The 70,207-nt window shown below is 51.7% G+C and overlaps 3 protein-coding genes across 5 annotated transcripts; 1 reads left to right on the top strand and 2 right to left on the bottom strand.

Annotated features, from left to right (window-relative positions):
- Positions 1-29,194: 29,194 nt before the first annotated feature.
- SIGMAR1 (sigma non-opioid intracellular receptor 1) lies at positions 29,195-34,753 on the bottom strand. The gene is made up of 4 exons (XM_073683219.1): positions 34,501-34,753; positions 31,644-31,844; positions 30,560-30,652; positions 29,195-29,796 (listed from the first exon to the last, which is right to left on the bottom strand). Exons 1-4 carry the CDS (start codon positions 34,646-34,648, stop codon positions 29,567-29,569), a joined length of 672 nt encoding a protein of 223 aa, XP_073539320.1. The 5' UTR covers positions 34,649-34,753; the 3' UTR covers positions 29,195-29,566.
- A 10,746-nt stretch (positions 34,754-45,499) lies between these two features.
- On the bottom strand, positions 45,500-49,930 carry LOC141169664 (uncharacterized). Its single transcript, XM_073655118.1, has 2 exons — positions 49,027-49,930; positions 45,500-45,577 (listed from the first exon to the last, which is right to left on the bottom strand). Exons 1-2 carry the CDS (start codon positions 49,834-49,836, stop codon positions 45,542-45,544), a joined length of 846 nt encoding a protein of 281 aa, XP_073511219.1. The 5' UTR covers positions 49,837-49,930; the 3' UTR covers positions 45,500-45,541.
- A 2,105-nt stretch (positions 49,931-52,035) lies between these two features.
- On the top strand, positions 52,036-68,233 carry GALT (galactose-1-phosphate uridylyltransferase). 3 transcript variants are annotated; one of them, XM_073683190.1, is made up of 11 exons: positions 52,036-52,140; positions 55,371-55,540; positions 56,208-56,283; positions 57,698-57,746; positions 58,049-58,178; positions 63,365-63,421; positions 65,484-65,606; positions 65,672-65,804; positions 67,214-67,297; positions 67,684-67,838; positions 68,027-68,233. In XM_073683190.1, the coding sequence occupies exons 1-11, from the start codon at positions 52,086-52,088 to the stop codon at positions 68,105-68,107; spliced, it is 1,113 nt and encodes a 370-aa protein (XP_073539291.1). In that variant the 5' UTR covers positions 52,036-52,085; the 3' UTR covers positions 68,108-68,233. The 3 variants fall into 3 exon arrangements, with proteins under 3 accessions (XP_073539291.1, XP_073539298.1, XP_073539308.1); XM_073683197.1 differs by lacking the exon at positions 67,684-67,838; XM_073683207.1 differs by lacking the exon at positions 68,027-68,233 and having other exon boundaries at positions 67,214-67,301; positions 67,684-67,836.
- Positions 68,234-70,207: the final 1,974 nt, after the last annotated feature.

Genomic DNA, 70,207 nt, shown 5'->3' with positions numbered 1-70,207 from the left:
TATTATGTGTAGGGTCCACTCTCCTGTAGAGTGTTACCTCTTATGTGCAGGGTCCTCTCTTCTGTAAAGTGTCAGCTCTTATGTGCAGGGTCCTCTCTCCTGTAGAGTGTCAGCTCTTATGTGCAGGGTCCTCTCTCCTGTAGAGTGTACGCTCTTATGGGCAGGGTCCTCCCTCCTGTAGAGTGTAAGCTCTTATGTGCAGGGTCCTCTCTCCTGTAGAGTGTCAGCTCTTATGGGCAGGGATCTTTCCTGTAGAGTGTCACCTCTTATGTGCAGGGTCCTCTCTTCTGTAGAGTGTCAGCTCTTATGGGCAGGGATCTCTCTCCTGTAGAGTGTCAGCTCTTATGTGCAGGGTCCTCTCTCCTGTAGAGAGTCATCTTTTATGGGCAGTGTTCTCTCTCCTGTAGATTGTCAGCTCTTATGGGCAGGATCCTCTCTCCTGTAGAGTGTCAGCTCTTATGTGCAGGGTCCTCTCTCCGGTAGAGTGTAAGCTCTTATGTGCAGGGTCCTATCTCCTGTATAGTGTCAGCTCTTAAGGTTAGGTTCTTCCCTCATGTAGAGTGTCAGCTCTTATGTGCAGGGTCCTCTCTCCTGTAGAGTGTCAGCTCTTATGTGCAGGGTCCTCTCTCCTGTAGAGTGTCAGCTCTTATGGGCAGGGATCTTTCCTGTAGAGTTTCACCTCTTATGTGCAGGGTCCTCTCTTCTGTAGAGTGTCAGCTCTTATGGGCAGGGATCTCTCTCTTGTAGAGTGTCAGCTCTTATGTGCAGGGTCCTCTCTCCTGTAGAGAGTCATCTTTTATGGGCAGTGTTCTCTCTCCTGTAGATTGTCAGCTCTTATGGGCAGGATCCTCTCTCCTGTAGAGTGTCAGCTCTTATGTGCAGGGTCCTCTCTCCGGTAGAGTGTCAGCTCTTATGTGCACGGTCCTATCTCCTGTATAGTGTCAGCTCTTAAGGTCAGGTTCTTCCCTCATGTAGAATGTCAGCTCTTATGTGCAGGGTCCTCTCTCCTGTAGAGTGTCAGCTCTTATGTGCAGGGTCCACTCTCCGGTAGAGTGTCAGCTCTTATGTGCAGGGTCCTATCTCCTGTAGAGTGTCAGCTCTTAAGGGCAGGTTCTTCCTTCCTGTAGAGTGTCAGCTCTTATGTGCAGGGTCCACTCTCCTGTAGAGTGTCACCTCTTATGTGCAGGGTCCTCTCTCCTGTAGAGTGTCAGCTCGTATGTGCAGGGTCCTCTCTTCTGTAGAGTGTCAGCTCTTATGGGCAGGGTCCTCCCTCCTGCAGAGTGTAAGCTCTTATGTGCAGGGTCCTCTCTCCTGTAGAGCGTCAGCTCTTATGGGCAGGGTCCTCTCTTCTGTAGAGTGTCAGCTCTTATGGGCAGGGTCCTCCCTCCTGTAGAGTGTCAGCTCTTATGTGCAGGGTCCTCTCTTCTGCAGAGTTTCAGCTCTTGTGAGCAAGGTCCACTCTTCTGTAGAGTGTCAGCTCTTATGTGCAGGGTCCACTCTCCTGTAGAGTGTCAGCTCTTATGTGCAGGGTCCTCTCTCCTGTACAGCGACAGCTCTTATGGGCAGGGTCCTCTCTCCTGTAGAGTGTCAGCTCTTATGTGCAGGGTCCTCTCTCCTGTACAGCGTCAGCTCTTATGGGCAGGGTCCTCTCTCCTGTAGAGTGTCAGCTCTTATGTGTAGGGTCCTCTCTCCTGTAGAGTGTCAGCTCTTATGTGCAGGGTCCTCTCTCCTGTAGAGTGTCAGCTCTTATGTGCAGGGTCCTCTCTCCTGTACAGCGTCAGCTCTTATGGGCAGGGTCCTCTCTCCTGTAGAGTGTCAGCTCTTATGGGCAGGGATCTTTCCTGTAGAGTGTCAGCTCTTATGTGCAGGGTCCTCTCTCCTGTAGAGTGTCAGCTCTTATGGGCAGGTTCTTCCCTCCTGTAGAGTGTCAGCTCTTATGGGCAGAGATCTCTCTCCTGTATTGTCAGCTCTTAAGGGCAGGTTCTTCCCTCCTGTAGAGTGTCAGCTCTTATGTGCAGAGTCCTCTCTCCTGTAGAGTGTCAGCTCTTATGGGTAGTATCCTCTCTCCTGTAGAGTGTCAGCTCTTATGGGTAGTATCCTCTCTCCTGTAGAGTGTCAGCTCTTATGTGCAGGGTCCTCTCTCCTGTACAGCGTCAGCTCTTATGGGCAGGGTCCTCTCTCCTGTAGAGTGTCAGCTCTTATGTGCAGGGTCCTCTCTTCTGTAGAGTGTCAGCTCTTATGTGCAGGGTCCTCTCTACTGTAGAGTGTCAGCTCTTATGTGCAGGGTCCTCTCTCCGGTAGAGTGTCAGCTCTTATTTGCAGGGTCCTATCTCCTGTAGAGTGTCAGCTCTTAAGGGCAGGTTCTTCCCTCCTGTAGAGTGTCAGCTCTTATGTGCAGGGTCCTCTCTCCTGTAGAGTGTCAGCTCTTATGTGCAGGGTCCACTCTCCGGTAGAGTGTCAGCTCTTATGTGCAGGGTCCTATCTCCTGTAGAGTGTCAGCTCTTAAGGGCAGGTTCTTCCCTCCTGTAGAGTGTCAGCTCTTATGTGCAGGGTCCACTCTCCTGTAGAGTGTCATCTCTTATATGCAGGGTCCTGTCTCCTGTAGAGTGTCAGCTCTTATGTGCAGGGTCCTCTCTCCTGTAGAGTGTACGCTCTTATGGGCAGGGTCCTCCCTCCTGCAGAGTGTAAGCTCTTATGTGCAGGGTCCTCTCTCCTGTAGAGTGTCAGCTCTTATGGGCAGGGATCTTTCCTGTAGAGTGTCACCTCTTATGTGCAGGGTCCTCTCTTCTGTAGAGTGTCAGCTCTTATGGGCAGGGATATCTGTCCTGTAGAGAGTCAGCTCTTATGTGCAGGGTCCTCTCTCCTGTAGAGAGTCATCTTTTATGGGCAGTGTTCTCTCTCCTGTAGATTGTCAGCTCTTATGGGCAGGATCCTCTCTCCTGTAGAGTGTCAGCTCTTATGTGCAGGGTCCTCTCTCCGGTAATGTCAGCTCTTATGTGCAGGGTCCTATCTCCTGTATAGTGTCAGCTCTTAAGGTCAGGTTCTTCCCTCATGTAGAGTGTCAGCTCTTATGTGCAGGGTCCTCTCTCCTGTAGAGTGTCAGCTCTTATGTGCAGGGTCCTCTCTCCTGTAGAGTGTCAGCTCTTATGTGCAGGGTCCTCTCTCCGGTAATGTCAGCTCTTATGTGCAGGGTCCTATCTCCTGTATAGTGTCAGCTCTTAAGGTCAGGTTCTTCCCTCATGTAGAGTGTCAGCTCTTATGTGCAGGGTCCTCTCTCCTGTAGAGTGTCAGCTCTTATGTGCAGGGTCCACTCTCCGGTAGAGTGTCAGCTCTTATGTGCAGGGTCCTATCTCCTGTAGATTGTCAGCTCTTAAGGGCAGGTTCTTCTTTCCTGTAGAGTGTCAGCTCTTATGTGCAGGGTCCACTCTCCTGTAGAGTGTCACCTCTTATGTGCAGGGTCCTCTCTCCTGTAGAGTGTCAGCTCGTATGTGCAGGGTCCTCTCTTCTGTAGAGTGTCAGCTCTTATGGGCAGGGTCCTCCCTCCTGCAGAGTGTAAGCTCTTATGTGCAGGGTCCTCTCTCCTGTAGAGCGTCAGCTCTTATGGGCAGGGTCCTCTCTTCTGTAGAGTGTCAGCTCTTATGAGCAGGGTCCTCCCTCCTGTAGAGTGTCAGCTCTTATGTGCAGGGTCCACTCTCCTGTAGAGTGTTACCTCTTATGTGCAGGGTCCTCTCTTCTGTAGAGTGTCAGCTCTTATGTGCAGGGTCCTCTCTACTGTAGAGTGTCAGCTCTTATGTGCAGGTTCCTCTCTCCTGTAGAGTGTCAGCTCTTATGGGCAGGGTCCTCTCTTCTGCAGAGTGTCAGCTCTTGTGAGCAGGGTCCACTCTTCTGTAGAGTGTCAGCTCTTATGTGCAGGGTCCACTCTCCTGTTGAGTGTCAGCTCTTATGTGCAGGGTCCTCTCTCCTGTACAGCGACAGCTCTTATGGGCAGGGTCCTCTCTCCTGTAGAGTGTCAGCTCTTATGTGCAGGGTCCTCTCTCCTGTACAGCGTCAGCTCTTATCGGCAGGGTCCTCTCTCCTGTAGAGTGTCAGCTCTTATCGGCAGGGTCCTCTCTCCTGTAGAGTGTCAGCTCTTATGTGCAGGGTCCTCTCTCCTGTAGAGTGTCAGCTCTTATGTGCAGGGTCCTCTCTCCTGTACAGCGTCAGCTCTTATGGGCAGGGTCCTCTCTCCTGTAGAGTGTCAGCTCTTATGGGCAGGGATCTTTCCTGTAGAGTGTCAGCTCTTATGTGCAGGGTCCTCTCTCCTGTAGAGTGTCAGCTCTTATGGGCAGGTTCTTCCCTCCTGTAGAGTGTCAGCTCTTATGGGCAGAGATCTCTCTCCTGTATTGTCAGCTCTTAAGGGCAGGTTCTTCCCTCCTGTAGAGTGTCAGCTCTTATGTGCAGAGTCCTCTCTCCTGTAGAGTGTCAGCTCTTATGGGTAGTATCCTCTCTCCTGTAGAGTGTCAGCTCTTATGGGTAGTATCCTCTCTCTTGTAGAGTGTCAGCTCTTATGGGTAGTATCCTCTCTCCTGTAGAGTGTCAGCTCTTATGTGCAGGGTCCTCTGTCCTGTACAGCGTCAGCTCTTATGGGCAGGGTCCTCTCTCCTGTAGAGTGTCAGCTCTTATGTGCAGGGTCCTCTCTTCTGTAGAGTGTCAGCTCTTATGTGCAGGGTCCTCTCTACTGTAGAGTGTCAGCTCTTATGTGCAGGGTCCTCTCTCCGGTAGAGTGTCAGCTCTTATTTGCAGGGTCCTATCTCCTGTAGAGTGTCAGCTCTTAAGGGCAGGTTCTTCCCTCCTGTAGAGTGTCAGCTCTTATGTGCAGGGTCCTCTCTCCTGTAGAGTGTCAGGTCTTATGTGCAGGGTCCACTCTCCGGTAGAGTGTCAGCTCTTATGTGCAGGGTCCTATCTCCTGTAGAGTGTCAGCTCTTAAGGGCAGGTTCTTCCCTCCTGTAGAGTGTCAGCTCTTATGTGCAGGGTCCACTCTCCTGTAGAGTGTCATCTCTTATATGCAGGGTCCTCTCTCCTGTAGAGTGTCAGCTCGTATGTGCAGGGTCCTCTCTTCTGTAGAGTGTCAGCTCTTATGGGCAGGGTCCTCCCTCCTGCAGAGTGTAAGCTCTTATGTGCAGGGTCCTCTCTCCTGTAGAGCGTCAGCTCTTATGGGCAGGGTCCTCTCTTCTGTAGAGTGTCAGCTCTTATGGGCAGGGTCCTCCCTCCTGTAGAGTGTCAGCTATTATGTGCAGGGTCCACTCTCCTGTAGAGTGTTACCTCTTATGTGCAGGGTCCTCTCTTCTGTAAAGTGTCAGCTCTTATGTGCAGGGTCCTCTCTCCTGTAGAGTGTCAGCTCTTATGTGCAGGGTCCTCTCTCCTGTAGAGTGTACGCTCTTATGGGCAGGGTCCTCCCTCCTGTTGAGTGTAAGCTCTTATGTGCAGGGTCCTCTCTCCTGTAGAGTGTCAGCTCCTATGGGCAGGATCCTCTCTTCTGTAGAGCGTCACCTCTTATGGGCAGGGTCCTCCCTCCTGTAGAGTGTCAGCTCTTATGGGTAGGATCCTCTCTCCTGTAGAGTGTCACCTCTTATGTGCAGGGTCTACTCTCCTGTAGAGTGTCACCTCTTATGGGCAGGGTCCTCCCTCCTGTACAGTGTCAGCTCTTATGTGCAGGGTCCACTCTCCTGTAGAGTGTTACCTCTTATGGGCAGGGTCGTCTCTTCTGTAGAGTGTCAGCTCTTATGTGCAGGGTCCTCCCTCCTGTAGAGTGTCAGCTCTTATGGGCAGGGTCCTCCGTCCTGTAGAGTGTCAGCTCTTATGTGCAGGGTCCACTCTCCTGTAGAGTGTCACCTCTTATGTGCAGGGTCCTCCCTCCTGTAGAGTGTCAGCTCTTATGGGTAGGGTCCTCTCTCCTGTAGAGTGTCACCTCTTATGTGCAGGGTACACTCTCCTGTAGAGTGTCACCTCTTATGGGCAGGGTCCTCCCTCCTGTACAGTGTCAGTTCTTATGTGCAGGGTCCACTCTCCTGTAGAGTATTACCTCTTATGTGCAGGGTCGTCTCTTCTGTAGAGTGTCAGCTCTTATGTGCAGGGTCCTCCCTCCTGTAGAGTGTCAGCTCTTATGAGCAGGGTCCTCTGTCCTGTAGAGTGTCAGCTCTTATGTGCAGGGTCCACTCTCCTGTAGAGTGTCACCTCTTATGTGCAGGGTCCTCTCTCCTATAGAGAGTCAGATCTTATGTGCAGGGTCCTCTCTTCTGTAGAGTGTCAGCTCTCATGGGCAGGGATCTCTCTCCTGTAGAGTGTCAGCTCTTAAGGGCAGGTTCTTCCCTCCTGTAGAGTGTTAGCTCTTATGTGCAGGTTCCTCTCTCCTGTAGAGTGTCATCTCTTATGGGCAGGGTCCTCTCTTCTGTAGAGTGTCAGATCTTGTGAGCAGGGTCCTCTCTTCTGTAGACTGTCAGCTCTTATGGGCAGGGTCCTCTCTACTGTAGAGTGTCAGCTCTTATGTGAAGGGTCCTCTCTTCTGTAGAGTGTCAGCTCTTATGTGCAGGGTCCTCTCTACTGTAGAGTGTCAGCTCTTATGTGCAGGGTCCTCTCTCCTGTAGAAAGTCATCTCTTATGGGCAGGGTCCTCGCTTCTGTAGAGTGTCAGCTCTTATGGGCAGGGTCCTCTCTTCTGTACAGTGTCAGCTCTTATGTGCAGGGTCCTCTCTACTGTAGAGTGTCAGCTCTTATGTGCAGGTTCCTCTCTCCTGTAGAGTGTCAGCTCTTATGGGCAGGGTCCTCTCTTCTGCAGAGTGTCAGCTTTTGTGAGCAGGGTCCACTCTTCTGTAGAGTGTCAGCTCTTATGTGCAGGGTCTTATCTCCTGTAGTGTCAGCTCTTATGTGCAGGGTCCTCTCTCCTGTAGAGTGTCAGCTCTTATGTGCAGGGTCCTCTCTCCTGTAGAGTGTCAGCTCTTATGTGCAGGGTCCTCTCTCCTGTACAGCGTCAGCTCTTATGTGCAGGGTCCTCTCTCCTGTAGAGTGTCAGCTCTTATGTGCAGGGTCCTCTCTCCTGTACAGCGTCAGCTCTTATGGGCAGGGTCCTCTCTCCTGTAGAGTGTCAGCTCTTATGGGCAGGGATCTTTCCTGTAGAGTGTCAGCTCTTATGTGCAGGGTCCTCTCTCCTGTAGAGTGTCAGCTCTTATGGGCAGGTTCTTCCCTCCTGTAGAGTGTCAGCTCTTATGGGCAGAGATCTCTCTCCTGTAGTGTCAGCTCTTAAGGGCAGGTTCTTCGCTCCTGTAGAGTGTCAGCTCTTATGTGCAGAGTCCTCTCTCCTGTAGAGTGTCAGCTCTTATGGGTAGTATCCTCTCTCCTGTACAGTGTCAGCTCTTATGTGCAGGGTCCTCTCTCCTGTACAGCGTCAGCTCTTATGGGCAGGGTCCTCTCTCCTGTAGAGTGTCAGCTCTTATGTGCAGGGTCCTCTCTTCTGTAGAGTGTCAGCTCTTATGTGCAGGGTCCTCTCTACTGTAGAGTGTCAGCTCTTATGTGCAGGGTCCTCTCTCCGGTAGAGTGTCAGCTCTTATTTGCAGGGTCCTATCTCCTGTAGAGTGTCAGCTCTTAAGGGCAGGTTCTTCCCTCCTGTAGAGTGTCAGCTCTTATGTGAAGGGTCATCTCTCCTGTAGAGTGTCAGCTCTTATGTGCAGGGTCCACTCTCCGGAAGAGTGTCAGCTCTTATATGCAGGGTCCTCTCTCCTGTAGAGTGTCAGCTCTTAAGGGCAGGTTCTTCCCTCCTGTAGAGTGTTAACTCTTATGTGCAGGGTCCACTCTCCTGTAGAGTGTCATCTCTTATATGCAGGGTCCTCTCTCCTGTAGAGTGTCAGCTCGTATGTGCAGGGTCCTCTCTTCTGTAGAGTGTCAGCTCTTATGTGCAGGGTCCTCCCTCCTGCAGAGTGTAAGCTCTTATGTGCATGGTCCTCTCTGCTGTAGAGCGTCAGCTCTTATGGGCAGGGTCCTCTCTTCTGTAGAGTGTCAGCTCTTATGGGCAGGGTCCTCCCTCCTGTAGAGTGTCAGCTCTTATGTGCAGGGTCCACTCGCCTGTAGAGTGTTACCTCTTATGTGCAGGGTCCTCTCTTCTGTAAAGTGTCAGCTCTTATGTGCAGGGTCCTCTCTCCTGTAGAGTGTCAGCTCTTATGTGCAGGGTCCTCTCTCCTGTAGAGTGTACGCTCTTATGGGCAGGGTCCTCCCTCTTGTAGAGTGTAAGCTCTTATGTGCAGGGTCCTCTCTCCTGTAGAGTGTCAGCTCTTATGTGCAGGGTCCTCTCTCCTGTAGAGTGTCAGCGCTTATGTGCAGGGTCCTCTCTCCTGTAGAGTGTCAGCTCTTATGTGCAGGGTCCTCTCTCCTGTAGTGTCAGCTCTTATGTGCAGGGTCCTCTCTCCTGTAGAGTGTCAGCTCTTATGTGCAGGGTCCTCTCTCCTGTACAGCGTCAGCTCTTATGTGCAGGGTCCTCTCTCCTGTAGAGTGTCAGCTCTTATGGGCAGGGTCCTCTCTCCTGTAGAGTGTCAGCTCTTATGGGCAGGGTCCTCTCTCCTGTAGAGTGTCAGCTCTTATGGGCAGGGATCTTTCCTGTAGAGTGTCAGCTCTTATGTGCAGGGCTCTCTCTCCTGTAGAGTGTCAGCTCTTATGGGCAGGTTCTTCCCTCCTGTAGAGTGTCAGCTCTTATGGGCAGAGATCTCTCTCCTGTAGTGTCAGCTCTTAAGGGCAGGTTCTTCCCTCCTGTAGAGTGTCAGCTCTTATGGGCAGGGTCCACTCTCCTGTAGAGTGTCAGCTCTTATGTGCAGAGTCCTCTCTCCTGTAGAGTGTCAGCTCTTATGGGTAGTATCCTCTCTCCTGTAGAGTGTCAGCTCTTATGGGTAGTATCCTCTCTCCTGTAGAGTGTCAGCTCTTATGTGCAGGGTCCTCTCTCTTGTAGAGTGTCAGCTCTTATGGGCAGGTTCTTCCCTCCTGTAGAGTGTCAGCTCTTATGGGCAGAGATCTCTCTCCTGTAGTGTCAGCTCTTAAGGGCAGGTTTTTCCCTCCTGTAGAGTGTCAGCTCTTATGGGCAGGGTCCACTCTCCTGTAGAGTGTCAGCTCTTATGTGCAGAGTCCTCTCTCCTGTAGAGTGTAAGCTCTCATGGGCAGTGTCCTCCCTCCTGTAGAGTGTCAGCTCTTATGGGCAGTGTCCTCTCTCCTGTAGAGTGTAAGCTCTTATGGCCAGTGTCCTCTCTCCTGTAGAGTGTCAGCTCTTATGGGCAGGTTCTTTCCTCCTGTAGAGTGTCAGCTCTTATGTGCAGGGTCTTCTCTCCTGTAGAGTGTCAGCTCTTAAGTGCAGGGTCCTCTCTCCTGTAGAGTGTCAGCTCTTATGTGCAGGGACCTCTCTCCTGTAGAGCGTCAGCTCTTATGTGCAGGGTCTTATCTCCTGTAGAGTGTCAGCTCTTATGTGCAGGGTCCTCTCTCCTGTAGAGTGTCAGCACTTATGTGCAGGGACCTCTCTCCTGTAGAGCGTCAGCTCTTATGTGCAGAGTCCTCTCTCCTGTAGAGTGTCAGCTCTTATGGGTAGTTTCTTCTCTCCTGTAGAGTGTCAGCTCTTATGTGTAGGGACCTCTCTCCTGTAGAGCGTCAGCTCTTATGTGCAGGGTCCTCTCTCCTGTAGAGTGTCAGCTCTTATGGGTAGTTTCTTCTCTCCTGTAGAGTGTCAGCTCTTATGTGCAGGGTCTTATCTCCTGTAGTGTCAGCTTTTATGTGCAGGGTCCTCTCTCCTGTAGAGTGTTAGCTCTTATGTGCAGGGTCCTCTCTCCTGTAGAGTGTCAGCGCTTATGTGCAGGGTCCTCTCTCCTGTAGAGTGTCAGCGCTTATGTGCAGGGTCCTCTCTCCTGTAGAGTGTCAGCTCTTATGTGCAGGGTCCTTTCTCCTGTACAGTGTCAGGCAAAAGGTATTTTTCCCCGAATTTTTAAAAATGAGATATCTCTCAAAGAAAAAGGAAAAACCCCCACCCCCTATCCGTTTGTAAGAGAAGACATAGAACTCACTTTTGCTTTCCCCCAAACCAGGAATCTTTATGACCCGCCATAAAACCTCAGTCCAGAGCAAGCACTGGTACAAACCGGAAAGTCCCTCCAAAAAACCCCATTGTTTAATTGTACAAACGTTTAATGTCGATTTTAATAACGTACAGGTCCGACAGAAACATCGAGACCACTTTTTTGGAATGCTTAAATTTTTCCCATTACAATAGTATAACTTGCATAACTGAGGAATGACCGGGAACTGAGATAATGAATTCTGAGCTTCTGAGCGTCATAGCAATTTCATATTTGAACTCTATCTTCATGAATATTGGTGACGGTCAAGATGATGTCTCTCTCTTGGATGTGGGACCCCCCCCACACCAAGATATGAAATCTGAAGGATTTTTTAGGTCTTCTGTAGCAGGGTGGGCTCGCAAAGCCGAGCCCCCGTGGGAGGTACATAATGGGTGTCTCCCAGAGTTTTGGCTGCTTGCTAAAAACCAGATCGGCCATTTTTCAAGCCATTCTTCTCAGGGACGTCGAACGCACGCACATCACGCGGCGTAAGAAGAATCACCTCTAATTTCCGGGGAGCCGTCCCCCCCACAGAATCTGAGACCATCACCTTGTGAAGCAGGTTTTGCTATTACTTATCCCTTTTATTTTAATAACTGTTTTATGCATACATGTAAATTGTCTCCTTTATAATATCTTGTATATCTTTTGTAAACACTGCCCCCTTTTGGGAGTAAATCATTATTATTTACCAGTTTCGTCCTTCTTGTCCTATGTCGAGCAAACACGTTCCTCACCCGCTAATTCACGTTACCTACCAGGTACCCGATCCACCTGTTAAGCGATCGGTGGTGGCAGTATACCATTGTTTATGTGATATTGTGGTTTGAGGGTGGCTGGTCGGAGGTATATATACGTTCCTGGAAGGAACTGGTGGTATATATACGTCCTGTCACATCACGTGCCGCAATAGTCGACATAAATTAGAGCAGCTGCACCCGTGCTTATCCTCGGTCAATACCGTGTTTGACCAGCAGGATAAGGGGGCGCCAGAGAGCTGCAAGGTCTGACCCAAGTGGGTGTCGTTTTCATGACATACAGCGTCAGCTCTTATGGGCAGGGTCCTCTCTCCTGTAGAGCGTCAGCTCTTCTGGGCAGGGTCCTCTCTCCTGTAGAGCGTCAGCTCTTCTGGGCAGGGTCCTCTCTCCTGTAGAGTGTCAGCTCTTATGTGCAGGGTCCTCTCTCCTGTAGAGTGTCAGCTCTTATGTGCAGGGTCCTCTCTCCTGTACAGCGTCAGCTCTTATGGGCAGGGTCCTCTCTCCTGTAGAGCGTCAGCTCTTATGGGCAGGGTCCTCTCTCCTGTAGAGCGTCTGCTCTTATGGGCAGTGTCCTCTCTCCTGTAGAGCGTCAGGTCTTCTGGGCAGGGTCCTCTCTTCTTTAGAGTGTCAGCTTTTAAGAGCAGTGTCCTCTGTCCTGAAGAGAGTCAGCTCTTATGGGCAGGGTCCTCTCTCCTGTAGAGAGTCAGCTCTTATGGGCAGGGTCCTCTCTCCTGTAGAGTGTCAGCTCTCATGTGCAGGGTCCTCTCTCCTATAGAGTGTCAGCTCTCATGTGCAGGGTCCTCTCTCCTATAGAGTGTCAGCTCTTATGGGCAGGGACCTCTCTCCTGTAGACTGTCAGCTCTCATGTGCAGGGTCCTCTCTCCTGTAGAGTGTCATCTCTTATGGGCAGTGTTCTCTCTCCTGTAGATTGTCAGCTCTTAAGGGCAGGTTCTTCCCTTCTGTAGAGTGTCAGCTCTTATGTGCAGGTTCCTCTCTCCTGTAGAGCGTCAGCTCTTATGGGCAGGGTCCTCTCTTCTGTAGAGTGTCAGCTCTTATGAGCAGGGTCCTCTCTACTGTAGAGTGTCACCTCTTATGTGCAGGGTCCTCTCTCCTATAGAGTGTCACCTCTTATGGGCAGGGATCTCTCTTCTGTAAAGTTAGACAAATGGATTCTGGAGGCGCTCCTGTGGAAGAAAGAGTAACCAAAAAATTGTTGAATCTTCCAAATGTGGTGCAATCATATGGAGGATATTCCACAAGGGATCAATATTTGTAGGTTTATTAAAGAATTGTAAAACCGTGAATACACCTAAGAGACATGGATATACAAAAAAGCGGAGGGAGAAGGGAGTCTTTAAAAAGTCTCAGACAACGAGTTTCTGCTCATAGAGCCTTCATCAGGTGTGTTGGAGACCTTAGGTTTGAACTCTTATTCCCAGCATCTTTACCTGTGGGTGGGGTGACCCTCAGGGGTAACACCCAACTCACATCTACTCCTTCTCTCTGTTGTGGAGTCTGGAGTCTAATAGATGAATATAGGTGGACTTCTGTATACATATATTTCTTACCAATGGTGTCATTGCTTAGATTTTAAAAATCATCACCTAAATGTGAGCTGGAAGCCTATGGTTAACAAAATGACTATATTATCAAAATCTGTAATTATCTACTGTGTGGAGTTCCTACAAGAAATCTAAAAATTGTTTCGAGAAGGCATGTAATTGATGTGATGGGTAACAAAAAAATAAATAAAAATTACAAACAAAAAAAATTCTGGAAAATTTTTTTTTTCTTTTGGAGAAAAAAAAAATTATTTTGGGGGGAAAGAAAATTAAAGAAAATAAAAAAAAAATAAAAAACATCCCAGACGAGACACATAGAAGCATGCTCACTCCTGGAGTCTCCTCCCTTCGCCGCGGAACGGCCCCGAACCGGAGCGGGGGGGGGGGGGGGGGAATAAAAACCAATAATCCATTTATTGATGATACTTGTCACAACAATGATAATGTTAATTCTCAGATGGAATGATTTTCACATATGGACAGAGGTCAACTGAGACAAACTAGTCAAAGACATATGAAGTACTGGAGAGATATCGGGGATTGCCAGATAAGATGCCCCAGGTCCCTAGTTCTGATACAGGACTTTACTGAAAGTATCATGATTAGTGTTGAGCGATACCTTCCGATATCGGGAAATATCGGATCGGATTGGATCGGACCGATACCGAAAAAGTATCGGATATCGCCGATTCCGATACCGGAAACCAATGCAAGTCAATGGGACATAAATATCGGAATTAAAATAAACCCTTTCTTTCCTTGTAGGTTATTTCTACATGAAGGAAAACAACTAAGAATAATGTAGAATGTATTGGGGGAGGTGGGGGAGACAATAAAGGCATAGAGGTTTAGCCCAGTCAAATGGAATAGCAGGAATTAATATTTTTTTATTATGTTCTGAGTTACGGAAATATTAACTATGTTAAGTATTTTTATATTTTGTCAGATATTTATGTTTCACTACTTCCATGCTCTTCACCTTCTTTTTTACTTCTCCCACACTTTCTCCTTCATCATCCTCAGCATCTTTTTCATCCACTTCTTCTTCACCTTCTTCTTCTTCACCTTCTTCGTATTATTCTTTTTTTTACATTCTTCATATTCTACTTCTTCATCTTCTTCATATTCTTCTTCTTCATCATATTCTTATTTGTGACAGGCATTCCTGTAGTTGTTATCTATAAAAGGTTGGACATTACACCTTTCGTTCTGCCCGTCACAAAAGATTTACAACAGGATTTGTCCGCGTTCAGTTTGGCCTGCAGCAGCAGGTCTTTTCCAGGGGCACCACGAGGAGGAATGGACTCACCCCCATACACTGCTTAGTCATCTTCTGCTTATAATTTAGATATTATCTTTTGCTCTGATTTTTAGTCTTATGCTTAATGTTCTTCCGCTTTTTGTTCTGCAGCTTCTTGTATTTCTGCTTCTTGGTTTTCTGTCTCTTGTTTTTCTGTATCTTGGTGCTTGTCTTCTCTTCTTTGTCTTCTTGGTCAACTTCTTCAGGGTCATCTTCTTGGTCTTCTTCGGGGTGGTCTTCAGGGTCGTCGTCTTCGGGGGTCCTCGTCTTCGGGGTCCTCGTCTTCTTCGGGTTGGTCTTCTGGGTCCTCGTCTTCGGGGTCCTCGTCTTCTTCGGGGTGGTCTTCAGGGTCCTCGTCTTCTTCGGGGTGGTCTTCAGGGTCCTCGTCTTCTTCGGGGTGGTCTTCAGGGTCATTGTCTTCGGGGTCCTCGTCTTCTTAGGGTTGGTCTTCAGGGTCCTCGTCTTCAGGGTCCTCGTCAGGGAGATCCAGAGTGATTACCAAGAACCATTTCAAAAAGCTTGAACTTGGAAATGTAGCAGAAGGTACAAGAAAGCTGAGGAACTACCGAGGACCAGCTGACGGTACTGGAACCCGGATGGATAGCAGAAGGTACAAGAGCCAATGGAACTACCGAGGACCAGCTGATGTTACTGGAACTCGGTTACTAAGCAGGAGGTACCTGTGCCAGAAAGCACTACCAAGGACCAGCAGACGTTGGTGGAACTTGGATACCGAGAAGGAGGCACCTAATCCAAAGGCACTGCCGAGAACCAGCTGACGGTACTGGAACCCGGATGGGTAGCAGAAGGTACAAGAGCCAATGGAACTACCGAGGACCAGCTGATGTTACTGGAACCCGGATGGGTAGCAGAAGGTACAAGAGCCAATGGAACTACCGAGGACCAGCTGATGTTACTGGAACTCGGTTACTAAGCAGGAGGTACCTGTGCCAGAAAGCACTACCAAGGACCAGCAGACGTTGGTGGAACTTGGATACCGAGAAGGAGGCACCTAATCCAAAGGCACTGCCGAGAACCAGCTGACGGTACTGGAACCCGGATGGGTAGCAGAAGGTACCCATGTAAAAAAAAAGTTCAAGGCCGCGAGCCGGCCGCAGTTACCAAAACCCACAGTCCTACAGAGGGTGCTTGTCCTATTGGCACTATGGAACCAGCCTTCATTGCCAGATCCCGCAGCCCACATAGGAGTCACCTAAACTGCAGGCACCATAGAGTCGGCTAACCCGACCGCAACACGACAGGACAACGCATTGGAGGCAAAGTGACGTTGACACTACCCGGAAACAGCTGGCGTGCTGGAACCAGGCTGGGCAGGAGGGAGTACCCGTGCCAAAGACACTGCCGAGAACCAGCTGACGGTACTGGAACCCGGATGGGTAGCAGAAGATACAAGAGCAAATGGAACTACCGAGGACCAGCTGATGTTACTGGAACCCGGATGGGTAGCAGAAGGTACAAGAGCCAATGGAACTACCGAGGACCAGCTGATGTTACTGGAACTCGGTTACTAAGCAGGAGGTACCTGTGCCAGAAAGCACTACCAAGGACCAGCAGACGTTGGTGGAACTTGGATACCGAGAAGGAGGCACCTAATCCAAAGGCACTGCCGAGAACCAGCTGACGGTACTGGAACCCGGATGGGTAGCAGAAGGTACCCATGTAAAAAAAAAGTTCAAGGCCGCGAGCCGGCCGCAGTTACCAAAACCCACAGTCCTACAGAGGGTGCTTGTCCTATTGGCACTATGGAACCAGCCTTCATTGCCAGATCCCGCAGCCCACATAGGAGTCACCTAAACTGCAGGCACCATAGAGTCGGCTAACCCGACCGCAACACGACAGGACAACGCATTGGAGGCAAAGTGACGTTGACACTACCCGGAAACAGCTGGCGTGCTGGAACCAGGCTGGGCAGGAGGGAGTACCCGTGCCAAAGACACTGCCGAGAACCAGCTGACGGTACTGGAACCCGGATGGGTAGCAGAAGATACAAGAGCAAATGGAACTACCGAGGACCAGCTGACGGTACTGGAACCCGGATGGGTAGCAGAAGGTACAAGAGCCAATGGAACTACCGAGGACCAGCTGATGTTACTGGAACTCGGTTACTAAGCAGGAGGTACCTGTGCCAGAAAGCACTACCAAGGACCAGCAGACGTTGGTGGAACTTGGATACCGAGAAGGAGGCACCTAATCCAAAGGCACTGCCGAGAACCAGCTGACGGTACTGGAACCCGGATGGGTAGCAGAAGGTACCCATGTAAAAAAAAAGTTCAAGGCCGCGAGCCGGCCGCAGTTACCAAAACCCACAGTCCTACAGAGGGTGCTTGTCCTATTGGCACTATGGAACCAGCCTTCATTGCCAGATCCCGCAGCCCACATAGGAGTCACCTAAACTGCAGGCACCATAGAGTCGGCTAACCCGACCGCAACACGACAGGACAACGCATTGGAGGCAAAGTGACGTTGACACTACCCGGAAACAGCTGGCGTGCTGGAACCAGGCTGGGCAGGAGGGAGTACCCGTGCCAAAGACACTGCCGAGAACCAGCTGACGGTACTGGAACCCGGATGGGTAGCAGAAGATACAAGAGCAAATGGAACTACCGAGGACCAGCTGACGTTACTGGAACCCGGATGGGTAGCAGAAGGTACAAGAGCCAATGGAACTACCGAGGACCAGCTGATGTTACTGGAACTCGGTTACTAAGCAGGAGGTACCTGTGCCAGAAAGCACTACCAAGGACCAGCAGACGTTGGTGGAACTTGGATACCGAGAAGGAGGCACCTAATCCAAAGGCACTGCCGAGAACCAGCTGACGGTACTGGAACCCGGATGGGTAGCAGAAGATACAAGAGCAAATGGAACTACCGAGGACCAGCTGACGGTACTGGAACCCGGATGGGTAGCAGAAGATACAAGAGCAAATGGAACTACCGAGGACCAGCTGACGGTACTGGAACCCGGATGGGTAGCAGAAGGTACAAGAGCCAATGGAACTACCGAGGACCAGCTGATGTTACTGGAACTCGGTTACTAAGCAGGAGGTACCTGTGCCAGAAAGCACTACCAAGGACCAGCAGACGTTGGTGGAACTTGGATACCGAGAAGGAGGCACCTAATCCAAAGGCACTGCCGAGAACCAGCTGACGGTACTGGAACCCGGATGGGTAGCAGAAGATACAAGAGCAAATGGAACTACCGAGGACCAGCTGACGGTACTGGAACCCGGATGGGTAGCAGAAGGTACAAGAGCCAATGGAACTACCGAGGACCAGCTGATGTTACTGGAACTCGGTTACTAAGCAGGAGGTACCTGTGCCAGAAAGCACTACCAAGGACCAGCAGACGTTGGTGGAACTTGGATACCGAGAAGGAGGCACCTAATCCAAAGGCACTGCCGAGAACCAGCTGACGGTACTGGAACCCGGATGGGTAGCAGAAGATACAAGAGCAAATGGAACTACCGAGGACCAGCTGACGGTACTGGAACCCGGATGGGTAGCAGAAGGTACAAGAGCCAATGGAACTACCGAGGACCAGCTGATGTTACTGGAACTCGGTTACTAAGCAGGAGGTACCTGTGCCAGAAAGCACTACCAAGGACCAGCAGACGTTGGTGGAACTTGGATACCGAGAAGGAGGCACCTAATCCAAAGGCACTGCCGAGAACCAGCTGACGGTACTGGAACCCGGATGGGTAGCAGAAGATACAAGAGCAAATGGAACTACCGAGGACCAGCTGACGGTACTGGAACCCGGATGGGTAGCAGAAGATACAAGAGCAAATGGAACTACCGAGGACCAGCTGACGGTACTGGAACCCGGATGGGTAGCAGAAGGTACAAGAGCCAATGGAACTACCGAGGACCAGCTGATGTTACTGGAACTCGGTTACTAAGCAGGAGGTACCTGTGCCAGAAAGCACTACCAAGGACCAGCAGACGTTGGTGGAACTTGGATACCGAGAAGGAGGCACCTAATCCAAAGGCACTGCCGAGAACCAGCTGACGGTACTGGAACCCGGATGGGTAGCAGAAGATACAAGAGCAAATGGAACTACCGAGGACCAGCTGACGGTACTGGAACCCGGATGGGTAGCAGAAGATACAAGAGCAAATGGAACTACCGAGGACCAGCTGACGGTACTGGAACCCGGATGGGTAGCAGAAGGTACAAGAGCCAATGGAACTGCCGAGAACCAGCTGGCGGTGCTGGAGCCCAGGGTAAATACTAAAAACAGAAGAGCCAGAGGTGTATTTGGAGGAGGTTTTAAATCCGTACTACAGTGGATGTGGACAAAGCAGGAGAATTTGCCGGACACACAGCTGGGGATCAGCTGACGTTACTGAATCCCAATAACACTGGAGCAAGCGTTGACTGTGCAGACGGCACTTCTGAGCAGCAACTAGCGGTATTGGAGCCCAGGGTAAATACTAAAAACGGAGGAGCCAGAGGTGTAATTGGAGCAAGTTTTAAATAAGTAGCACAGTGAATATGGACAGAGCAGGAGAAATTGCCGTGAACACAGCAGGGGAACAGCTGACGTTACCGAACCCCAATAACACCGCAGCAAGTGTTGACTGTGCAGACGGCACTTCCGAGCGCCAACTGGCGGTGCTGGAGCCCAGGGATAAGAATGAAAACAGAGGAGCCAGAGGTGTAATTCGAGCAACTTTAAAATGTGTAGTACAGTGGATGTGGACAAAGCAGGAGAAATTGCCGTCCGCACAGCAGGAGAACAGCTGACGTTACTGAACCCCAATAACACGGCAGCAAGTGTTGACTGTGCAGACGGCACTTCCGAGCGCCAACTGGCGGTGCTGGAGCCCAGGGATAAGAATGAAAACAGAGGAGCCAGAGGTGTAATTCGAGCAACTTTAAAATGTGTAGTACAGTGGATGTGGACAAAGCAGGAGAAATTGCCGTCCGCACAGCAGGAGAACAGCTGACGTTACTGAACCCCAATAACACGGCAGCAAGTGTTGACTGTGCAGACAGCACTTCCGAGCGCCAACTGGCGGTGTTGGAGCCCAGGGTAAATACTAAAAACGGAGGAGCCAGAGGTGTAATTGGAGCAAGTTTTAAATAAGTAGCACAGTGAATATGGACAGAGCAGGAGAAATTGCCGTGAACACAGCAGGGGAACAGCTGACGTTACCGAACCCCAATAACACCGCAGCAAGTGTTGACTGTGCAGACGGCACTTCCGAGCGCCAACTGGCGGTGCTGGAGCCCAGGGATAAGAATGAAAACAGAGGAGCCAGAGGTGTAATTGGAGCAACTTTAAAATCTGTAGTAGTGAGAATGTGGACAGAGCAGGAGAAATTGCCGTCCGCACAGCAGGGGAACAGCTGACGTTACTGAACCCCAATAACATGGTAGCAAGTGTTGACTGTGCAGACAGCACTTCCGAGCGCCAACTGGCGGTGCTGGAGCCCAGGGATAAGAATGAAAACAGAGGAGCCAGAGGAGTAATTGGAGCAACTTTAAAATGTGTAGTACAGTGGATGTGGACAAATCAGGAGAAATTGCCGTCCGCACAGCAGGAGAACAGCTGACGTTACTGAACCCCAATAACACGGCAGCAAGTGTTGACTGTGCAGACGGCACTTCCGAGCGCCAACTGGCGGTGCTGGAGCCCAGGGATAAGAATGAAAACAGAGGAGCCAGAGGTGTAATTGGAGCAACTTTAAAATCTGTAGTAGTGAGAATGTGGACAGAGCAGGAGAAATTGCCGTCCGCACAGCAGGGGAACAGCTGACGTTACTGAACCCCAATAACATGGTAGCAAGTGTTGACTGTGCAGACAGCACTTCCGAGCGCCAACTGGCGGTGCTGGAGCCCAGGGATAAGAATGAAAACAGAGGAGCCAGAGGTGTAATTGGAGCAACTTTAAAATCTGTAGTAGTGAGAATGTGGACAGAGCAGGAGAAATTGCCGTCCGCACAGCAGGGGAACAGCTGACGTTACTGAACCCCAATAACACGGCAGCAAGTGTTGACTGTGCAGACAGCACTTCCGAGCGCCAACTGGCGGTGTTGGAGCCCAGGGTAAATACTAAAAACGGAGGAGCCAGAGGTGTAATTGGAGCAAGTTTTAAATAAGTAGCACAGTGAATATGGACAGAGCAGGAGAAATTGCCGTGAACACAGCAGGGGAACAGCTGACGTTACTGAACCCCAATAACATGGTAGCAAGTGTTGACTGTGCAGACGGCACTTCCGAGCGCCAACTGGCGGTGCTGGAGCCCAGGGATAAGAATGAAAACAGAGGAGCCAGAGGTGTAATTCGAGCAACTTTAAAATGTGTAGTACAGTGGATGTGGACAAAGCAGGAGAAATTGCCGTCCGCACAGCAGGAGAACAGCTGACGTTACTGAACCCCAATAACACGGCAGCAAGTGTTGACTGTGCAGACGGCACTTCCGAGCGCCAACTGGCGGTGCTGGAGCCCAGGGATAAGAATGAAAACAGAGGAGCCAGAGGTGTAATTCGAGCAACTTTAAAATGTGTAGTACAGTGGATGTGGACAAAGCAGGAGAAATTGCCGTCCGCACAGCAGGAGAACAGCTGACGTTACTGAACCCCAATAACACGGCAGCAAGTGTTGACTGTGCAGACAGCACTTCCGAGCGCCAACTGGCGGTGTTGGAGCCCAGGGTAAATACTAAAAACGGAGGAGCCAGAGGTGTAATTGGAGCAAGTTTTAAATAAGTAGCACAGTGAATATGGACAGAGCAGGAGAAATTGCCGTGAACACAGCAGGGGAACAGCTGACGTTACCGAACCCCAATAACACCGCAGCAAGTGTTGACTGTGCAGACGGCACTTCCGAGCGCCAACTGGCGGTGCTGGAGCCCAGGGATAAGAATGAAAACAGAGGAGCCAGAGGTGTAATTGGAGCAACTTTAAAATCTGTAGTAGTGAGAATGTGGACAGAGCAGGAGAAATTGCCGTCCGCACAGCAGGGGAACAGCTGACGTTACTGAACCCCAATAACATGGTAGCAAGTGTTGACTGTGCAGACAGCACTTCCGAGCGCCAACTGGCGGTGCTGGAGCCCAGGGATAAGAATGAAAACAGAGGAGCCAGAGGAGTAATTGGAGCAACTTTAAAATGTGTAGTACAGTGGATGTGGACAAATCAGGAGAAATTGCCGTCCGCACAGCAGGAGAACAGCTGACGTTACTGAACCCCAATAACACGGCAGCAAGTGTTGACTGTGCAGACGGCACTTCCGAGCGCCAACTGGCGGTGTTGGAGCTCAGGGATTACAGTTCAGGTGGTAGAAACATGAACAGAACAGGAGACCTGGATACTGTTGCCAACCAATTATTTATTCTGGAAGAGGACTGGCAAATTCATGAGAGATCCAGGCCTTGTTCATTTTGAGAAAAGTAAGCCGGTCAACGTTATCGGAGGATAGTCGCATGCGACGGTCTGTTAGTACACCACCTGCGGCACTAAAGACGCGTTCCGATAATACACTAGCAGCAGGGCAAGCTAGCACCTCCAGTGCATACTGACTAAGCTCTGGCCATGTATCCAGCTTACAGACCCAAAACTTGAAGGGAGAAGAGCCGTCTGGGAGTACACTAAGAGGGCAAGACATGTAGTCTGTCACCATCTGACGGAAACGTTGCCTCCTGCTGACTGGAGCTGTCTGTGATGGTGTAGACATTTGTGGCGGCGGGGACACAAAACTTTGCCACATTTCGGCCATACTGGTCTTGCCTTGTGCTGAGGCGCTGCTTCTGCTCCCTCTTTGTGCAGAGCTTCCTCCACTGCCTCGACGCACTGAGCTGCTTTGTAAAGCACTAGCAGCACTGCTCTCGGTTGGAATGGAGAACATGATGGAATGCACCAGTGCGTCTTGGTACTCCCGCATTTTACGCTCCCGGTTCAATGGTGTTATGAGGCTTTGTAAGTTGTCCCGGTAGCGAGGATCTAGGAGGGTGGACACCCAATAATCAGCCGTGTTGAGAATGTGGGCGATGCGGCGGTCGTTTCTGAGGCACTGCAGCATGAAATCAACCATGTGCTGCAGACTGCCAACTGGCCAAGAAACGCTGTCCCCTGCTTGAGGCGTGATCTCTGCCTGCTCTGCATCACCCCACCCTCGCTCTAGATACTGACTACTAGAGCATTGTGTACCTCCCTCCTCTGGACAGATGTCTTCCTCATCCATTGACTCCTCCTCATCCTCCTCACAAAGTGTCCCCTGCCTAGGCCTTTGTGAGGAACCACGTTGCGCAGACTGTAGAGAAGCAGATGGCATTTGTGACTCCTCATCCTCCACCTCTTCCAAAACCTCGTCCCTTAGTGCTTGCAGTGTTTTTTCAAGCAGGCAGATAAGGGGGATAGTCATGCTGACTAGTGCATCATCTGCACTCGCCATCCGCGTGGAATAATCGAAGGCACGCAAAACGTGGCAAATGTCCTTCATAGAGGCCCACTCAGTGGTGGTGAAGTGTGAACGGCGCGCACTGCGACTTGTTTGCGCCTGCTGCAGCTGGTACTCCATTACTGCTGCCTGCTGCTCACACAACCTCTCCAACATATGTAACGTTGAATTCCACCTGGTGGGTAGGTCACATATGATGCGATGTTCCGGAAGACATAATCGGCGCTGCAGAGCTGCAATGCGTGATCTTGCATTGCTGGAACGCCGCAAGTGAGCGCACTCTATGCGGACCTTGTGAAGCAGTGCATCAAGATCCGGATAGTCCCTCAAAAAACTCTGCACGACCAAGTTGAGCACATGTGCCAGACATGGGATGTGAGTGAGGTTGCCTAGGCCCAGAGCTGCCACCAGATTTCGGCCATTGTCACACACTACCATGCCTGGCTGGAGATTCGCTGGCACAAACCACACGTCACTCTGCTGCTTGATGGCATTCCAGAGCTCCTGCGCTGTGTGGCTTCGATTCCCCAAAGAAATTAATTTTAATACGGCCTGTTGACGTTTGGCCACGGCTGTGCTCATATCGGTCATCATAACAGGTAACCGTTCACGGGTCGATGTGGAGGTAGACCGTGACGGCTCCTGCAGCGCTGATTCAGAGGAACTGGAGTATGAGGAGGAGTCAATGTGTACAGACTGGATTCCTGCAATCCTTGGAGTTGGCAGAACACGTACAGCGCCACTCTCAAGATCTGTACCCGGCTCCACAACATTTACCCAATGGGCAGTGAGGGAAAGGTATCGTCCCTGTCCATGCTTACTGGTCCACGCATCAGTGGTCAGGTGGACCTTGCTACTGACGGCGTTTTGTAGCGCATGTTTAATTTTTCCCTCCACATGATGTTGCAGGGCAGGGACGGCTTGCCTGCTGAAATAAAAGCGGCTGGGCACGTTGTATTGTGGGACTGCCAATGCCATAAAGTTACGGAATGTGTCAGTCTCCACCAGCCTGAATGATAGCATTTCAAGGGCCAGTAGTTTAGCAATGCCAGCATTCAGAGCCTGTGCTCGGGGGTGGTTTGCCGAGTATGGGCGCCTTTTCTCCCATGCCTGTGCTAACGATGGCTGTAGACTGGCCTGGGAGTGTGAGGATGACTGGGAAAGTGGTGCTGTGGGTGGAATTACACTGTGTCTCTGTACAACAGTGCCAGAGATTCTTCCATGGCGATCCTGTGAGGAAGCCGAACCAGCTGTGTGTGAGCTGGAGGAAGAGGCTACAACACGAGCTGAAGAGGTGGTAGGTGGCGCTGTAGGTTGGCCTAGGTCTTCAGTGTGTTTGTGTAACTCCACCACGTGCTTGGTCCGCACATGTTTCCACATATTTGTGGTATTGAGGTTGCTGACACTTTTCCCTCTTTTCACCTTCTGATTACACAGCTTGCATTTGACAAAGCAAATGTCATCTGCAACTGTGTCAAAAAAGGACCAGGCACTGCAAGTCTTGGGAGCGCCCGCTTTGGATTTTGGAAGAGCCATGCTCCTAATGGGTGCCGAAGTGGAGGCTACAGGCAACCAAGTCTGCCCCCTCCCTCTCCCTCCTTTTTGGGCCGTTCGGGGAATCTCTTCCTCAGAGCTGCTCCCACCACCTTCCTGTCCCTCACGCCATGATGGGTCAAGGACCTCATCATCTACACCACCCTCTTCAAACAACTGCTTCTCCTGGGTAGTCTCGACAGCACAGTACGCACCAGAAAGTGGCACCTGAGTCTCATCATCAGATGCGTACTGAGGTGTGCTGCTGACCATAGGCACTGGCCCACCCGCCTCTTCAGATTCAGAGAGACAAAACGGTTGCGCATCACTGCATACTACCTCTTCTTCAAATTCTCGAATTCTGCTTGGCTGGCCCCCTCTTTCCAAGCCAAGAGATTCAGAGAACAGAAGTAGAGATGGCTCCTGTCCAGGGCTCTCTGACTGCCTGGGCAATTTGGCAGGTGGTGAAGAGACAGATGGGTGCTCTTCAGTGCTCAGGACCTGAGAGGATCTGGAACTAATTGAAGTCGATGCGTTAGCTGCCATCCATCCGACAACGGCTTCAATTTGGTCCTCGCGCAGCAGTGGGGTACGGCTAGCTCCTACAAAGCTGCGCATAAAGGACTGTTCCCTGGTAAAACTGGGGGATGCTGAGTCACTGGTGCCCGCAGCAGGCACAGAATCCCCACGTCCTCTCCCTGCAGGCACAGAATCCTCACGTCCTCTCCCTGCAGAAACTCCACGCCCACGACCACGACCACATGCCTTACTCCCTGCCTTCTTCATCTTGGTAGACTGATAAAGATAGGCAGAAAAGTACTAAGGGCTTAGTGTGCTTATTCCTGAACAGCTGCTAACAGGTATAAGAAACACTAATTTTATAAAGTGTGGACTAGACTTTAATATGAGCTAATGTGGCCTACACAACTGTAAAGTGGAGTGTTTGGTGAACTTTATTTAGGTTTTTTTTGTCACAAAAAGACACTGGATGTGCCTAAAGATGTAATAACGATAGTATCACAAACTTTTTGTAGCTATTACAATGTAGGAAGGTAACCTACAATGCAATAGATGAGGCTGCAAAAAATAGGCTAATACTAATCTGGCTGGGGCTGCAGGGCCCAATGCTGCAGAAAGGCTCCTCTATCTACTCCTATATAGTGTGTTTGGAATCAATTTAGCTGAATATGGATGGAACCACCACACTAATAGGAGATATCAGGAAAAATTATGAATTGGCAATAAAGGACAATGTATGAGGCAGTGACACACACTGAGTGCACTACAACCAGACGGGGTTGAAGCACACACTACAGGGTGAGCTGCACTCACACACCAGACCTTGCAGACAGCGGTGAACAGTACAGATGCAGAGCACTGTGCACTAGTGCTGCAAGACGGAAAAAAATTCTCTATCTACTCCTATATAGTGTGTTTGGAACCAATTTAGCTGAATACAGATGGAACCACCACACTAATAGGAGATATCAGGAAAAATTATGAATTGGCAATAAAGGACAATGTATGAGGCAGTGACACACACTGAGTGCACTACAACCAGACGGGGTTGAAGCACACACTACAGGGTGAGCTGCACTCACACACCAGACCTTGCAGACAGCGGTGAACAGTACAGATGCAGAGCACTGTGCACTAGTGCTGCAAGACGGAAAAAAAATTCTCTATCTACTCCTATATAGTGTGTTTGGAACCAATTTAGCTGAATACAGATGGAACCACCACACTAATAGGAGATATCAGGAAAAATTATGAATTGGCAAAAAAGGACAATGTATGAGGCAGTGACACACACTGAGTGCACTACAACCAGACTTGGCTGAAGCACACACTACAGGGTGAGCTGCACTCACACACACAGACCTTGCAGATAGCGGTGAACAGCACAGGGAACTGTGCACTAGCACTGCAAGGCACAGTGATTTAGAAAGTAGCTTGGGTAAAGCAGTATAGAGCAAATAGGTAGCTAAAACTGTCCCTCAGAACAACAGCGTCCTATCCCTAACTGAATTCACAGCAGAGTGAGCTCAAAATGGCGGCGGTGGCTTTTATAGTGCATCATGACATCATTTCAGCAGCCAATCACAGCCATGCCATTAGTTAAGATGCCTACATGCCTAACAGGATGTGCCCACACTTCTTAGGATCCTCATTGGCTGAATAAAATGAAAATGTCTCATTGCATTATGGGAACTTCCGATTCCGGTATACGATATTGCAATAGTATCGGAATTAAGTATCGGAATTCCGATACCGCGAATATCGGCCGATACCCGATATTTCAGTATCGGAATGCTCAACACTAATCATGATGTTAATTGCCTTGGAAAAAAGTGGTGTTATTCAGCGAGCTCCACGTCTTATACTGTCTGGTTTAATCCATCTGGATACAGGCTGCCCAGTCAGTAGATTCAGTAAGGTTAGGGTCCACTTCTTCGACTCGGCCGGAGGTTGTGCCAAACATCTTGGAGAACTGACCCCAGATCTTCTGTGTATGAGGCTTGTGCAGATCCTTCTGTCTCTCCATGTGATCCCGGACTGACTGGATGATGTGAGATCAGGGCTCTGTGGGGCCGGATCATCACCCTAAGGACTCCTCGTTATTAATGACATTGGCTGGATCTTTGGGGTTGTTGTCTACCATTAATCCCTTGCAGACATATGACGTATTATGTCAGGTCCCAGTCTTTGAAGCATGCTTACAACCTGGGAGTGCACTATTGCCGGCGGATGATGGCTGTGTTACACTGCCTTGTCTCTAAAAGTAGCAAGTAAAGCCGAGCTGCGCCTGCTGTTAACTATTTTAATGGCACAGTCAATCTTTGTTAGCAGCATACAACTTGTTGCAATCAGACATCATCCACCTCAAGAAGGGGGTGTCAATGGGGACGCCTTGGCAGCCAGGGACGCCTGCCACAACAGTACACTGGTAAAGACCCGCCTGGGTCCTCTAGTTTTTACAATGATCACTAGAGGACTAGTACACCTGCAGAAAGTAAGTAAGTGATATATCAGGGTCTCTGCCCCTTCTTTATGCTGATCTAAGAGGGGGAAGCAGAAACCTGGTGACAGAGTCCCTTTAAAAATTAAAAACTTGTAATAATAATAAGAAGAATAATAAAAGAAAAAAATACAGCTGTGGTATCGCCCCGTCAGTAAAAGTCAAATCTATCACAATATAAAATTAACGTGATCAATAAAAGGGCAAAATAAGAAATAATAAAAAAAAAACAAAACTGCGCTTTTACGGTCACCGTAACGCTACAAAAAGATGCGACAAGTGAACAAAATACTGTACTTACCCCAAAATGGCATAGTTTATTTTTAATAATTTCTGAATTATTCTTCGTTACTTTAAAAAAGAAAAAAAAAAAAAGAACAAAAATCTGAATATACAAATTTGGTGTTGCAGTCACCGTACTGACCTGAAGAATCCTATTGCTTACAGCACAATGAGCATCATAAAAACAGGATGTTTTTTTTTTTTTGCGCAATCTCACCGCCGCATCTATGGTCCTCATCGTTGCCCATTTTTTGTGGTGCTTCTATAGAGCTTGAACATCTGGTTGTGAAGCCCCCAGTCTGCAGTGAAACCTTTGCCTGGGAGCCACCTTGCTGATGCAGTATAACTACCTTGTGACTTGTTGCTGTCCTCTGTCTTGCCTTGGTGTATGACCTGTGACATGAAATGGTCTTCCACAACCTCACCTTTGTAGCAGAATTTGGCTGTTCCTTGCCCAGTTTTAAGCCTCCTACACAACTGTTTATTTCAGTTAATGACCGATTAAACCAATATATGAAAATGATCATTATCACTTGTTGGGTATAATTCGTTACTCTTATCCCCGATTATAACGCTGCAAAATCCATGACTTTCTGCAAGCGACAAGTATAGAACCTAGAAGTGACGAAGCATTGTGCATTGATGACATCGCAGCAGACGAGACACTGGGGGTCATGCAAGTAGGACGAGGGTCACAGGGCTCCCATCTGGTGGTCGGATAACGGACGAGGCCGCTGGCTCAGGCTCCTGTGAATCCATTCACTCCTCTAATAAGAGGCAAGCTGGAGTGGCGGGGGCAGATGGGCGGTATAAGGTTTGTCCTTTGGTTTGGTCATTTATTAGATTTGTGGTAGGTTTTTTCCCTCTTTTTATTATTTATCAGATACTGATCACTCGATTTATTTATTGATAATACGATTATAGTTACAAATTACCACCATGCTTTACACTTCTGACTGCCACGATAGAAAGAGGCAAGACAGAAATAGGGTGAATATCACAGATTGGTGAGTGAACGTCTTTTACAAGACTTGCTCTTCCTCAGGACTAGTGACGTTGGCTCGGTCCATATGATATTACACACAGGACCACAGGGAGACAAATGTATACAACTTGCCGCCACCTAACCTATTACTGCGGATCAGATCCCTTATCGGAGCCATCACGACCCTCCGCACTGTCTATACGGTGACTCGTACCAACATCCCAATTCTGCAACTATAATCCTGGTATCTCAATTGCTTACGGTTCTCTCAATGTACCCCACAGGACAACAGAAAGTGCCCGCTGCACACCCACCGCTCGAATCATCCAAGCCCAAAGTCCTGCGTCTCTCACCTTCACAACAGCAAAATCTGTTTCACCCCTCCCGCTCCATGACATGTATAAATTATGAAGCAAGACCTGTGTTACTATTCGGCCCATATCAGGACAGGCAGCACGGTACCGCTACTCCTCGGCCGGCGTCAAGAGGGCCAGCAGTCGGCACGGTACCGCTAATCCTCGGCCGGCGTCAGGAGGGACAGCAGTCGGCACGGTACCGCTAATCCTCGGCCGGCGTCAGGAGGGACAGCAGTCGGCACGGTACCGCTAATCCTCGGCCGGCGTCAGGAGGGACAGCAGTCGGCACGGTACCGCTACTCCTCGGCCGGCGTCAGGAGGGACAGCAGTCGGCACGGTACCGCTAATCCTCGGCTGGCGTCACGAGGGCCAGCAGTCGGCACGGTACCGCTAATCCTCGGCCGGCGTCAGGAGGGACAGCAGTCGGCACATTACCGCTAATCCTCGGCCGGCGTCAGGAGGGACAGCAGTCGGCACAGTACCGCTACTCCTCGGCCGGCTTCAGGAGGGCCAGCAGTCGGCACAGTACCGCTAATCCTCGGCCGGCGTCAGGAGGGACAGCAGTCGGCACAGTACCGCTAATCCTCGGCCGGCGTCAGGAGGGACAGCAGTCGGCACGGTACCGCTAATCCTCGGCCAGCGTCAGGAGGGCCAGCAGTCGGCACAGTAGTATTATATATCCCATGCCACAAAGGACGGCAGATTAATGTACTGTTTGACTGACTATTCATGCAAAGTAGACTAATCCGTACTACGCAGTGTATATCTTCCCCTAGTGGACAGCAGCTGCAACAGCAGCAGCACAATAATCAAGCAGATTTACATCTCTCATAAGAAATCTTTGGGGCTCCACCATATAGAAATATTGCAGTTCTTCATGGTTTTATTAAAAATAATCTTTTAGCAATAATTTATAATTTGCAATATAAAAAAAACGAAGAGGCGATGATAAAAATGTAGTGATCGGAGCGGAGATAAGGGCAGTTTCCATCTCATTCCCCACATGAGCTCCGCGTACAACGAGCCTTTGGTTCAGATAATTAAAATGAATTGAGAATTATTGAGGATTAGATGCGATTATCCAGAAAACATTCACAGATGACGGGGCCCCAACTCTGTCACTCAGGGGCCACTGGGTAGGCCCGTATGATCACAGCGGTCGTTTCCATTACACCGATGATCTTCTGGTTAATGCTGGAGCTGCCCCGGGTCTCCAGGAGGGGGCGCAGTTAGAAGACCCCCAGGTCAGACAGGTAGGTATTGGCTTCCAGCAGTAACGCTTTGGTATAAACTCTGACTGTGTAGAAGAGGGTGAAGAAGTCCTGGGTGCTGAAAAAGGTGTCAGCCAGAGCGAAGCCCAAGGTGGAAGGAATAAAGCCACGGCCGTACTCCACCATCCAGGTGCCAGCACTCCACTGAACAGACGTGACCTCCCCCACTCCATGCACAATGGTATCTCCTGCACAAAGAGAAAGCGCAGCACGTCAGAGCCATCTCTACAGACAGCGGCCCACGGTACAGAGTCCAATAATCCGGCATCCCAGACTATAGAGAGTATAGAAGGAACCGACACCCAAGATCCACATGTGACCAAACTACTCCCTGCAGATCACCAGCAGCGGCACAGTACTGATCCCGAGTTACATCCTGTATTATCCTCCAGAGCTGCACTCACTATTCTGCTGGTGCAGTCACTGTGTACATACATTACAGTACTGATCCAGAGTTACATCCTGTATTATCCTCCAGAGCTGCACTCACTATTCTGCTGGTGCAGTCACTGTGTACATACATTACAGTACTGATCCTGAGTTACATCCTGTATTATACTCCAGAGCTGCACTCACTATTCGGCTGGTGCAGTCACTGTGTACATACATTACATTACTGATCCCGAGTTACATCCTGTATTATACCCCAGAGCTGCACTCACTATTCTGCTGGTGCACTCACTGTGTTCATACATTACATCACTGATCCTGAGTTATATCCTGTATTATACCCCAGAGCTGCACTCACTATTCTGCTGGTGCAGTCACTGTGTACATACATTACATTACTGATCCTGAGTTACCTCCTGTATTATACTCCAGAGCTGCACTCACTATTCTGCTGGTGCAGTCACTGTGTACATACATTACATTACTGATCCTGAGTTACCTCCTGTATTATACTCCAGAGCTGCACTCACTATTCTGCTGGTGGAGTCACTGTTCGCTTACCAGGGTAGAAGATCTCGCTCTTTGTGGTCCCTTCTTTCCACTGGCGGAAGGTTCCGGTCAGAATGGTATCGGAGATTTCCGCCCAGTAGCGTCCTATAATGAGGGGGGCAGCGGTTAGTAACGTTTCATCAGCAGGGGTTGCCCACAATGGGGTAAGCACAGGTCGGGTCACACTTGGGGGGGGGCTCTTCATTTTCTTTCAGTTACAGGCTCGTCAGATTGTCGATGAGGTTCCAGGGTGCACCGACGTTGCGGGAATCTGCTCTAACACACCGTGCAGTGACGAGAGGCTCCCGCACACTGAATCTGGGGTGCGTACCCGGCTTCATTGAGTGATTGCGCCAGAGCCGCTGAGTCACGGGCTCTGTGACCACGCAGTTATGAGCGCTCTGGAACATGCGCGCCACCGTCTTCCCTTCCCTCCGGGCAGACCATCTCCCCCCCAGTGCTGCCAACAGCGCGCATGCGCACTCAGTCAGTGAAGCTGGGTACATGCACCCGATTCAGTGCGCATGCGCGGGGAGCTGCTCCACACTGCGTAGGTGCGGGATTTTAGAGCATATTTCTGTGACGTCGGCGCACCCCGGAGCATAAGAGTGCTGAGCCCGTGACGGAAAGAAAACGAAGCGCCCCCCCATGACTGAACGAGAAGGTGCTATACATTATTTCTGGAGATTATTAAGGCACCGTTTTGATTGAAAAAGTGTTAGTGACGCACATCACGTCACTAAACACACGGGGGGCAGTTTAGCTGCTAATAACCACGTTCCCTTGACTCATTTTTCTTTTTTGTCTTATATTTGTTGATGTTCATTTCGCCAAATACATCAAATTGGTGCAAGCAGCGAATATCGACAGGACTTGCCGCGCCGGCTCCGATCACCCGCAGTTGAGCAGTTTATCAGGAGGCTGGAACGACTGCAGTGGACGCACCGCAACACGTGCGGACATACAGTGACCCACTTCATCACCCGGCGAGGGCACATCCAGCACCTGACCCTGAACTACGGCAGCAAGCCCCCTGTGAGCAGCAGGCACAGGCAGGAGGCTGTCACCTACCCCCATAACTGCCCCCCAAACTCACCTGAGTGGCCACTGGTGTCCACCGCCGTACCGAAGAGGAGCACATACTCAGTGAGCGAGGCGTGCAGCAGGCACATGGACCCCATCCAGCCACCCGCATTCACAAACACCCACTGCAGGTCCTCGTCCGGCAGGATGTGCCCCGGGTGCTTCTTCCGCAGCTCAATGATGATCTTGGAGAAGGCGTCTTCATAGTCCAGACCTGCAGGGAGAGGGGCCGTGAGGGGCACACCAGTGTCTCCTCATGTGCCAGTAAGTCACGGTGTTCTCCCCCCCCCCCTTTCCCTCCCCAGTCACGGTGTTCTCCCCCCCCCCCTTTCCCTCCCCAGTCACGGTGTTCTCCCCCCCCCCCTTTCCCTCCCCAGTCACGGTGTTCTCCCCCCCCCCCTTTCCCTCCCCAGTCACGGTGTTCTCCCCCCCCCCCTTTCCCTCCCCAGTCACGGTGTTCTCCCCCCCCCCCTTTCCCTCCCCAGTCACGGTGTTCTCCCCCCCCCTTTCCCTCCCCAGTCACGGTGTTCTCCCCCCCCCTTTCCCTCCCCAGTCACGGTGTTCTCCCCCCCCCTTTCCCTCCCCAGTCACGGTGTTCTCCCCCCCCCCTTTCCCTCCCCAGTCACGGTGTTCTCCCCCCCCCCTTTCCCTCCCCAGTCACGGTGTTCTCCCCCCCCCTTTCCCTCCCCAGTCACGGTGTCCCCCCCCCCCTTTCCCTCCCCAGTCACGGTGTTCTCCCCCCCCCTTTCCCTCCCCAGTCACGGTGTCCCCCCCCCCCTTTCCCTCCCCAGTCACGGTGTCCCCCCCCCCCCCTTTCCCTCCCCAGTCACGGTGTCCCCCCCCCCCCCTTTCCCTCCCCAGTCACGGTGTCCCCCCCCCCCCTTTCCCTCCCCAGTCACGGTGTCCCCCCCCCCTTTCCCTCCCCAGTCACGGTGTTCTCCCCCCCCCTTTCCCTCCCCAGTCACGGTGTTCCCCCCCCCCAGTCACGGTGTTCTCCCCCCCCCTTTCCCTCCCCAGTCACGGTGTTCTCCCCTTTCCCTCCTCAGTCACGGTGTTCTCCCCCCTTTCCCTCCTCAGTCACGGTGTTCTCCCCCCTTTCCCTCCCCAGTCACGGTGTTCTCCCCCCTTTCCCTCCCCAGTCACGGTGTTCTCCCCCCTTTCCCTCCCCAGTCACGGTGTTCTCCCCCCTTTCCCTCCCCAGTCACGGTGTTCTCCCCCCTTTCCCTCCCCAGTCACGGTGTTCTCCCCCCTTTCCCTCCCCAGTCACGGTGTTCTCCCCCCTTTCCTTCCCCAGTCACGGTGTTCTCCCCCCTTTCCTTCCCCAGTCACGGTGTTCTCCCCCCTTTCCCTCCCCAGTCACGGTGTTCTCCCCCCTTTCCCTCCCCAGTCACGGTGTTCTCCCCCCTTTCCCTCCCCAGTCACGGTGTTCTCCCCCCTTTCCCTCCCCAGTCACGGTGTTCTCCCCCCTTTCCCTCCCCAGTCACGGTGTTCTCCCCCCTTTCCCTCCCCAGTCACGGTGTTCTCCCCCCTTTCCCTCCCCAGTCACGGTGTTCTCCCCCCTTTCCCTCCCCAGTCACGGTGTTCTCCCCCCTTTCCCTCCCCAGTCACGGTGTTCTCCCCCCTTTCCCTCCCCAGTCACGGTGTTCTCCCCCCTTTCCCTCCCCAGTCACGGTGTTCTCCCCCCTTTCCCTCCCCAGTCACGGTGTTCTCCCCCCTTTCCCTCCCCAGTCACGGTGTTCTCCCCCCTTTCCCTCCTCAGTCACGGTGTTCTCCCCCCTTTCCCTCCCCAGTCACGGTGTTCTCCCCCCTTTCCCTCCCCAGTCACGGTGTTCTCCCCCCTTTCCCTCCCCAGTCACGGTGTTCTCCCCCCTTTCCCTCCCCAGTCACGGTGTTCTCCCCCCTTTCCCTCCCCAGTCACGGTGTTCTCCCCCCTTTCCCTCCCCAGTCACGGTGTTCTCCCCCCTTTCCCTCCCCAGTCACGGTGTTCTCCCCCCTTTCCCTCCCCAGTCACGGTGTTCTCCCCCCTTTCCCTCCTCAGTCACGGTGTTCTCCCCCCTTTCCCTCCCCAGTCACGGTGTTCTCCCCCCTTTCCCTCCCCAGTCACGGTGTTCTCCCCCCTTTCCCTCCTCAGTCACGGTGTTCTCCCCCCTTTCCCTCCTCAGTCACGGTGTTCTCCCCCCTTTCCCTCCTCAGTCACGGTGTTCTCCCCCCTTTCCCTCCCCAGTCACGGTGTTCTCCCCCCTTTCCCTCCTCAGTCACGGTGTTCTCCCCCCTTTCCCTCCCCAGTCACGGTGTTCTCCCCCCTTTCCCTCCTCAGTCACGGTGTTCTCCCCCCTTTCCCTCCCCAGTCACGGTGTTCTCCCCCCTTTCCCTCCCCAGTCACGGTGTTCTCCCCCCTTTCCCTCCCCAGTCACGGTGTTCTCCCCCCTTTCCCTCCCCAGTCACGGTGTTCTCCCCCCTTTCCCTCCCCAGTCACGGTGTTCTCCCCCCTTTCCCTCCTCAGTCACGGTGTTCTCCCCCCTTTCCCTCCTCAGTCACGGTGTTCTCCCCCCTTTCCCTCCCCAGTCACGGTGTTCTCCCCCCTTTCCCTCCTCAGTCACGGTGTTCTCCCCCCTTTCCCTCCTCAGTCACGGTGTTCTCCCCCCTTTCCCTCCTCAGTCACGGTGTTCTCCCCCCTTTCCCTCCTCAGTCACGGTGTTCTCCCCCCTTTCCCTCCTCAGTCACGGTGTTCTCCCCCCTTTCCCTCCATTTTCCTCCTCAGTCACGGTGTCCCACCCCCACCCCTTTCCCTCCTCAGTCACGGTGTCGTCCTCCCTTTTCCTCCTCAGTCTCGGTGTCCCCTCACACGGTGCCCGGTGTGGGGCGGTTACCCGAGTGCTCCTTGGCCAGGCCTGCGATCTCCTCCCGGCTGAACACGTAGGTCTTGGAGCTGAGCCAGCCGCGGACGAGCTGCAGCAGGACGCCGAGCACGGCCAGGGCCACTGCCGCCTTCACGGCCCGGGACACCGCGAACAACATGGCAGACGGCGGGTGCAGCGGAGTCACTGGGAGACGGGTCACCGGAGCCAGAGCCCAACACAGCGCACAGCTCCGCCCACCCCGACACACAGCCAATACCGTGCGAGCAGCGACAACTGCAGCCAATTACAGGCGAGAGAACTGCGATCCAGCCAATCAACGGCGAGCAAGGAATGTGGTGACAGGCGGGAAACTGTCAGACACACGGCGACACCTAATGGTAACTAAAGGCATTACAGCCCGCAGCTGAGCAGAGAGAAATGTCTAATCAAAATACATAAGGTATATGTCATACCTGTGTGTAGTGTATGTACACCCCTATATTATATATGTGCACCCCTATATTATATATATATATACACCCCTATATTATATATATGTGCACCCCTATATTATATATATATGTACACCCCTATATTATATATATATATGTACACCCCTATATTATATATGTGCACCCCTATATTATATATATATGTACACCCCTATATTATATACGTGCACCCCTATATTATATATATATATGTACACCCCTATATTATATATATGTGCACCCCTATATTATATATATATACACCCCTATATTATATATATGTGCACCCCTATATTATATATGTACACCCCTATATTATATATATGTACACCCCTATATTATATATATATATATGTACACCCTTATATTATATATGTGCACCCCTATATTATATATATATGTACACCCCTATATTATATATATATATGTACACCCCTATATTATATATATATGTACACCCCTATATTATATATATGTGCACCCCTATATTATATATATATACACCCCTATATTATATGTGCACCCCTATATTATATATATATGTACACCCCTATATTATATATATGTACACCCCTATATTATATATATATATGTACACCCCTATATTATATATGTGCACCCCTATATTATATATATATGTACACCCCTATATTATATATATACCCCTATATTATATATATGTACACCCCTATATTATATATATATATGTACACCCCTATATTATATATATGTGCACCCCTATATTATATATATATACACCCCTATATTATATATATGTGCACCCCTATATTATATATATATGTACACCCCTATATTATATATATGTACACCCCTATATTATATATGTGCACCCCTATATTATATATATATGTACACCCCTATATTATATATGTGCACCCCTATATTATATATATATGTACACCCCTATATTATATATATGTACACCCCTATATTATATATGTGCACCCCTATATTATATATATATGTACACCCCTATATTATATATATATGTGCACCCCTATATTATATATATATGTACACCCCTATATTATATATATATGTACACCCCTATATTATATATATATACACCCCTATATTATATATATACGTGCACCCCTATATTATATATATGTGTACACCCCTATATTATATATATATGTGCACCCCTATATTATATATATATATACACCCCTATATTATATATATATGTGCACCCCTATATTATATATATATGTATGTATATATATATATTGGTGTGTCCAAACAGACCAAAAGTTTGGACACACCTTCTCATTTAAAGATTTTTCTGTATTTTCTTGACTATGACAATTGTACATTCACACTGAAGGCATCAAAACTATGAATTAACACATGTGGAATTATATACTTAACAAAAAAGTGTGAAACAACTGAAAATATGTCTTATATTCTAGGTTCTTCAAAGTAGCCACCTTTTGCTTTGATGACTGCTTTGCACACTCTTGGCATTCTCTTGATGAGCTTCAAGAGGTAGTCACCGGAAATGGTCTTCACTTCACAGGTGTGCCCTGTCAGGTTTAATAAGTGGGATTTCTTGCCTTATAAATGGGGCTGGGACCATCAGTTGTGTTGTGCAGAAGACTGGTGGATACACAGCTGATAGTCCTACTGAATAGACTGTTAGGATTTGTATTATGGCAAGAAAAAAGCAGCTAAGTAAAGAAAAACGAGTGGCCATCATTACTTTAAGAAATGAAGGTCAGTCAGTGCGAAAAATTGGGAAAACTTTGAAAGTGTCCCCAAGTGCAGTTGCAAAAACCATCAAGCGCTACAAAGAAACTGGCTCCCATGAGGACCGCCCCAGGAAAGGAAGACCAAGAGTCACCTCTGCTTCAGAGGATAAGTTTATCCGAGTCAGCAGCCTCAGAAATCGCAGGTTAACAGCAGCTCAGATTAGAGACCAGGTCAATGCCACACAGAGTTCTAGCAGCAGACACATTGCTGCCCGCGACCAATCACCGATTTGGGCGCCAAATTCAAATATCGGCCGCGACCAATCAGCACAGCGGTGTTTAAATGTGGAGCCAAGATCGGTGATTGGTCGCGGCCGATATTTAAATTTGGCGCCAAAATCGGTGATTGGTCGCACCCAGCGTCGGCGACCAATCAGCGATTTTTAACACAAATGTCCGGACCTTTGTAACACCATGCGGATACTGTGGGGACATCAGCGGCCAGGGTGTGAAGGGAGGACCGGGGAGCGGCGCTGCGGGTCGGGATACTTCTGCTGCAAGCAGTCGCTCATCTCCCGGCTTCTCGGAGTGGAAGTATCCGCACAGGCAGCGGCGCTCCCCGGTCCTCACTAATACAATTCTGCTCCCCGCTCCTCACCAATACGATTCGCACGAGACCAATCAGTGATCTTGGAGATATGGCGCCAAATTTAAACAACGCTCTGCTGATTGGTCGCGGTCCGCCATCCGCGACCAATCAGCACTATTGTCGCCAAATTTAAACACCTCTTTGCTGATTGGTCGAGGCCGGCGACCGCGACCAATCAGCAGAGCGTTGTTTAAATTTGGCGCCAATCTTGCTGATTGGTCGCGGATGGCGGCTGCGACCAATCAGCAGAGCGGGGTTTAAATTTGGCCCCAAAGTCGCTGATTAGTCGCGGCTGACGGCTGCGACCAATCAGCACAGCGTTGTTTAAATTTTGCGCCAAAATAGCTGATTGATCGCGGCCTCGACCAATCAGCAGTATTGGCGCCAAATTTAAACACCGCTCTGCTGATTGGTCGCGTTCGGCAACCGCGACCAATCAGCGATTTTGGTGCCAAATTTAAACACGCTCTCCAGTCCTCACTAACACGGTTCGCTGATTGGTCGCGGCCGCCGCCCGCGACCAATCACCAATATTGCCGCCAAATTTAAACACTGCTTTGCTGATTGGTCGCGGTTGCCGAACGCGACCAATCAGCGATTTTGGCGCAAAATTTAAACACCGCTCTGCTAATTGCGCCCCGTCGGCCGCATACCTATTCTAGAATACCCGATGCATTAGAATCGGGCCACCATCTAGTCTATATATATATAATTGTCTTATCCCGTCTGTCTGTCTGTCCAGGAAATCCCGCGTCGCTCATTGGTCCGGCAGCAGCCAATCAGCGCCGCGGGATTTCTGAAAAAAGATGGCGGCCATTAGTGGCTCATCTGGCGGACGGAGGTTAGCGGCGATGCAGCGGGGAGATGAGCGGCGCTAGCAGCACAACTACCCCGACCGGCGCCGCTGACCTCAAGGCGGCTAACGTCGGAAGATCAGCGGCTTGGCCCGCTGATCTCCTGACAGCAAGTGTGAACGGAGGACCGGGGAGCGGCGCCGCCGGTCGGGATGCTTCTGCTGCGAGCAACCGCTCATCTCCTGGTTTCTCGCAGCAGAAGGAGCCGCACAGGCAGCGCCGCTCCCCGGTCCTCGCTAATATGGAGCCGCACAAGCAGCGCCGCTCCCGGGCCCACACTAATACGACGCTGATTGGTCGCGGTGGCCGACCGCGACCAATCAGCGAGATGTGCGGCAAATTTAAACGCCGCTCTGCTGATTGGTCGCCGTGGCCGGCCGCGACCAATCAGCGAGATGGGCGGCAAATTTAAACGCCGCTCTGCTGATTGGTCGCGGCCGGCCACCGCGACCAATCAGCGAGATGGGCGGCAAATTTAAACGCCGCTGTGCTGATTGGTCGCCAACGCTGGGCGCGACCAATCATCGATTTTGGCACCACATTTAAATAGCGTCCGCGACCAATCAGCACAGTCACAGTAGTGTTTAACTTTTGCGGCAAGATCAGTGATTGGTCGCTGGCCAAGACCGCGACCAATCACCGATTTGTGCGGCACATTTAAATAGCGGCCGCGACCAATTGGACGTCAGCGCCGCTCCCCGGTCCTCCCTTCACACTCTAGCCGCATGGATGTCAGCGGCGCTGCCTGTGCGGATACTTCCGCTGCGAGAACCCGGGACATGAGCGGGCGCTCGCAGCAGAAGTATCCCGACCCGCAGCGCCGCTCCCCGGTCCTCCCTTGATACCCTAGCCGCTGATGTCCCCACAGTATCCGCATGGTGTTACAAAGGTCCGGACATTTGTGTTAAAAATCGCTGATTGGTCGCCGACGCTATTTAAATGTGGCGCCAAAATCGGTGATTGGTCGCGCCCAGCGTCGGCGACCAATCAGCGATTTTTAACACAAATGTCCGGACCTTTGTAACACCATGCGGATACTGTGGGGACATCAGCGGCTAGGGTATCAAGGGAGGACCGGGGAGCGGCGCTGCGGGTCGGGATACTTCAGCTGCGAGCAGTCGCTCATCTCCCGGCTTCTCGCAGAGGATATACCCGCACAGGCAGCGGCGCTCCCCGGTCCTCACTAATACGATTCCGCTCCCCGGTCCTCACCAATACGATTCGCTGATTGGTCGCGCTCTCCGCACGCGACCAATCAGTGATCTTGGCGCTAAAGTTAAACACCGCTCTGCTGATTGGTCGCGGCCGCTGCCCGCGACCAATCACCGATTTGGGCGCCACATTTAAATAGCGGCCGCGACCAATCAGCGAGCTTGGCGCCAAATTTAAACAACGCTCTGCTGATTGGTCGCGGACGCTAGACGCGTCCAATCAGCGAGATTGGCGCCAAATTTAAACAACGCTCTGCTGATTGGTTGCGGACTCCAGACGCAACCAATCAGCGATTTTGGCGCCAAATTTAAACCCTGCTCTGCTAATTGGTCGCGGATGCCGGCCGCGACTAATCAGCATTATTGGTGCCAAATTTAAACACCGCTCTGCTGATTTGTCGCGGTCGCCATCCGTGACCAATCAGCAATATTGGCGCAAAATTTAAACACCGCTCTGCTAATTGGTCGCGGTTGCCGGCCGTGACCAATCAGCAGTATTGGCGCCAAATTTAAACCCCGCTCTGCTGATTAGTCGCGGTCGCCGTCCGCGACCAGTCAGCAGTATTGGCGCCAAATTTAAACCCCGCTCTGCTGATTGGTCGCGGTTGCCAGCCGCGACCAATCAGCGATTTTGGCGCCAAATTTAAATCCCGCTCTGCTGATTAGTCGCGACCGCCGGCCGTGACCAATCTGCGATATAGCCGCCAAATTTTAACACCGCTTTCGTGATTGGTCACTTTTGCCGGCCTCGACCAGTCAGCGATTTTGGCGCCAAATTTAAATACCGCTCTACTGATTGCGCCCTGTCGGCCGCATACATATTTTAGAATACCTGATGCATTAGAATCGGGCCACCATCTAGTATTTAATAAATGCCTAACATCGGCAGGGAACCACCCCAAAGATTACGGGACACACTCATTCCGCATAGGTGCGGCCACGGAAGCAGCTAGAGCAGGACTATCAGAAACGGAAGTGCAGAGGATAGGGAGATGGCGATCCACGTGTTTGGCGAGTTACATAAGACCGGACTTGCTATCCTAACGTGGTTTGTTTCTTTCACAGGTGACGCTAAGCCAACAGTGTGGGTCATAGGCCACTCGTATATATACTGGGCAGAAAAAAGGGCGAAAGTCCGCCCAGGCGGGAGGAATATGGGATTTCATAACACATATTTCAACTGGAGAGGTATTAGAGGCCTGCGATGGCCACAGGTACTAATGGAGGTAATCAGATAGGGAGAGAAGCGACTGGTCCGGTCATATTAGTGATACACGCCGGGGAAACGACCTCGGTCATTACAAAAGTGCAGAACTAATGGCAATAATGAAGCTAGACACTGAGCGCTTCAGAGCATTTTTTAGAAAACTAACGATAGTATGGTCGGAGATAGTGCCGAGAGCGGTATGGAGAGGTGCACGAGACAGCGCGGCCATCGAACGGACAAGGCGGCTAATAAATATTCGAATGGCAAAATTTGTTAACGAAATAGGTGGTGCAGTTATAAGACACCGAGAACTGGAAGGAGATAAAGCAGGCCTCATACGGCCCGATGGTGTTCACTTAACGGACATTTCACTGGACATATTCCTGTCAGGACTCCAGGACGGAGTGGAACAAGCGTTAATGATGATGGGTGGGGGTCAGAGTCCTGCTTACGAGTACGAAGGATCCTCCGTGGCCTGGAAATAGAAAGGACATGTTGGAGAGTTACACTTGTTGGTGTGGAGACCCAGGGCCTGCTGCAACAAGCTGAATTATTTTGGAAATAAAATGCCTTTCTAATGGAATGAGTTAAAGAGTTAATAAAGCTGTGACCGATCCTCACCCATCCAGTTGTAAGGGCCCCGTCACACTAAGCGATGCAGCAGCGATCCCGACAACGATACGACCTGTCAGGGATCGTTGCTGCATCGCTAATACATCGCTGGTGAGCTGTCAAACAGGCAGGCTCACCAGCGATGAGGGGAGCAGCGATATCGTGGAAAGAATCGTTCCACGATGTCCTGCTCCCGTTACCAGCCTGCTGCAAGCAGGAGCAGGCTGGTAACTATGGTAAACATCGGGTTACTAAGTGCGCGTGTGCCCCTAGTAACCCGCTGTTTACCATGGATACCACTCTGCTACGGTGCGAGGGAGCCTCCGAGCACCGTAGCAGAGTGGTATCCATGGTAAACAGCGGGTTACTAAGTGCGCGCGTGCCCCTAGTAACCCGATGTTTACCATAGTTACCAGCCAGATCGTTGGTCCCGCTGGTCACACACAGCGATGTGTGCTGGCCAGCGGGAGGCCAACGACCAAAAAATGGTCCAGGACACTTTGCAACGATCAGCGACTTCACAGCAGGGGCCTGATCGTTGCAAAGTGTCACACACAGCGACATCGCTGGTGAGGTCGCTGGTGAGTCACCAAAACCGTGACTCAGCAGCGATATCGCTAGCGATATCGCTATGTGAGACGGGGGCTTAAGACTTACATTATTGTATTGTCAAGGAGGGGAGAGCGGTAGGGGGGCTGAGCGTCAGGGTTTGGTTGGGGGTCCTCACAGTCTGCCCTGTATATATACACTGCACAGTACCACTCCTCCTGTCCTGTATATATACACTGCACAGTACCACTCCTCCTGTCCTGTATATATACACTGCAGGTCTTTTTTTTATTGATAGAATAAGTACAGTACATGACAGAACAATAATACATTACAGGACACCGAACATAAGAACAAAACAAGACGACAAATCACAGAAAATAGAAACAAAATAAATCACCGCAGGAATATATATATATATATACAGGAAATAAATATTATAAAACCTATAAGACCCCCGGCCCAGCTTCATTCATACTACTATATACAATCCCACACAACGCTCACACCGTCCTATATACACATAAAACACCGTCCTATATACAAGATTATATACAATAAAACACTAAACCTAATATAACGTATATACAACCGGGAACTAACACTAACCTACTGGTCCCACTGCCTGACCTTAGTCACCCCCTTACCGCACCTCATTCACACCACAGAAAACCAAAAATAACAAGATATACAATAGTGACATGAACAATTTTAAACCTTTTTTTTTTTTTTTTTTTATATTTTATATTTTTTTTGTAATTTTTAATATATATACATAAAACACAGACCTACACTAACTATCCCACCACCCCTGATCTAGCTCTGGCCACAAAGTTCAGGATTACTCCAAGCTAGGATCAGGCCCCAAAGTTTTTCCCCAGGCGGGGCCTGGACCAGGCCAGATCAGTCCTCTTATCACCGCTGATGAAGAACTCCCCCAAATCCCCCACCCAACCTAACTAAAAACCCCTATTATACATTATATACAATATATACAGAACACAACCTACACACTCACCATCCAAGGCTCAAGTTCGATGCCGGCAAACCTTCTATTCAGGAGACAGAAATACAAAACAAAAATCTAGGGTGGAAAGACATCAGCCCACCACCAGGATATAGGAGTACTACCGGACTAAGGCACCCTGAAGGAAAAGCCCCTCCAGAGACGGGCCGCCCTCCGGGCACCCAGTCTTTCATACTCCAGAGAACGTACCTTCACCAGGTCACCTAGGATGTTCCTACAGACTTCATCTACATGGAGGATTTTACTCTGCGTCGAGACTAAAACTCGTGCGTTCCACGTGAAATACCTCACCACTGCGCTGACTATGAATAAAGTGTCTCGGTCCCTTCTCCCAAGGTCTCCGAACGCTCCATAGGCCCACCCGGCGTAGGACAGAGTAGCCAGCCGCGGCCAACCAATGGAAGCCCCCACCCTGTTGTACACCTCTGTATTAAAGGGACAATGAAGCAGGAAGTGCTCCATGCTTTCCAGCACGTTAGCACAAGCCTCACGGGGGCAATTCCTGTCCTCGGAGCTCCTGAACTTCAAATTGTCCCTCACATACAGCTTACCATGGAAGCAGCGCCAAGTCAAGTCCCAGTACTTCTCGGGGATCCTGCTAGAATTTAACAAACTCAACCCAACCTCCAGATCCCGACTTGGGCAGTCTTTGAGGGCCAATGGACTCTGAAAATGAGAAAGCAAGACCCTCATATCGAGGAGTTTCCTCGGGAGGGACCTCACCTCCCACATTCCCAGACCCCACCGGCGGATCATTTTCAGAACCGGGGTAACATAAGCCGGGAGATGCCCGTGTGGTGTGCGAAGATCCTTCAATCTTCCCCCTGTCTCCCATTCCTGGAAGAAAGGCTGAAACCATCCCTTGCAGGAGAATACCCACGGAGGAGCCCTCTCTTTCCAGAGGTTTGCCACGTTCACTTTCAAGAAGGTGTTCACTAGGAACACCACGGGGTTCACCATATTCAGACTCCCTAGTCTCCTCGTGCGGTAAGTGACCTCCCGCTTGACTAGGTTCAGTCTGTTCCCCCATAACATCTGGAAGAACAGACTGTAGACCCGTGTCCAGAGAGACTCTGGCAAGACACAGACGCTGCCCAGGTAGATTAGCAAGGGGAGCAGGAAAGCTTTGCAGAGGCCAACCCTTTCCCTCAAGGTCAAAGACCAACCCCTCCATTGGTCCACTCTTTGGGTGACACCTTTGATTCTGCCTTCCCAGTTTTTCGTGGGGTAATCACCCTGGCCGAATTCGATGCCCAGGACTTTGGCATGTTCTTGGGGTTCGGGGAGGGTGTCCGGAAGATCAAACCCGGGATCTCCGCCTCCCAGCCAGAGACTCTCACACTTATCCTGGTTGACCTTGGACCCGGATGCCTCCGAGTAGCGCTCCACTTCTGACATCACCGCCGCTGCCTCCCCTTGCGAAGAAACAAAGACGGTGACATCGTCCGCGTAGGCCACCACCATCAGGATAGCCTCCGGCGCCGCCCCGCCCATCCGCACCCCCGCCAACGGTCCACAATCGATCCTTCTGAGGAAGGGATCGATTGCAAACGCGTAAAGCAAAGGGCTAAGAGGACAGCCCTGATGGACACCGGATCCTACCCCGAAAGGTCGTCCAATCCACCCATTCACCAGAGGGAAAGTCTCAGCCCCTGCATACAAGGTCTTAAGCCAGTCCACAAAACCTCCAGGCAGACCATACCTCAAAAGAGTGGACCAGAGGTACTCGTGGTTAACTCGATCAAAGGCTTTTGCCTGATCCAGGGTCAGCAAGAACCCCTTCCAGAGGCCCGCCCTGCCTTGCTCCACGGCCTCTCGGACACCTAGAACAGCACTAAAAGTGCTACGGCCAGGAATGCAACAGTGCTGAACCTCCGAAAGGAGCCGGGGTGCAAACTTCACCAGCCTGTTGAAAAGTATCTTAGCCAAAATCTTCCTGTCCACATTGAGAAGTGCTATGGGACGCCAGTTCTCAATGCGTGACGGATCCTTACCCTTTGACAAAATGATCAAAGCTGACCTCCTTAATGATCTCGGCAGAGTGCCCGAGGAGAGACACTCGTTAAACACCTGAGTCAAGAGGGGGACCAAAGAGTCCCTAAAGGTCCTAAAGAACTCGGATGTTAAGCCATCCGGACCTGGCGACTTTTTGGGCCTAAGCCCATCGATCGCCAGTCTCACTTCCTCTTCTTTGATCGCTTCTGCCAAATCGCCCAGCGAGAGGTCAGCCCCTGGCTCAGGAACGGATTCAGCCAGGAAAGCCGACATCCCGTCACGATCAAGCTCCCTCCTTCCCAAGAGGTGCGAGTAGTAGGAACTGATGACCTCCAAGATCCCTGATCTGGACCTTCTCAGGGACCCCGTACTGTCCACCAGCCCCGTCACTATCTTACTATTCACTGACATCTTACAGTTTCTGTAAGGGTCGGGCGAGCAGTACTTCCCGTAGTCCCTCTCGAAAACCAAAGATGCGTGCCTATCGTACTGACACCTCTTCAGCAAGAACTTCACTCTGGAGATCTCCTCGCGGCTACCTCTAGTCGAGACAAGATGCTCGAGTTTCCTCCTCAGGCTCTGATACAGGCGATCCCTGTTCAGGCTTCTGAGGTTCGAGAGCTGCCGGAAGAATCTCGCCACCCGATGTTTGAACATCTCCCACCACCCTGACTTAGTGTTACTTAGGCCCAGCAATGGTACCTGGCTCTGAAAGAATTCCTCAAAAGACCGTCTTACAGCTTCTTCCTCAAGGAGTGACGAATTCAGCTTCCAATAGCCTCTTCCCATCCGAGGAGTCTCTGTAACGTTCAGAGAAAACATAATCAAACAGTGATCGGAGAACTCCACCTCCACAACAGACAACGGTGAAGAGACGGCCTCCTCCTTCAAATAAAACCTGTCTAGCCTAGACCTGCACTGACTACATCTAAAAAAGGTGAATCCCGTGTTGCCCGGGTTGTGCCGGATGTGGACATCCACCAGGCGAGCCTCACTCACTATCCTGTTTAACGCGACGCAGTCATAAGCCAGCCGGTCTCCGGAACCTCCTCTATCACAGGATCTCGTGACATTGTTGAAATCCCCTCCGAAGACCACCTGCCGACTCGAAAATAAAAAAGGTTTGATCTTCAGGAAGAGACATTTGCGGTCCCACTTGGACTGGGAACCATAGATGTTAATGAGCCGAAGCTCTTGTCCCCCCATGGAGACATCTAGGATCAAGCATCTCCCCATTTCTAATTCGATCACTCGTCTGCATTCAACCGCTGCGGTCTTAAAAAGGACCGCCACCCCGCTATACGGCTCGGCCGCAAGAGACCAGTAGGAGGGCCCATGCCTCCACTCTCGCCTTGCTTTATGCAAGGTTGATATATCGGTCAACCTGATCTCCTGCAAAAACAAAATGTCGGCGTCAAGTTGGCCAAGAAAATGAAAGGCCGTGTACCTTGCCGCATCTGACTTTATGCTGCAAACATTAATAGTTGCCAGCGTCAACGGGGTGGGTGCCGCCATCATGATTGATTGAATTAGATAGCCTTTTTCTTCCCACCACTGACAGTCCCAACCTCTTCCTCCGACAATGACGGGTTTTTAGTGAGCTTAAGACAAACAGACTCGTCCATTCTCTCCTTACATACATTCTTGCCCTCGTCTGGTGGTCCTGGGTTAGTCGTCCCCCCAGAGGGCTTTGTAATTGCCCCCCGAGAGGAAGACCCAGCCATCTCCTGAGCCCCAACCACCTTGTCCGCAACCTCCGGCCCCGGGTCCCCACTTCCCCCCTCCAGAGGGAGGTCCTGGAGAGCCCCGAACCGGTTGTAGAGATCCACCAGAGGGGGGGCGGCTGAACCCTCTAATGGCGCTTGGATCACGGCCAGAGAGTCAGAGGGGTCGCACTCCAAAGAGGCAGCTCGAGACCTGGTCCCCCTCCTACCTCTGGCCGTTTTCCTGTTACCCTTTTTCTTTTTCTGTGACCACTCCCCCTCTCCCTCATCTAGACTGTCACCAGAAGAGGGTTCCTGGGAAGACGTGGCGTCCTCTCGCTCTTCCCTTTCAAGTCTCTTGACTTCCTCGCTCAATTCGCTGTCTTTAGGATCCTCAGCTGCAAGTGAAGTACCTGGGTCAGAGTTTAGGGACATTACTCCCTGTCCCCACGGCGCTGCTCCTGCCGCCTGATGGTGGATGGCGGCAGCTTGCTCCTCACCGGATCCCTGCCTTCCCCGCCTCTACTGGTCCCTTCACCGGCAAGATTAGTCCCGGCTTTCGCCTGTCCCGCACTCGCCGCTTTCAGGACCGCATTGGCGAAGGAACGTGGACAGCGACTGAACGGGTGACCGAGGTCACCACACAAGTTACACCTAATCCTGCGACAGGCTGCAGCAAGATGACCGAGGTCCCCACACAGTGCGCATTTCTGGGTGGTACACTGCGCACTGAAGTGTGTGGGGCTACCGCACCTGTGACAGACCTTAGGCTGCCCCCGGTAGAAAATCAAGATCCTATCCCTCCCCAAAAAGGTTGAGGAGGGGATATGGGTAACAGTGTTTCCCGAAACCTTCAATCTCACCATGAAGGTCCAGGCCCCTGACCAGATACCATCGTCATCCAGATTCACCCAGGTAGTAATGTCCATACAGGAAAGCGACTCGTTACTAGTCAAAACGGTCACTTTCCTGACTGAATCTTGGCGGATTATTGCCAGGGGAAAGAGACCATGCCATTCGGGGCGACTCCGAGCCAGCTCATGGCGAGACCAGAAAAGCTCAAGGCCCTCCGGTCTCACGAAGCTGACATCGAAGTAGGAGGTCCCGTAGGGATGGATCAAGGCAAAGATGTCATATGCCGCAAAGCCCATCCCCAGCAGGAGCTCAACCACCTTCGACCTATCAGGACAGGCATCCTTGCTTACCCACTGGAGACGGACCACGTTCCTACGGTTACTCCTCTGCCCCGTTGTCGGCAGAGACCAGACAGTCTCTGCCCCTCTATCTCGGAAGGCTGAAAGACCATGTCTCTCTATCCAGAAAGACAGATCAACCTCCCTCCCCTCTACAGTAATGGAGCTCTCCCCTCTCCTCAGGGCGTCCAGGAGCTGCTGTTGCAAGTCACCATCCCCAGGGCCACCAGACGAGGGCGCACTACTACCTCCAGCACTGACAGCTCCTGAATAGCTTTGGGCTGAAGCCCCAGCCAATGCTGGGGGGGCAGCGGGACCAGCCCCTACTTCCCCCCCACCAACACCAGTGCTGCTCCCACCATTCACTCCAGTACTACTCACACCATTCGCAGGACCATTACTCCCATCATTCACTCCACTACTTCTCCCACCATTTGCTGCATCACTACTCCCACCATTCATTACACCACTACCTCCAACATTTGCTACACCACTACTCCCACCATTCCCACTACTCCCAGCATTCATTCCACCACTACCCCCACCATTTGCTGCATCATCATTCACTGCACCACCACCCCCACCATTTGCTGCATCATCATTCACTGCACCACTACTTCCACCATTCCTACTACTCTCACCATCTGCTCCACCATTACTCCCATCATTCACTGCACCACTACTTCCATTCCCTTTACTTGTCACCCCATTACCTCTGCTGTTCTCTGCACCTTCCACAGTCACCTCCATTCCTTCCTCCCTTGTGTCTGGTGTCTCTGCACTCACACCTGCTGGGCCGGCGGAGGGGAGCACTTCCAGAGACTCCTTTCCCTGCAGCACCACACCCGTTTCCCTTTGGTTGCTGCTGGCTTTCTGCAGGTTGTCTCCTGGAGCGCCCCGCCCCCCTACTGGAGCATTTTGGTCCTTGTGCTGGGCAGACTGTTTGTTGGGCACCGCTGCCTGCCCTGCACCCAGAGACTTTGGGGTCTTAGTGTCCTTTTTGGGCGCTGGGGCACCCTGCCCCCCTGTCGCAGCAGTGCGCCCAGTATTCTTGGCGGATGTTTTTTTCACATCACTCCCGGCCTCCCCGGCCCCGGTGATAACCGGCTTAGCCGCAGAGGGCAGGGAGGGAAACTCCACAGAACTTCCTATGTCCGGCGCTGTGAGTACCTCCACAGCCTCGCCCCCTGCACTGTTCCCCGCACAGATGACAGCATCGCCGGACGTCCTTCTCCTCTCCCCACCTTGCCTCTGCCTCGAGCCCACTGCAGAGCCCGTGCCTTTAGGTTTGGTGGGGTTTAAACAGAAGGTGGGAGGCGCAACATCAGACAGTGGTACATACTTGTAACTCACCACCTCCTGTGCGGCTCCTCCGGTCTTCCTCTTCCTCCTCTTGGTCTCCTCCATTGGTTTGTCCTCACCGAAGGAAAACAGTGTCAGGTCCACTGGAGACTCCAGCAGTCGGATCTCCCTCAGCAGTCCTCCTTCCTCTTCCTCCCCCGACACTCCAACCTCTGCTGTCGGAGTCCTCTGCCCTGCAGGGAGACCACTTAAGCTCCGGCTCTGCCCCTCACTGGCTCCAGCAACTGAGACTCCAGTCACCTCTTCATCCTCCTCCTCCTCTTCACTAAGGACGCCGGCTGGCGGTTCTCCTGAGGTGTTTAACCCCTTCATTTCTGAGAACCGCCGCTGGTTCTTAAACCTCTCCAGGAAGGGACCTGCGCTTTTCTCAATCCCCTCCCGGAGGAGCACTAACCTGACCACCTCGTCTCTGAGGGCTTTAAACCTCTGGGAGGTCGTGGGTCTTTCCTTGTTGGACGCCCGGGTGTTCAGGATCCGGGCCTCCCTCAGCTCCTCTTTCAGCTGGGTTAGTGCTTTGCCGGCGTCCTCGTACTCTCGCAACGTGGCGACCACTCGGGAGGAGAAGGAACTTGTGGACTCGCTGGAGCTCATCTTCCCCCAGGATCTTGCTGGGCTCTTGTTCCTGGGGCCTTGGGTGCCCCTGTCTCCCTCTCTGGGCTGGCGGTGAACAGTCTCGGGGTTGGAGCAGGTGGATGTGCTCTTCCTCACCCTTCCCGATCTCCTCACTCCCTCCTGGGCCGGTTGTTGAGGCTCCTTCTCCCCCGCCGGCATAGACCGGAGGATAGGAGGCTGGGAAGCCATGCCGGCCTCCCAGTAGGCCTGCCTCTCCCTGGGGAGAAGAGAGGCAGACGACGACCCTCCTCCTGGAAGTGCTTGAGCTCAGGAGGCAGGTGCTACTCTCAGCACCACTCCTCCTGTCCTGTGTGTATACACTGCACAGTGCCACTCCTCCTGTCCTGTATATATACACTGCACAGTACCACTCCTCCTGTCCTGTATATATACACTGCACAGTACCACTCCTCCTGTCCTGTATATATACACTGCACAGTACCACTCCTCCTGTCCTGTATATATACACTGCACAGTACCACTCCTCCTGTCCTGTATATATACACTGCACAGTACCACTCCCCCTGTCCTGTATATATACACTGCACAGTACCACTCCTCCTGTCCAGTATATATATACACAGCTCAGTACCACTCCTCCTGTCCTGTATATATACACTGCACAGTACCACTCCTCCTGTCCTGTATATATACACTGCACAGTACCACTCCTCCTGTCCTGTATATACTGCACAGTACCACTCCTCCTGTCCTGTATATATACACTGCACAGTGCCACTCCTCCTGTATATATACACTGCACAGTACCACTCCTCCTGTCCTGTATATATACACTGCACAGTACCACTCCTCCTGTCCTGTATATATGCACTGCACAGTACCACTCCTCCTGTCCTGTATATATACACTGCACAGTACCACTCCTCCTGTCCTGTATATATACACTGCACAGTACCACTCCTCCTGTCCTGTATATATGCACTGCACAGTACCACTCCTCCTGTCCTGTATATATACACTGCACAGTACCACTCCTCCTGTCCTGTATATATACACTGCACAGTACCGCTCCTCCTGTCCTGTATATATACACTGCACAGTACCGCTCCTCCTGTCCTGTATATATACACTGCACAGTACCACTCCTCCTGTCCTGTATATATACACTGCACAGTACCACTCCTCCTGTCCTGTATATATACACTGCACAGTACCGCTCCTCCTGTCCTGTATATATACACTGCACAGTATCACTCCTCCTGTATAAATACACTGCACAGTACCACTCCTCCTGTCCTGTATATACACTGCACAGTACCACTCCTCCTGTCCTGTATATATACACTGCACAGTACCACTCCTCCTGTCCTGTATATATACACTGCACAGTACCACTCCTCCTGTATATATACACTGCACAGTACCACTCCTCCTGTCCTGTATATACACTGCACAGTACCACTCCTCCTGTCCTGTATATATACACTGCACAGTACCACTCCTCCTGTCCTGTATATATACACTGCACAGTACCACTCCTCCTGTCCTGTATATACTGCACAGTACCACTCCTCCTGTCCTGTATATATACACTGCACAGTACCACTCCTCCTGTCCTGTATATACACTGCACAGTACCACTCCTCCTGTCCTGTATATATACACTGCATAGTACCACTCCTCCTGTCCTGTATATATACACTGCACAGTACCACTCCTCCTGTCCTGTATATATACACTGCACAGTACCACTCCTCCTGTCCTGTATATATACACTGCACAGTACCACTCCTCCTGTCCTGTATATATACACTGCACAGTACCACTCCTCCTGTATATATACACTGCACAGTACCACTCCTCCTGTCCTGTATATACACTGCACAGTACCACTCCTCCTGTCCTGTATATATACACTGCATAGTACCACTCCTCCTGTATATATACACTGCACAGTACCACTCCTCCTGTATATATACACTGCATAGTACCACTCCTCCTGTCCTGTATATATACACTGCACAGTACCACTCCTCCTGTCCTGTATATATACACTGCACAGTACCACTCCTCCTGTCCTGTATATATACACTGCACAGTACCACTCCTCCTGTATATATACACTGCACAGTACCACTCCTCCTGTATATATACACTGCACAGTACCACTCCTCCTGTCCTGTATATATACACTGCACAGTACTACTCCTCCTGTCCTGTATATATACACTGCACAGTACCACTCCTCCTGTCCTGTATATATACACTGCACAGTACCACTCCTCCTGTCCTGTATATATACACTGCACAGTACCACTCCTCCTGTCCTGTATATATACACTGCACAGCACCACTCCTCCTGTCCTGTATATATACACTGTACAGTACCACTCCTCCTGTCCTGTATAGTGGGTGTAACCCTCAGACTGTGACTTCCTAGCAGTCATGTGATTAGCTGATCACATGATCAGCATCACATGACCTTCTCCTGGTGTGCGGTGATGGAGCGCCTCTCTGTCTTCCTGCCCAGCAGTATGAACCATTCTGTGGTATTTGGGGGGCTTCAGCATTTGGTGTTTCCTCTTGTACTTCTACCTCCCTCCTTACAGACACCTCGTCCTGATTGTTACCTGTTGTTACTACAGGAGGTCGGATCAGAGGAGATTCCAAACAGTCAGATTCTGGGTTAATGGATGTTTGTGTTTAAAATGTATTTTTTTCTAAATTGATTGTTATGTTAAATAGGTAATTAATTACCTGTATGTTATCTGTGGTGTTACATAGGACTGCAGGTGACATCTACTACATTATCTTGTACTCAGAGAGTTATCACTGTGTTATCTGTGGTGTTACATAGGACTGCAGGTGACATCTACTACATTATCTGTACTCAGAGTTATCACTGTGTTATCTGTGGTGTTACATAGGACTGCAGATGACATCTACTACATTATCTACTCAGAGAGTTATCACTGTGTTATCTGTGGTGTTACATAGGACTGCAGGTGACATCTACTACATTATCTGTACTCAGAGAGTTATCACTGTGTTATCTGTGGTGTTACATAGGACTGCAGGTGACATCTACTACATTATCTGTACTCAGAGAGTTATCACTGTGTTATCTGTGGTGTTACATAGGACTGCAGGTGACATCTACTACATTATCTGTACTCAGAGAGTTATCACTGTGTTATCTGTGGTGTTACATAGGACTGCAGGTGACATCTACTACATTATCTGTACTCAAGAGTTATCACTGTGTTATCTGTGGTGTTACATAGGACTGCAGGTGACATCTACTACATTATCTGTATTCAGAGAATTATCACTGTGTTATCTGTGGTGTTACATAGGATTGCGGGTGACATCTACTACATTATCTGTACTCAGAGAGTTATCACTGTGTTATCTGTGGTGTTACATAGGACTACGGGTGACATCTACTACATTATCTGTACTCAGAGAGCTATCACTGTGTTATCTGTGGTGTTACATAGGACTGCAGGTGACATCTACTACATTATCTGTACTCAGAGAGTTATCACTGTGTTATCTGTGGTGTTACATAGGACTGCAGGTGACATCTACTACATTATCTGTACTCAGAGAGTTATCACTGTGTTATCTGTGGTGTTACATAGGACTGCGGGTGACATCTACTACATTATCTGTACTCAGAGAGTTATCACTGTGTTATCTGTGGTGTTACATAGGACTGCGGGTGACATCTACTACATTATCTGTACTCAGAGAGATATCACTGTGTTATCTGTGGTGTTACATAGGACTGCAGGTGACATCTACATTATCTGTACTCAGAGAGTTATCACTGTGTTATCTGTGGTGTTACATAGGACTGCGGGTGACATCTACTACATTATCTGTACTCAGAGAGTTATCACTGTGTTATCTGTGAAGTTACATAGGACTGCAGGTGACATCTACTACATTATCTGTACTCAGAGAGATATCACTGTGTTATCTGTGGTGTTACATAGGACTGCGGGTGACATCTACTACATTATCTGTACTCAGAGAGTTATCACTGTGTTATCTGTGGTGTTACATAGGACTGCAGGTGACATCTACTACATTATCTGTACTCAGAGAGTTATCACTGTTATCTGTGGTGTTACATAGGACTGCAGGTGACATCTACTACATTATCTGTACTCAGAGAGTTATCACTGTGTTATCTGTGGTGTTACATAGGACTGCAGGTGACATCTACATTATCTGTACTCAGAGAGTTATCACTGTGTTATCTGTGGTGTTACATAGGACTGCAGGTGACATCTACTACATTATCTGTACTCAGAGAGTTATCACTGTGTTATCTGTGGTGTTACATAGGACTGCGGGTGACATCTACTACATTATCTGTACTCAGAGAGTTATCACTGTGTTATCTGTGGTGTTACATAGGACTGCGGGTGACATCTACTACATTATCTGTACTCAAGAGTTATCACTGTGTTATCTGTGGTGTTACATAGGACTGCAGGTGACATCTACTACATTATCTGTACTCAGAGAGTTATCACTGTGTTATCTGTGAAGTTACATAGGACTGCAGGTGACATCTACTACATTATCTGTACTCAGAGAGATATCACTGTGTTATCTGTGAAGTTACATAGGACTGCAGGTGACATCTACTACATTATCTGTACTCAGAGAGATATCACTGTGTTATCTGTGGTGTTACATAGGACTGCGGGTGACATCTACTACATTATCTGTACTCAGAGAGTTATCACTGTGTTATCTGTGGTGTTACATAGGACTGCAGGTGACATCTACTACATTATCTGTACTCAGAGTTATCACTGTTATCTGTGGTGTTACATAAGTCTTCATAGTAGATGCAATGATGTTGCATATGACTGCTTGATACATTATACATGCTCTTTTTACATAGGACTGCTTGATTCTTGGTAGATGTTGTGGTGTTACATAGGACGGCTGGATACATAGTGGATGTTTTGGTATTACATAGGACTGCTAGATATATAGTAGAAGCTGTGGTGTTACTCAGGACTGCTGAGTACATATTAGATGCTGTGATGTTACCTAGGACTGCTGGATGATGAGTAGGTGTTGTGGTGTTACATAGGACTGCTAGATATACAGTAGTTGTTGTCGTGTTACATAGGACTACTGTATACATAGTACATGATGTGGTGTCACATAGCACTGTTAAATACACAGTCGATGATGTGGTTTTACATAGGACTGCTGGATATACCGTTGATGCTGTGCTGTCACATAGGACTGCAGGAGACATAGCAGATGATGTGATTTTAGATATCGCTGCTGGATACATAGTAAATGTGTTACATAGGACTGCTGGATGTATAGTATATGTTGTGGTGTTACATAGGACTGCTGGATGTATCGAATATGATGTGGTGTTACATAGGACTGCTGGATGTATAGTATATGATGTGGTGTTACATAGGACTGCTGGATGTATAGTATATGATGTGGTGTTACATAGGACTGCTGGATGTATCGAATATGATGTGGTGTTACATAGGACTGCTGGATGTATAGTATATGATGTGGTGTTACATAGGACTGCTGGATGTATAGTATATGATGTGGTGTTACATAGTAGCTGTTGTGATGTTACATAGGAATGCTGGACGTAAAGTAGATACTGTGGTGTTACATTGGACTGCTGGGTGCATACTAGATGTTGTGATGTTACATAGGACTGCCGGATACATAGTAGACACTGTGTCCGTGTCTTGCAGAGCACCAGCACATCCGGTATAACCCCCTTCATGATGATTGGGTTCTTGTCTCCCCGCACCGTATGGGCCGCCCGTGGCAGGGTCAGCTGGAGAAGCCTCCTCAGGAAGACATTGCCAGACACGACCCCGAGAATCCGCTGTGTCCTGGGGCCCGGAGAGCCGGGGGGCAGGTAATGTGGGGGCTGCGCGGGGATACCTAGTGACGGCTGCACCATCCTAAACCATCGCCTCCGGGATTACCGTCCTGTCTACAGGTGATGGAAAGCGAGGCCCCAGCACGTGAGTCCCCATCATGTGTGAGCCCCCGGTCATGTGCGGCCCCGGCCCGTGAGACCCATCACCTGGAAGCCCCCATCATGTGCGGCCCGTGAGAGCCATCACCTGGAAGCCCCCATCATGTGCGGCCCGTGAGAGCCATCACCTGGAAGCCCCCATCATGTGCGGCCCGTGAGAGCCATCACCTGGAAGCCCCCATCATGTGCGGCCCGTGAGAGCCATCACCTGGAAGCCCCCATCATATGCGGCCCGTGAGAGCCATCACCTGGAAGCCCCCATCATGTGCGGCCCCGGCACGTGAGAGCCATCACCTGGAAGCCCCCATCATGTGCGGCCCGTGAGAGCCATCACCTGGAAGCCCCCATCATGTGCGGCCCGTGAGAGCCATCACCTGGAAGCCCCCATCATGTGCGGCCCGTGAGAGCCATCACCTGGAAGCTCTGCTATATGACGGCACTTGTCACACATTGTTTGGTCTCTTGCGCTGTCTGATTTGTAGCCTGTGACTCCGACTCTCATCATCCTCACTTTTATTGTTCTCCATCATTCTTTGTCCTGAAGGTAAATCCTGACTACACGGGAACTTATATCTTTGAGAACAACTTCCCGGCTTTGCAGCCTGACGCCCCCGATCCAGGTGAGGACCACGGAGCCTAGTGGCAGCTTCTGTATAGTAAGTGTTGGGGGATTGTCCGGGAGTAACATACTGATGACCGAGCTACAGGATTCCTCATCAATAGGAGGCCGGTGTGAGTCTGATTCCGGCACCTTTTCTGATCAGCTGTTACCTGCCCCATAGGCGGTGGATATAAACAATGTTCGGAGCTGGAGCTGCACGGCGGTGGTGCCGTCCCGGGCTGGAAGTGGCCATTAACCCTTGTACAGAGCTGCGCTGTTCTGCAGCTAATAACTGCTGATCGATGGGTATGCTGGGTGTCATACCCCCACCAATCTGATACTGATGACCTATCCTCAGAAGTAAGATGATGGGTTCTAGGGGAGTGTAGAGAAGGAGGTGGCCAAGTTTTGGTGAAGAGTATAGGAAGAGGCGCTTGGGTCTTGGTGGACACTGCAGGAGGAGGCGCTTGGGTCTTGGTGGACACTGCAGGAGGAGGCGCTTGGGTCTTGGTGGACACTGCAGGAGGAGGCGCTTGGGTCTTGGTGGACACTGCAGGAGGAGGCGCTTGGGTCTTGGTGGACACTGCAGGAGGAGGCGCTTGGGTCTTGGTGGACACTGCAGGAGGAGGCGCTTGGGTCTTGGTGGACACTGCAGGAGGAGGCGCTTGGGTCTTGGTGGACACTGCAGGAGGAGGCGCTTGGGTCTTGGTGGACACTGCAGGAGGAGGCGCTTGGGTCTTGGTGGACACTGCAGGAGGAGGCGCTTGGGTCTTGGTGGACACTGCAGGAGGAGGCGCTTGGGTCTTGGTGGACACTGCAGGAGGAGGCGCTTGGGTCTTGGTGGACACTGCAGGAGGAGACGCTTGGGTCTTGGTGGACACTGCAGGAGGAGGCGCTTGGGTCTTGGTGGACACTGCAGGAGGAGGCGCTTGGGTCTTGGTGGACACTGCAGGAGGTGGCGCTTGGGGCTTGGTGGACACTGCAGGAGGAGGCGCTTGGGGCTTGGTGGACACTGCAGGAGGAGGCGCTTGGGGCTTGGTGGACACTGCAGGAGGAGGCGCTTGGGGCTTGGTGGACACTGCAGGAGGAGGCGCTTGGGGCTTGGTGGACACTGCAGGAGGAGGCGCTTGGGGCTTGGTGGACACTGCAGGAGGAGGCGATGGCAGGATCATGGTTGTGTGCAGATGAGGCAATGGGGTCCTCGCGGAGTGCTGAAAAGGGTTCTTCCAAGTCCTGGGGTAGTGTAGAAGTGGCGGCAGCCGGGTCACGGAGGAGTATAAAGGAGAAGGTGTTGGAATTATGGTGCAGAGTAGAGGTTTTGTTGGCTGGGTCATGGCAGAGAATAGTAGAGAAGGTGGCCGGGTCATGGCTGAGTGCAGGCATCTAGATATATTTTAGGCGCTATTCCAGTCTCCATCTGTTCTGTCCTGTAGGTCCCAGTGAACACCCTCTGCTCCAGGCGAGATCTGCACGTGGAGTTTGGTATTTATGTCCTGTTGCTGTATTATAGGTTGGGGTGGGGGTATACATGCTGTGGGGGCATTTGACATCTGTGAGACACAAGACGGTTCCCTGTCCGCTGCCCCCCCCACCCGTCCTCTCCGATCCCCCACTCCAGTCCGCCGTCCTCTCTGACCCCCCTGTCCGTTGTACATCCCGACCCCCCCTGTCCGCCGTCCTCCCCGACCCGTTCTTCTGCCTCCCTGACACCCAACCCACCTTTGAGTTCTTGACGCCCCTCGGTTGCACTGAGTTTATGGATGTCTTCTCTTGCGTCTCCTCAGCCAGGTCATGTGCTTCCATCCCTGGTCAGATATCACCCTTCCACTGATGTCCTCAAATGAGGTCCGAGACGTAATTGACAAGTGGGCGGAGATAAACACTGACTTGGGATCCACTTACCCTTGGGTTCAGGTGAGGATGGTCTTCATTGTTGTGAACTGCGGATGTAATCCTATGGGAATATTGAGGTTGACACGTGACCTCACAAGAGACGCTTACGTGGGGGGCAGAGCTGTGACCGCCATATCTAAGGCCTCCGTGGTCTCCTTTAAATAAAAGAAAAAGCTGCCAAAGATTGCTCAGCATTGCAAAAAAAATTTATAGGAACGACTCCCACCCCCCCGTGCCGGACACAAACCCTCAAATAATCCAATGTATCCTGCAGAAAACAAGAGCTCCTGCCCCTCCGATAACGATTTATCCCCGTACAGGTGGAGCAGAATGTGGTTTAGCTGGATTTATCCCCGCACAGGTGGAGCAGAATGTGGTTTAGCTGGATTTATCCCCGCACAGGTGGAGCAGAATGTGGTTTAGCTGGATTTATCCCCGCACAGGTGGAGCAGAATGTGGTTTAGCTGGATTTATCCCCGCACAGGTGGAGCAGAATGTGGTTTAGCTGGATTTATCCCCGCACAGGTGGAGCAGAATGTGGTTTAGCTGGGTTTATTCCCGCACAGGTGGAGCAGAATGTGGTTTAGCTGGATTTATCCCCGCACAGGTGGAGCAGAATGTGGTTTAGCTGGATTTATCCCCGCACAGGTGGAGCAGAATGTGGTTTAGCTGGATTTATCCCCGCACAGGTGGATCAGAATGTGGTTTAGCTGGATTTATCCCCGCACAGGTGGAGCAGAATGTGGTTTAGCTGGATTTATCCCCGCACAGGTGGATCAGAATGTGGTTTAGCTGGATTTATCCCCGCACAGGTGGAGCAGAATGTGGTTTAGTTGGGTTTATTCCCGCACAGGTGGAGCAGAATGTGGTTTAGCTGGGTTTATCCCCGCACAGGTGGAGCAGAATGTGGTTTAGCTGGATTTATCCCCGCACAGGTGGAGCAGAATGTGGTTTAGCTGGATTTATCCCCGCACAGGTGGAGCAGAATGTGGTTTAGCTGGGTTTATTCCCGCATAGGTGGATCAGAATGTGGTTTAGCTGGGTTTATTCCCGCACAGGTGGAGCAGAATGTGGTTTAGCTGGGTTTATCCCCGCACAGGTGGAGCAGAATGTGGTTTAGCTGGGTTTATTCCCGCATAGGTGGAGCAGAATGTGGTTTAGCTGGGTTTATCCCCGCACAGGTGGAGCAGAATGTGGTTTAGCTGGGTTTATTCCCGCATAGGTGGATCAGAATGTGGTTTAGCTGGGTTTATCCCCGCACAGGTGGAGCAGAATGTGGTTTAGCTGGATTTATCCCCGCACAGGTGGAGCAGAATGTGGTTTAGCTGGATTTATCCCCGCACAGGTGGATCAGAATGTGGTTTAGCTGGGTTTATCCCCGCATAGGTGGAGCAGAATGTGGTTTAGCTGGATTTATCCCCGCACAGGTGGAGCAGAATGTGGTTTAGCTGGATTTATCCCCGCACAGGTGGAGCAGAATGTGGTTTAGCTGGATTTATCCCCGCACAGGTGGATCAGAATGTGGTTTAGCTGGGTTTATCCCCGCACAGGTGGAGCAGAATGTAGTTTAGCTGGATTTATCCCCGCACAGGTGGAGCAGAATGTGGTTTAGCTGGATTTATCCCCGCACAGGTGGATCAGAATGTGGTTTAGCTGGATTTATCCCCGCACAGGTGGATCAGAATGTGGTTTAGCTGGATTTATCCCCGCACAGGTGGAGCAGAATGTGGTTTAGTTGGGTTTATTCCCGCACAGGTGGAGCAGAATGTGGTTTAGCTGGGTTTATTCCCGCATAGGTGGATCAGAATGTGGTTTAGCTGGGTTTATTCCCGCATAGGTGGAGCAGAATGTGGTTTAGCTGGGTTTATTCCCGCATAGGTGGAGCAGAATGTGGTTTAGCTGGATTTATCCCCGCACAGGTGGAGCAGAATGTGGTTTAGCTGGGTTTATTCCCGCATAGGTGGAGCAGAATGTGGTTTAGCTGGAGTTATCTCCGCACAGGTGGAGCAGAATGTGGTTTAGCTGGATTTATCCCCACACAGGTGGATCAGAATGTGGTTTAGCTGGATTTATCCCCGCACAGGTGGAGCAGAATGTGGTTTAGCTGGATTTATCCCTCACAGGTGGAGCAGAATGTGGTTTAGCTGGATTTATCCCCACACAGGTGGAGCAGAATGTGGTTTAGCTGGATTTATCCCCACACAGGTGGAGCAGAATGTGGTTTAGCTGGGTTTATTCCCGCATAGGTGGAGCAGAATGTGGTTTAGCTGGAGTTATCTCCGCACAGGTGGAGCAGAATGTGGTTTAGCTGGATTTATCCCCACACAGGTGGATCAGAATGTGGTTTAGCTGGATTTATCCCCGCACAGGTGGAGCAGAATGTGGTTTAGCTGGATTTATCCCTCACAGGTGGAGCAGAATGTGGTTTAGCTGGGTTTATTCCCGCACAGGTGGAGCAGAATGTGGTTTAGCTGGATTTATCCCCGCACAGGTGGAGCAGAATGTGGTTTAGCTGGGTTTATCCCCGCACAGGTGGAGCAGAATGTGGTTTAGCTGGATTTATCCCTCACAGGTGGATCAGAATGTGGTTTAGCTGGATTTATCCCCACACAGGTGGAGCAGAATGTGGTTTAGCTGGATTTATCCCTCACAGGTGGATCAGAATGTGGTTTAGCTGGATTTATCTCCGCACAGGTGGAGCAGAATGTGGTTTAGCTGGATTTATCCCCGCACAGGTGGATCAGAATGTGGTTTAGTTGGGTTTATCCCCGCACAGGTGGAGCAGAATGTGGTTTAGCTGGATTTATCTTCGCACAGGTGGAGCAGAATGTGGTTTAGCTGGATTTATCTCCGCACAGGTGGAGCAGAATGTGGTTTAGCTGGATTTATCTCCGCACAGGTAGAGCAGAATGTGGTTTAGCTGGATTTATCCCCGCACAGGTGGAGCAGAATGTGGTTTAGCTGGATTTATCCCTCACAGGTGGAGCAGAATGTGGTTTAGCTGGATTTATCCCCGCACAGGTGGAGCAGAATGTGGTTTAGCTGGGTTTATTCCCGCACAGGTGGAGCAGAATGTGGTTTAGCTGGGTTTATCCCCGCACAGGTGGAGCAGAATGTGGTTTAGCTGGATTTATCCCTCACAGGTGGAGCAGAATGTGGTTTAGCTGGATTTATCCCTCACAGGTGGAGCAGAATGTGGTTTAGCTGGATTTATCCCTCACAGGTGGAGCAGAATGTGGTTTAGCTGGGTTTATTCCCGCATAGGTGGAGCAGAATGTGGTTTAGCTGGATTTATCCCCGCACAGGTGGAGCAGAATGTGGTTTAGCTGGATTTATCCCCGCACAGGTGGATCAGAATGTGGTTTAGCTGGGTTTATTCCCGCACAGGTGGAGCAGAATGTGGTTTAGCTGGGTTTATCCCCGCACAGGTGGAGCAGAATGTGGTTTAGCTGGGTTTATCCCCGCACAGGTGGAGCAGAATGTGGTTTAGCTGGGTTTATTCCCGCACAGGTGGAGCAGAATGTGGTTTAGCTGGATTTATCCCCGCACAGGTGGAGCAGAATGTGGTTTAGCTGGCTTTATCCCCGCACAGGTGGAGCAGAATGTGGTTTAGCTGGATTTATCTCCGCACAGGTGGAGCAGAATGTGGTTTAGCTGGATTTATCCCCACACAGGTGGATCAGAATGTGGTTTAGCTGGATTTATCCCCGCACAGGTGGAGCAGAATGTGGTTTAGCTGGGTTTATTCCCGCATAGGTGGAGCAGAATGTGGTTTAGCTGGATTTATCCCCGCACAGGTGGATCAGAATGTGGTTTAGCTGGGTTTATTCCCGCATAGGTGGAGCAGAATGTGGTTTAGCTGGATTTATCTCCGCACAGGTGGAGCAGAATGTGGTTTAGCTGGATTTATCCCCACACAGGTGGATCAGAATGTGGTTTAGCTGGATTTATCCCCGCACAGGTGGAGCAGAATGTGGTTTAGCTGGGTTTATCCCCACACAGGTGGATCAGAATGTGGTTTAGCTGGATTTATCCCCGCACAGGTGGATCAGAATGTGGTTTAGCTGGGTTTATTCCCGCATAGGTGGAGCAGAATGTGGTTTAGCTGGATTTATCTCCGCACAGGTGGATCAGAATGTGGTTTAGCTGGGTTTATCCCCGCACAGGTGGATCAGAATGTGGTTTAGCTGGATTTATCCCTCACAGGTGGATCAGAATGTGGTTTAGCTGGATTTATCCCTCACAGGTGGATCAGAATGTGGTTTAGCTGGATTTATCCCCGCACAGGTGGAGCAGAATGTGGTTTAGCTGGATTTATCCCCCACAGGTGGAGCAGAATGTGGTTTAGCTGGATTTATCCCCGCACAGGTGGAGCAGAATGTGGTTTAGCTGGATTTATCCCCGCACAGGTGGAGCAGAATGTGGTTTAGCTGGATTTATCCCCGCACAGGTGGATCAGAATGTGGTTTAGCTGGATTTATCCCCGCACAGGTGGAGCAGAATGTGGTTTAGCTGGGTTTATTCCCGCACAGGTGGAGCAGAATGTGGTTTAGCTGGGTTTATTCCCGCACAGGTGGAGCAGAATGTGGTTTAGCTGGATTTATCTCCGCACAGGTGGAGCAGAATGTGGTTTAGCTGGATTTATCTCCGCACAGGTGGAGCAGAATGTGGTTTAGCTGGATTTATCTCCGCACAGGTGGAGCAGAATGTGGTTTAGCTGGATTTATCTCCGCACAGGTGGAGCAGAATGTAGTTTAGCTGAATTTCTTTATATAACAGGAAATTCGTTTTTGCGCCGACTCCTCATCGTTTGTAAGATTTCCGCTGTCAGTGAATAGAAGCTTCTGGTTTAATGTAGAGTTTATCTGCAGAATACTGAATCCATCTCGCTGCTAAAGTTTTTTGCTACAGTTGCATTAAAAATAATGATCTGCAACTCCCCTCCCCCTCAAAACAGCGCCCCTCTTAGTTTAGGTTGTGTCTGGTACTGCAGCTCAGCCCCGTACACCAGAGAGGCAGACATCAGGGCCAGAGATGTGATGTGTGCAGAGGAGAGAGCAGACTGAGCCGTCCTCAGTGAGCTGAACCCATCAGCAGCCCGCAGCTCTCCTGTGCTCAGTTTGTCACATTGTGTCAGTCTGGAGGACGCAGCTGATTGCCAGCGCTGGTCCTGTGCCGCCTCCTGATCATTCTCCTCTTATTTCCAGATTTTTGAGAATAAAGGCGCCATGATGGGATGCTCCAACCCGCACCCGCACTGCCAGGTAACTTATTATGTACTGCCACCTAGCCTCTGCGGCACAGAGTGCCCCGTATAATGTGAGAGGTAGAAAGTGACCGATTTTCCTTCATTGGCCCCTCAACGGGCGCAGCGGTCCCGCCGCCCCGGCTCGCCCTCGGGTCAGGGGCGCAGCGGCCCCGGCTCGCCCTCGGGTCAGGGGCGCAGCGGCCCCGGCTCGCCCTCGGGTCAGGGGCGCAGCGGCCCCGGCTCGCCCTCGGGTCAGGGGCGTAGCGGCCCCGGCTCGCCCTCGGGTCAGGGGCGTAGCGGCCCCGGCTCGCCCTCGGGTCAGGGGCGCAGCGGCCCCGGCTCGCCCTCGGGTCAGGGGCGCAGCGGCCCCGGCTCGCCCTCGGGTCAGGGGCGCAGCGGCCCCGGCTCGCCCTCGGGTCAGGGGCGCAGCGGCCCCGGCTCGCCCTCGGGTCAGGGGCGCAGCGGCCCCGGCTCGCCCTCGGGTCAGGGGCGCAGCGGCCCCGGCTCGCCCTCGGGTCAGGGGCGCAGCGGCCCCGGCTCGCCCTCGGGTCAGGGGCGCAGCGGCCCCGGCTCGCCCTCGGATCAGGGGCGCAGCGGCCCCGGCTCGCCCTCGGGTCAGGGGCGCAGCGGCCCCGGCTCGCCCTCGGGTCAGGGGCGCAGCGGCCCCGGCTCGCCCTCGGGTCAGGGGCGCAGCGGCCCCGGCTCGCCCTCGGGTCAGGGGCGCAGCGGCCCCGGCTCGCCCTCGGGTCAGGGGCGCAGCGGCCCCGGCTCGCCCTCGGGTCAGGGGCGCAGCGGCCCCGGCTCGCCCTCGGGTCAGGGGCGCAGCGGCCCCGGCTCGCCCTCGGGTCAGGGGCGCAGCGGCCCCGGCTCGCCCTCGGGTCAGGGGCGCAGCGGCCCCGGCTCGCCCTCGGGTCAGGGGCGCAGCGGCCCCGGCTTGCCCTCGGGTCATGGGCGCAGTCGCCCCGCCACCCCGCCTCACCCTCGGGTCCACTGGCGCAGCGGCCTCGGGTCCACGGGCGCAGCGGCCCCGGCTCACCCTCAGGTCACGGGCGCAGCGGTCCCGCCACCCCGGCTCAACCTCGGGTCACGGGCGCAGCGGCCCCGGCTCACCCTCGGGTCCACGGGCGCAGCGGCCCCGGCTCACCCTCGGGTCCACGGGCGCAGCGGCCCCGGCTCACCCTCGGGTCCACGGGCGCAGCGGCCCCGGCTCACCCTCGGGTCCACGGGCGCAGCGGCCCCGGCTCACCCTCGGGTCCACGGGCGCAGCGGCCCCGGCTCACCCTCGGGTCCACGGGCGCAGCGGCCCCGGCTCACCCTCGGGTCCACGGGCGCAGCGGCCCCGGCTCACCCTCGGGTCCACGGGCGCAGCGGCCCCGGCTCACCCTCGGGTCCACGGGCGCAGCGGCCCCGGCTCACCCTCGGGTCCACGGGCGCAGCGGCCCCGGCTCACCCTCGGGTCCACGGGCGCAGCGGCCCCGGCTCACCCTCGGGTCCACGGGCGCAGCGGCCCCGGCTCACCCTCCGGTCACGGGCGCAGCGGTCCCGCCACCCCGGCTCACCCTCGAGTCCACGGGCGCAGCGGCCCCGGCTCACCCTCAGGTCACGGGCGCAGCGGTCCCGCCACCCCGGCTCACCCTCGAGTCCACGGGCGCAGCGGCCCCGGCTCACCCTCGAGTCCACGGGCGCAGCGGCCCCGGCTCACCCTCAGGTCACGGGCGCAGCGGTCCCGCCACCCCGACTCACCCTCAGGTCACGGGCGCAGCGGCCCCGGCTCACCCTCGGGTCCACGGGCGCAGCGGCCCCAGCTCGCCCTCGGGTCACGGGCACAGTCGCCCCGCCACCCCGGCTCCGTTGCTTTTACAGGACTTTGATCTTTGTTGTATTTTTATTACATTTTTGACCTCGGTGGAGACTATGGTGGTTTTTAACCCTCCAGTGTCCATGAATGGAGCTGGATGTGAAGTTCATGTTCCGGTTAGAGAGCCGCCATCATCATGATGTTTCACAGACGGGATCGTCATTGATTAGTCACCGGCTGATGTGATGTAAATATATGGATTATTATTTTTTCCACCAAGATCTGGGCGAGTAATTTCCTTCCTAACGAGGCTCAGACAGAGGACCGGACACAGCGGGAATATCTGCGGACACACGGCGCCCCCATGTTACTGGAGTACGGGAGACTGGAGGAGGAGCGGCAGGTGCGTGCACAATGTGCGGGGGGCGAAGGGGCAGCTCAAACGCTAACACCCCGCCATGTCTCTAGGAGCGGCTGGTGTTGAGGAATGAGCACTGGTTGGTGCTGGTCCCGTACTGGGCAGTGTGGCCCTTCCAGACCCTTCTTCTACCGCGCCGTCATGTGACCCGACTGCAGGACCTGAGCGATGCGGAGAGGGACAGTACGTAACTGCAATACACACCGATGTGCTTCCTGGGTATATCTGGGGCCCCTCACTGCCCCTCTCCTGTGTGTGTCCCTGCTCTCTCCTCTCTGGGATCCCTCTCTCCTATCCTCCTCTCTGTGGCCCGGGGCCCCTCTCTTCTCTTTTCCAGGGTCCCTGCAATCTCCAGTCTGGTGTGCCGCTTTCCGCCTTTCCTCTCTCTGGCTTTGTTCCCGCTCCCACCCCCCCTCTCTTCTTGGGGTCCCTGCTCCCCTCTCTCTTCTTGGGGTCTCCGCTCTCCCTCCTCTCCTCTCGTTGTCCCCGCTGCTCCCCCCTCTCTTCTCGAGGTCTCCGCTCTCCCCTCGTTGTCCCCGCTCTCTCTTCTCGGGGTCTCCGCTCTCCCCCCTCTCTTCTCGGGGTCTCCGCTCTCCCCTCGTTGTCCCCGCTCTCCCCTCTCTCTTCTCAGGGTCTCCGCTCTCCCCCCTCTCTCTTCTCGGGGTCTCCGCTCTCCCCCCTCTCTCTTCTCGGGGTCTCCGCTCTCCCCCCTCTCTCTTCTCGGGGTCTCCGCTCTCCCCTCGTTGTCCCCGCTCTCCCCCCTCTCTCTTCTCGGGGTCTCCGCTCTCCCCCCTCTCTTCTCGGGGTCTCCGCTCTCCCCTCGTTGTCCCCGCTCTCCCCCCTCTCTTCTTGGGGTCTCCGCTCTCCCCTCGTTGTCCCCGCTCTCCCCCCTCTCTCTTCTCGGGGTCTCCGCTCTCCCCCCTCTCTCTTCTCAGGGACCCGCTCTCCCCCCTCTCTCTTCTCGGGGTCTCCGCTCTCCCCCCTCTCCCCTCGTTGTCCCCGCTGCTCCCCCCTCTCTTCTCGGGGTCTCCGCTCTCCCCCCTCTCTTCTCGGGGTCTCCGCTCTCCCCTCGTTGTCTCCGCTCTCCCCCCTCTCTTCTTGGCGTCTCCGCTCTCCCCCCTCTCTTCTCGGGGTCTCCGCTCTCCCCTCGTTGTCCCCGCTCTCCCCCCTCTCTCTTCTCGGGGTCTCCGCTCTCCCCCCTCTCTTCTCGGGGTCTCCGCTCTCCCCTCGTTGTCTCCGCTCTCCCCCCTCTCTTCTCAGGGTCTCCGCTCTCCCCCCTCTCTCTTCTTGGGGTCTCCGCTCTCCCCCCTCTCTCTTTTCGGGGTCTCCGCTCTCCCCCCTCTCCCCTCGTTGTCCCCGCTCTCCCCCCTCTCTCTTCTCGGGGTCTCCTCTCTTCTCAGGGTTCCCCGCTCTCTCTTCTTGGGGTTCTCCCTAGTCCTTATCTTCGATATCTGCCTCCCAGTTGCCCCCACTTTGTGTTGCCCCATATCATGGCTGGGCTCCTGCTCCTCTCACCTCCCATCTCAGCAGGTCGCGGGCCGACCTCTCTGTATGTAATTCCCTCTTCTCGTACTGTCGTCTTCTGTTCCCAGGTTTGGCTTCCATCATGAAGCGACTCCTCTGCAAGTACGACAACCTGTTTGAGATTTCGTTCCCGTACTCCATGGGCTGGCACGGTGGGTAAGAGCGCAGCAGAGGCAAACGCCAACCCGGCCGAGCTGCAGAAGGAGAATATTAGAGATGTGCATCCTGCAGCGTCCTGCTCCCAGCAGTGGAGGTGACCTCTCCTGCACGGTGTACAGCCCCTGTACATGTAGAGAGCGAGGTGTTTGGGGGTCTTTTAGCTCCTCTGCCGCCTCCTCCTGGTGGCCCTGTACAGCGGCACTGTGGTCTGATTATTGGGCTTATTGGTATCTGATCCTGTCAGTGGGGCTCTGGTTATATCTGGCAGTTTTATGCCCCTGGTCCAGGTCACATCCGTCAGGGCGACATTGCTCGGTCCGGGTATATAATCCCCCCCCGTGTACTCTCCTGCGCTGACGTCACTGCTCCTCTCCTCCAGGGGCCCCGACCGGACATCACCTCGGTGAGGACTGCAGTCACTGGCAGCTCCATGCTCACTATTACCCCCCGCTGCTGCGCTCCGCCTCGGTGCGGAAGTTCATGGTGGGGTACGAGATGTTGGCTCAGGCGCAGCGGGACCTGACAGCAGAGCAGGTGAGCTGACAATCTAATCTGCGGGACGGCATGACATCCTGTGGGTATCAGAGAATCAGTGCCCATATCCCGGGGGGTGCATGGAGCAGGGTATCCCAACGCGCGCCGTACCTCAGGTGCTATGCTGCTCTCGCGGTGCGTTGGGCCGTTCTGGACTTTCCTCGTATTGTCTTTTCTTTCCCCTTCAGGCGGCCGAGCAGCTGAGGAATCTCTCAGAAGAACATTATAAGCTGAGGAAAGCACCCCCTGGTGGAGGAGCAGAGCACTGAACTGTGAGCGGGGCGACCCTGGAGCCCGGAGGACACTGACCCTGTAATAGGCGACAGCAACACGTCTGTGTCCCCCTGACCAACAATCTGTGACCCCCAAATATACAAGAAACTGATGAAATGTCACTAGTGATGTCTTATTATACCTGATATCTGGAGAGCGGTGATGTCACTGCTGTATAATATAACTGATATCTGGAGAGCGGTGATGTCACTGCTGTATAATATAACTGATATCTGGAGAGCGGTGATGTCACTGCTGTATAATATAACTGATATCTGGAGAGCGGTGATGTCTCTGCTGTATAATATAACTGATATCTGGAGAGCGGTGATGTCTCTGCTGTATAATATAACTGATATCTGGAGAGCGGTGATGTCTCTGCTGTATAATATAACTGATATCTGGAGAGCGGTGATGTCACTGTTGTATAATATAACTGATATCTGGAGAGCGGTGATGTCACTTCTGTATAATATCACTGATATCTGGAGAGCGGTGATGTCACTGCTGTATAATATAATTGATATCTGGAGAGCGGTGATGTCACTGCTGTATAATATAACTGATATCTGGAGAGCGGTGATGTCACTGCTGTATAATATCACTGATATCTGGAGAGCGGTGATGTCACTGCTGTATAATATAATTGATATCTGGAGAGCGGTGATGTCACTGCTGTATAATATCACTGATATCTGGAGAGCGGTGATGTCACTGCTGTATAATATAACTGATATCTGGAGAGCGGTGATGTCTCTGCTGTATAATATCACTGATATCTGGAGAGCGGTGATGTCACTGCTGTATAATATCACTGATATCTGGAGAGCGGTGATGTCACTGCTGTATAATATAACTGATATCTGGAGAGCGGTGATGTCATTGCTGTATAATATCACTGATATCTGGAGAGCGGTGATGTCACTGTTGTATAATATAACTGATATCTGGAGAGCGGTGATGTCACCGCTGTATAATATAACTGATATCTGGGGAGCGGTGATGTCACCGCTGTATAATATAACTGATATCTGGAGAGCGGTGATGTCACTGCTGTATAATATAACTGGTATCTGGAGAGCGGTGATGTCACTGCTGTATAATATAACTGATATCTGGAGAGCGGTGATGTCACTGCTGTATAATATCACTGATATCTGGAGAGCGGTGATGTCACTGTTGTATAATATCACTGATATCTGGAGAGCGGTGATGTCACCGCTGTATAATATCACTGATATCTGGGGAGTGGTGATGTCACTGCTGTATAATATAACTGATATCTGGAGAGCGGTGATGTCACCGCTGTATAATATAACTGATATCTGGAGAGCGGTGATGTCACTGCTGTATAATATCACTGATATCTGGAGAGCGGTGATGTCACTGCTGTATAATATAACTGATATCTGGAGAGCGGTGATGTCACCGCTGTATAATATAACTGATATCTGGAGAGCGGTGATGTCACTGCTGTATAATATAACTGATATCTGGAGAGCGGTGATGTCATTGCTGTATAATATAACATATCTGGAGAGCGGTGATGTCACCGCTGTATAATATAACTGATATCTGGAGAGTTGTGATGTCACTGCTGTATAATATCACTGATATCTGGAGAGCGGTGATGTCACTGCTGTATAATATCACTGATATCTGGAGAGCGGTGATGTCACTGCTGTATAATATAACTGATATCTGGAGAGCGGTGATGTCACTGCTGTATAATATAACTGATATCTGGAGAGCGGTGATGTCACTGCTGTATAATATCACTGATATCTGGAGAGCGGTGATGTCACTGCTGTATAATATAACTGATATCTGGAGAGCGGTGATGTCTCTGCTGTATAATATAACTGATATCTGGAGAGCGGTGATGTCACTGCTGTATAATATAACTGATATCTGGAGAGCGGTGATGTCACTGCTGTATAATATAACTGATATCTGGAGAGCGGTGATGTCACTGCTGTATAATATAACTGATATCTGGAGAGCGGTGATGTCACCGCTGTATAATATAACTGATATCTGGAGAGCGGTGATGTCACCGCTGTATAATATAACTGATATCTGGAGAGCGGTGATGT

This window comes from Phyllobates terribilis, unplaced genomic scaffold (genome assembly GCF_046119375.1).
Source record: "Phyllobates terribilis strain yellow unplaced genomic scaffold, ASM4611937v1 Scaffold_1__5_contigs__length_1240528914, whole genome shotgun sequence".
NCBI lineage: Eukaryota > Metazoa > Chordata > Amphibia > Anura > Dendrobatidae > Phyllobates > Phyllobates terribilis.
This window is presented reverse-complemented; position numbering and strand designations above follow the sequence as displayed.

Coding starts and splice junctions, on each gene's coding strand:
- SIGMAR1 (XM_073683219.1), bottom strand. CDS start 34,648: ATGTTGTTCGCGGTGTCCCGGGCCGTGAAGGCGGCAGTGGCCCTGGCC. Junction 31,845..34,500: donor CCTGGCCAAGGAGCACTCGG/GTAACCGCCCCA, acceptor CTCTCCCTGCAG/GTCTGGACTATGAAGACGCC. Junction 30,653..31,643: donor GGACACCAGTGGCCACTCAG/GTGAGTTTGGGG, acceptor CCCTCATTATAG/GACGCTACTGGGCGGAAATC.
- LOC141169664 (XM_073655118.1), bottom strand. CDS start 49,836: ATGGCTTCCCAGCCTCCTATCCTCCGGTCTATGCCGGCGGGGGAGAAG. Junction 45,578..49,026: donor GAGGAGCCGCACAGGAGGTG/GTGAGTTACAAG, acceptor TGAACGTTACAG/AGACTCCTCGGATGGGAAGA.
- GALT (XM_073683190.1), top strand. CDS start 52,086: ATGACCTTCTCCTGGTGTGCGGTGATGGAGCGCCTCTCTGTCTTCCTG. Junction 55,541..56,207: donor CCCGGAGAGCCGGGGGGCAG/GTAATGTGGGGG, acceptor TTTGTCCTGAAG/GTAAATCCTGACTACACGGG. Junction 65,607..65,671: donor GACTGGAGGAGGAGCGGCAG/GTGCGTGCACAA, acceptor CCATGTCTCTAG/GAGCGGCTGGTGTTGAGGAA.